Source organism: Triticum aestivum, chromosome 2D (genome assembly GCF_018294505.1).
Source record: "Triticum aestivum cultivar Chinese Spring chromosome 2D, IWGSC CS RefSeq v2.1, whole genome shotgun sequence".
NCBI lineage: Eukaryota > Viridiplantae > Streptophyta > Magnoliopsida > Poales > Poaceae > Triticum > Triticum aestivum.
In genome coordinates, this window is record NC_057799.1 from 337,622,089 (window position 1) to 337,694,177 (window position 72,089).

General features: G+C 48.4%; 1 protein-coding gene across 4 annotated transcripts in view; it reads right to left on the reverse strand.

Annotated features, from left to right (window-relative positions):
* The window catches only part of LOC123053040 (phototropin-2), a 19,754-nt gene extending 18,070 nt beyond the window's left edge, over positions 1-1,684 (reverse strand). Inside the window, exons 1-4 of one of the 4 annotated variants that reach the window (XM_044476416.1) lie at positions 1,379-1,634; positions 1,180-1,233; positions 343-869; positions 81-263 (exon numbers count right to left, since the gene is read on the reverse strand). In XM_044476416.1, the coding sequence (XP_044332351.1) occupies positions 81-263; positions 343-782 (623 nt within the window). In that variant the 5' untranslated portion in view covers positions 783-869; positions 1,180-1,233; positions 1,379-1,634. Of the gene's footprint in view, positions 1-80; positions 264-342; positions 870-966; positions 1,151-1,179; positions 1,234-1,378 lie in introns of those variants that run through there. The other 3 variants (XM_044476415.1, XM_044476418.1, XM_044476417.1) reach the window with 3 other exon arrangements.
* Between the last annotated feature and the right edge of the window lie 70,405 nt (positions 1,685-72,089).

The window sequence follows — 72,089 nt, forward strand, 5'->3', positions numbered from 1 at the left end:
ACCATCAAAAATAAGAGCGCAGCTCGAGCAAGAACATGTCTTCATGTCATGTGCATTGGAGAAGTAAGGTGAGCGCGTACCCGATGAACTTGATGACCTTGCCGTTGTCGTCGCGGATGGGGGTGACGGTGAGGAGATTCCAGAACGGCGTGCCGTCCTTGCGGTAGTTGAGCAGCCGGCCGCAGAAGCTCTTGCCGGCCTTCACGGCGTCCCTGATCTTGGACACCTCGTTCTGGTCCGTCTCCGGGCCCTGAAGAAACCGGCTGCACAAAAAGCAGAGCTCAGACATGCCTCATCGCACTGATCGGTCGACCAAGAAACCGGCGATGATGGCCCACGTACCAGTTGCGTCCTATGATCTCCTTGGCGGAGTACCCGGTCATGGTGTAGAAGCCGGCGCTGGCGTAGATGATGGGGATGTCGGGGCGGGTGGCGTCGGAGACGACGAACGTCTGCTGCAGGTTGGACAGCGCGTCCTTGAGCTCCTGCGACACCCGCGGCAGCGCGTCGGACGACCCGCGCCCCTCCATGGACGGCTTGGCGCTGCCCATGCCGGCGCCGCTGCTGCTGCGGCGCCGCTGCTCCGGCTTGGGCCACCACCCCTGCTGCTTGCTGCCGCTGCCTGAACCGCCCGGCTCCTCGACGATCTCCTTCCCGCTGGACAGTGACGGCGGCGTCGGGAGGGTGAAGCTGCTCTCCTCGCCGGACCCGGACCCGGACGGGAACGCCATCCACTTCTCCACTGAGTCGGCTACATCTTTGGAGCTGCCTGCGCCCGCCATGGATCACGTCACGTGCTACGCCGCTGACGAGACTGATTTGATCAGCGGTGCAACTATGGTCGACCAACCATCTGCTGAATTTCTGCACTGGAAAGAAGAAACGCAAAATTCAGGTATCTCGCATGCAGTGTTGTTATGATCTTGTCGTAAAATTCAGCAAACCGTGTCTGGGGAGAACACACACATTTGAGGTGCAACAGGTGAAAAATTGAGCAACCACTTTCTACTGTAGTATAGTGACCAATCAAGGGCTCCAAACAAATCGAACAGGGGAGTTGGATACGAATATTTTAAAGAAAAACACAACCGACTCGTGAGTGGAGATAAGCCAAGAACTACTTCTGAAGTAGGGTACATACGGAACCTGATAGATATAGTACAGTAGAGTGGAACCTACCCCTCACTGTTCCATTATCCAAAGCAGACCAACGAAATAGCGTTGGTAGCTTGGCTACGTCCAGCTCCAGCACGGAATACCGGTGTACAGAGACGGCAAGAACATAAAAGGTAAGCAGCAGGACGACGGACCAAGCATCAAAGGACACAAGTGCACGGCCCAACCAGAAAGAGCAAAAGGCAGAGGAGGATCAACCAACCTTGAGGTGTCAGGTGCGGCGCCTCCCAATGGCAGAGCAGAGCAGATGGATGGATGTAGCTATACAGACGAGGACCTATCTAGCCCGTGCGCGTGCGGAATCAGGTATCAGGTGCTGCTGCTGCGCCTGGAAGTGGAAAGCAGAGCGGCAGCGGAAAAGAATGGCGGGCGTGGCGCAAGGGAGAGGATAATGCAATCCTACCCGTGGTCGACTCACGGATGTCGCCTCGCCCTGGCGCCCCCGTTTTGTGGCCAGCGATGGAGGCACGTACGGACCCCGGCCGGTGCGACACGGGGAGGCGTCGTCGCCAGCGAGCGAGCGAGCGAGGCATCGTGCGGACGCGTTTTGCCCAGGGGTGGGGGTGGTGCTGACGGCGACGGCGACGGCGACGGGGAGATTTTTCGGGGCGGGTGTGCGGCCACGGGAGCGCGCGAGGGGATCCAGTGGATGACGGGCTGCCGGGGAGGTCCGCCTGAGCTTCGCTGTCGCGAGGTTGTTCCCGGGCGGACGAGCGAGTGTGGGACGGCGACGGGCGAGACCAGTGTGGCCGGCTGCTGTGGATAGCTAGGAACAATCGGGTACAAATACGATGGGACGACACGCGTTACAAAATTGCGTGTGCCTTCGAGATCTTCATTTTTAGCGGTAGAGATAGAGATTTAAGAAGAAAGAGTACAGTTTTGTGTATGGATGGGGGAAATTTTCCCGCGTTACAAAACTATGATGATTGCAGATGATTGGGTTGTGCTGGGGGACGACATCCACTAAGCTTCTCTTGTGGACCGTCCGCTCAGCGTGATTAGGAGACGAGAGACAAAACGGGTGCACTGTTCTATGAAAAAGAAAACTGAATGAGATAGCTATCTTCTAACACTTGCAGATCTTTTGCCGATTATCACCTCTAGTACTGTCCGAGAACTACTAAATGCCGCCTTATCTCGTAGTAGTAGTAGTAGGAATTTCAGAATTCTTGAATCACTTTGTACCCTTTATTTATCAGGACGGGTGGCTCCGGGGCAAAGTTGACAAATTTGACCTATAGACGAAATCAAATCACAGAACAAACTATCCGTAAAACTATTTCACGCGGCTGACATTTTTGTGTGACGCCCGACACGAAGGCGCCACACTACACTGTGCAACGCCTCACAGATAGGCGCTACACGGCCAGCGTCGCACACGTGTGATCAGAAAATTACTAAATCAGTGTGCAGCGCCTAGCTCCTAGGCGTTGCACTAGTGCAGCGCCTAGCTCCTAGGCGTTGCACTAGTGCAGCGCCTAGCTCACAGGCGTTGCATTAGTGCAGAGCGCCTGAGAGCTAGGCGCCACAGGTCAGCCGCGTGAAATAGTTTCACAGACAGTTCATTCTGTGATTTGATTTCGTCTATAGGTCAAATTTGTCAAATTTGCCGGCTCCAGGAGCATATACTATGGATGAATTGCAGCGCCTAGCTCCTAGGCGTTGCACTAGTGCAGCGCCTAGCTCACAGGCGTTGCATTAGTGCAGAGCGCCTGAGAGCTAGGCGCCACAGGTCAGCCGCGTGAAATAGTTTCACAGACAGTTCATTCTGTGATTTGATTTCGTCTATAGGTCAAATTTGTCAAATTTGCCGGCTCCAGGAGCATATACTATGGATGAACAGTAAATTCAAAAAAAATTAGTTTTTTTAGATGTTCGTGTTAGTGTCGCAAGCATGCTTGACAAATTTCATGTGAAACGGAACGGTAGTGTTTCGTCAGTGAAAAAAAAATTGGGTGACATTTGGTCTTCAATTTGTTTTTTTGTTTTTTGCACAGGCCAAAAATGCTTAACCTTTTTGCCTCAAAATTTGCAGGTAGCATTTGTATGTGACTAAGATCACATAAAAAAATTATGTTGATTCTTTTGACATTCAAAATTTATTTTTGGGCCTGGGAGCATGTGCTCCCTAGAGCCAAATTGAATTTCCATTATTTTTCATGATACTCATAAGAACTTAAAAAAAAATAGGTGTTGGCACATGCCAGGTTTTTAAAGGAGTAGGAGATTTTGAGCATTGAATACTTTCTGGGTGAAAATCATGCTAATTAACATCATACTATCTACCATGAAGAGAAGATCATGTGGGAAGAAAACTACTGTAGTTGTGTAGGAACTTCCAGATAAGAAGACGGCGTGTGGTATGATCATCCCCCACTAGTAGTGATGCTTGTACCATACGGCGCCGCTACCATCTGGTCAACTGTTTTGCACTCGTGTGATCGGTTGTCGCAAAGAAGGAACAAAGAGGCCAAAACTCATGATGGGAATGAGCTGAGTCGGCCCGCCGGGTTGCTGATCTGACTCAAAAACTCGAGGGCAATGGGTCATGTGGGTTGGTGTCAAACAAGATTTGGGGCAACAGAACCGGCACCGGGTGACCCGCTAGGTTCAGCCGGGTCAGCCCACCCTATAGTCTTATGACTCACGGCAGTTGCAAATCTCCGCCGCGCCGGTGTTGTTGTAGGACCCAATTTTGCTACACAGACTGTCATATGAATGCTCGCGTATATGAATAACAAAATTGTCTTGATATGTTTCGGTAAGATGTGCACGTACAAAATCACAAATAGATGGCATGATTTTTTTTATTAACCATGTATTATAAATCTTAATTCTTTGTGTTTACAAAAATCTTAATTCTTACACTAGTCGGAGTGAATTAAACCGTGCCTAATTTACACATCTTGTTTGTCCACAAGGCAATGTAAAACAAGAATTTGGGTCTACCTAAAATACCCATCGGACCTATGAGGCCACTGACTATTCTTTATATGGGATGACCCATGGCCTCTCGAATTGGCTAGGTTCGGGTCAGTCCATTCCCATCCCGAGCCAAAACCATGAACCAGAAGTAGAAAAACTCACCTCCAGAAGGATCCATAGAGGGAATTGGTAGAAGGGCACCACCACATCATCACCTCGATTAAGGAGGCCAAGACATTGACCTTGTGTAAGAGCAAATATCGACTAGAGGTGGGTGAATGGAAGATTTAAAACTTCTAGTCAACTAAACTATCAGAAGAAAATCGGAGAGGATAAACAGAGGATCAGTAGTGAAGACATTCTAGCTAAGCACAGTCTAACAGAGAGCAAACTACACACATTGTAACAATAGTGAAGAAAAACTAAGACATGTCACATGCAGCGAAATAAAAAGGACCACTGTAATAGTCTTCACAACACAGTCAGAGATCGTAGAGAGGGGAAAGTCTTCACAACAGATTCAATATATTTGTAGCAATTTTGCGGTAAGCAAGGTTTGTCGATCCCACATGTAGTGAATAGGAAGGCACCACAAATCCCGCAACTACGTTGTCACTTACACAGTTTCGTACACACCCAAATCAGAGTTTGGAAACAGTCTACGCTATAAGTTACCAGGGAAACGAAATAAAAGGGGGTTTACTAAACTACAGATGACAAGGTAAAATAGGAAATAAAATACACTAAGTTAGTCGAGACGGTGCTTGAGTCGTAAAGCGTTATTGAGGGTTCTGAGATCATCACTACTAATATGAACTTAACTCCAATCCACTCTTCATTGTGCATAAGCGGGCGGTTTCCGGTACAGAACATGTTCTACTCTAGGTAGACTTCATATCACATACGCCATCAACCGCAATTTTTCTATACTGGTTATCACATATGGTTAATTAAGTGTTTCCCGGACGTAGCCGGATGTGGGTTTCCCTATTACTCCCCTACAATTGCAAAGGCGTGGAATTGAGGCTTTTACTGTCACCTCTAATTACGTCGACATCTTAATCCCTACAACGATAGTAATATGCTTCACGGCCAATCACGACGATAATGCGAGCGAGCTCTCCTCTCAGCATTCGTGACGGCTATAACTCGGGCATTGAACAAGAAGATAATTGATCGCATCAGGAAAATATATAAAGTTCATCCATATCCCCGAGAACTAGTACAACTACCCAAACATGTAAATGGAAGACACAAAAGAAAGAGTCAAGTCACAAGCCGACATCGAACCAGTGAAGGGATAAGTCATGGTGGTGATGACCCACAAGTATAGGGGATCAATCGTAGTCCTTTCAATAAGTAAGAGTGTCGAACCCAATGAGTAGCAGAAGGAAATGATAAGTGGTTTTCAGCAAGGTATTCTCTACAAGTACTGAAAGTACCAGTAACAGATAGTTTTGTAGCAAGGTAATTCGTAACAAGTAGCAATAGTAACAAAGATGCAACAAGGTGGCCCAATCCTTTTTATAGCAAAGGACAAGCCGGAAAGTTCTCTTATATAAAGCAAAGCATTCTCGAGGACACATGAGAATTGTCATCTACTCACGTTCATCATGTTTAGTTGATTTGCGTTCGCTACTTTGATAATTTGATATGTGGGTGGACTGGTGCTTAGGTGTTGTTCTTACTTGAACAAACAACCCTCTTATGATTACCCCCTCTCGCAAGCATCCGCAACTACGAAAGAAGAATTAAGATAAATCTAACCGTAGTATGAAACATATGGATCCAAATCAGCCCCTTACGGAATAACGCATAAACTAGAGTTTAAGCTTCTGTCACTCTAGCAACCCATCATCTACATATTACTCCCCAATGCCTTACCTTAGGCCCAAGTAAGGTGAAGTGTCATGTAGTCAACGTTCACATGACACCACTAAAGGAAGAACAACATACATATCATCAAAATATCGAACGAATACTAACTTCACATGATTACTTATAACAAGACTTCTCCCATGTCCTCAAGAACCAAAAATAACTACTCACAAATCATATTCATGTTCAAGACCGAAGGTGTATTGAATATGCTTTAGGATCTAAACATTTAATATTCCACCAAATAAACCAACTAGCATCAACTACAAGATGTAATCAACACTACTAGCAACCCACGGGTACCAATCTGAGGTTTTGGGACAAAGATTGAATACAAGAGATGAACTAGGGTTTGAGATGAGATGGTGTTGGTGAAGATGTTGATGAAGAATGGTCCTCCCATGATGAGAGGATCGTTGGTGATGTCGATGGCTTTGATTTCCCCCTCCCGGAGGGAAGTTTCCCCAGCGGAATCGCTTCGTCGGAGAGCAAAAGTGCTCATGTCCAGGTTCCGCCTCGAGATGGCGGCGCTTCGTCCCGAAAGTCCTCTCCTGATTTTTTTCTAGGGCAAATGGATTCATATATGAGAGAGAAGATGGGTATCGGAAGCGCGCTAGGGGGGCCACGAGCTTATAGGGCGCCCCCCCGAGCTCATCGCTCCCTGGTGGTCCCCCTTCTAGTAATTCTTCTTCCACTATTTTTTATATATTCCAAAATAATTCTCCGTAAATTTTCAGGTCATTTGGAGTTGTGCAGAATAGTTATCTCTGTTGTAGCTTTTTCAGGTCTAGAATTCTAGTTGCTGGAAATCTCCCTCTTCATGTGAAACTTGCAAAATAAGAGAAAAAAGCATTAGAATTGCATCATAAAGTAAAATATCAATCCAAAACATAATAAATAACAGTAGGAAAACATGATGCAAAATGGGAATATCAACTCCCCCAAGCTTAGACCTCGCATGTCCTAAATCGAAAGCCGAACTCAATAATCATGACCACATGTTTAGAGAGAGAGAGGTGTCGATAAAAAAAATACAGATGAAAGCATTATGGTCATTATCATAACAACAATATATTATCATAAAATTTCTCACGATAAAGTAACAATTCATCCACATGCTAAAGTATGAACCAAAAACTTCATTGAAAACTATCAAATGACGATCTCAGTCATTGAAACTATTACAATCCATCATATTTTCAAAAAGAGTCTATGTAAGAGCTTTGTTTAGCAAGTTCACATACTCAACTATCATTTAGTCTTCTATGATTGCTGACACTCACTATTGCAGGATACTGCTGACGCGACACTACGATCAGAGACCCTTTGCCGAAACTATGTGCGATGCAATAATCGCAAACGGTGGTGTAAAAAAACTGTCAAAAGGTGCAAAACGTTTGCGATGGCTGACCATCAAACACGGTTCCGATTTTAGTTGTGTGTGCGATGCAGGGAACACGGTTAGTCCATTCAAACTGTTTGCGATGAGGCAGAACAACAGAAATGGGCAACCATATCAATGTGTGTGTGATGCAGGACACACGGTTAATCCATTCGAACTGTTTGCGATGAGGTAGAACAACAGAAACGGGCAGCCATATCAATGTGTGTGCGATATACGGCATACGGTTCATTCGGACGAACTGTTTTCGATTAGGGAACACAACAGAAACGGTTCAACTTAACAAGATGTGTGTGATATGCGGCATACAGTTCACATGGATGAACTGTTTGCGTTGAGCCAAAAGAACACAAACGAGTCGTGTAAACAAGATGTGTGTGATACGTGGCAAACAGCCGACTCGGATGAACTGTTTGCGATGAGAAATTACAACACAGACGGTCAATACAGATACTTCGTGTGCGATTCTGTGTGTACAAAAAACTTTGAAAAATGCAAACTAGTTGCTTGCGGTGGCTAGGATTATCGCACACGATGCGTCTGTGAGTACTCGTGTGCGATGATTAGTATGTTACACATACGTTTCCTTATGTTAACATGTGTGTGAATTTGCAATATGGACAGTTAATATGCAAATGCCTTCTGGACATCGGGCACACGCTTAAACTCAATGAACTGTGTACGATACTAATACTTCCCATGAAAATTTATGAACTTGGGTAACGACATTTGAGTAACATATATATAGTGGTTACACTATTCGACAAAGGAGGATCTTCATAACACAGTTTTGACAACCATATGGTCCATATCTACATACTTAACATAGTAACAACTATCACATTTTAAGAGGCTAAGGGCCAACAATCATATGGTCCATATCTACATACTTAGCATATATAGTAACAGCTAGCACATTTTAAGAGGCTGAGGGCCAACAACCACAACTATCCACTGGAAGCAACTTGATCACGGCGACTCGGCATCTCGTCAATGAAAAGGAAGAGCCCTCTTGTGCCTTGGTAGAGCATGAGTAGAACAGTGTCTCCAATTTTCCAATATAGATGCATTGCCATGAGAAGCGAGAACTTGTTAATTTGAATGGTTCCATTTCCGCGGGAAATGCAGTACCTTGCAATCACTTTGGCGTTATTAGCAGGCACAAGTGTAATTCAACCACGCCGGAAAATCGATCCAGGAACTGCTACAGGGGCAATTTCTATTGACATGTAGAATAAAAACCAATTGTAACATATCGTTGAAGATATATATAGTTTATGAGCATCAACATTAAAATAATACTTTTTACCAGCGTTTTATACACACAATTGGTCTTGTTCAGTGTGTGCATCATAGGTCTAATTAATCCCATCCAAAATCCAGCGTTCATACGTTGTGCTATCTCTGTCAGATTATCAACAAAGTTTATGACATGCTTCAAGTCCTTCCAGTGAAATTTGGTATGCTTAGTAACATACAGATCATTCACTATGCGTCCAACATATGCTGCTTAAAAGGTGGAAAGGTATTATTTATTCAGAACATGGCAGAAGAATATATAGTGCGCATAAATTGGTAAATAGAATTTGTTACTGCCTAGGAGCGGAGTCAGAATATGATATCACAAATGGTTGCTTAAATAATGATCAATTAGTCAGAACAAATGCCCCGATTTTGCTAAGTAATATGACAGCATGGAAAAAGTTGAAAGGACACTAACCTCGATCAAACTTTGATCGGCTGATGACGTTGGGGAAGTAAACATCCATGTTAATTAGACCAGGTTGTGGTGCACGCACTAGAATTTTATTGCCAGCTTTCAGTTCATAACACTTAGACATTTTTCTCCAAAGGTCCGCAATAAAATAGGAATGACCATCTTTATCAAGTTTTACGCTAACCGTCATTGTAAATCCATGCCGTGTTGTCAATATGACATCCTGGGAGTCATCAACAAAGTAAAGCCCAAGATTTCCTTCTACTCCTGTTCTTGCAAAGCAAGGGATGTACTGCTTGAAATGAAAATTAAGATCGTAAATTAGATATATTGAAATAACAGAGCAAGATTCAAATATGGGAGTAACTGATAGAACAGATCAATATATAGATTAAAGCAAAGTACAAAAATATAGAATTAAAAATAGATAATGTAACAAAGATTTGATGCAAATATATAGATAATGTAGCAACAGACGGTATATGTTCGCAAATTTAGACCATGCCGACCGTGGTAGGTTGAGATTGAACATACCGAGTGCTCCCTGAAGTCATCCGAAATCGTGAGATAGAACTTCGTTTCCGATTGGCCACGACCACAGTTGCCCGATTTGTGCTCGCATTGTGGACACATGAATGAACACCCACGAATCAGCTAGAACAAAAATGATTCCACGGCGATTTTCGTCGGTTGATTAACAGCAACGGACGGACTGCGATAAGTGATGAGCAAATATTTCTCTAAGTTGATTACCTTCTCCATGAGAAAAATCCCCGGCCCAATCCCGCAGAAAACCCCAGTCGACCAGAGTCTAGAATGTCGGTGCAGATAGGCGACGGAAAGCGGTAGGGGAAAAATCCCGTGCCGTTTGGAGCGCGACCTACGCCCGCTGCCAACAGCCGTCGAGCTTAGGGTGCAGAGTTGCGGAGGAGTCCGCGGCGAGTGAGTGGGGACGAAGTGGGCGAGGGTTTCCTTTTGCATGTGTTAGTGAACACACATGGTTCGCATAGGCGACCGAGATGAATCGTGTGCGATAGTAAATCACCGAGATTGAATGGGAATCCAAATTTCCTTTGTCCTTCATCCATGAGTTTTTTTCTACGATGAACATAAACCCTGCTAATCACCGTGTTCAAATTTGACACTTTTCCGGGTTCATTTACAATATTTAGGGGATTATGTGCATTTTGTAGGCACTAATGCACATAATTAAAATTCAAACACTTGGTGCCTGAAAAGGTGCACAAGAACGGTCTGGAAAAACCATATTCGTGGTATTTAGTAATTTCTCAAGCCTTTTACAAGGAATGGGCAAAGATTTCAATGGAATGCGTGGCAATAGTCAACCACAAATGCGTCATTTACTGGGTTATCAACTATAGAACAATGAAATATGTGCTTGAAAAACATGACGCCTGGCATGGTGCCATGGTATGTCCTCACCCTGCCCTGGTTAAAAGCTGAGACAGTTTGATTTATGTCGTCATGCACACCCTTCATAAATCGAACCATCACCGAGGAAGTTCAATGCTTTCGAGAGGGAAATCCCCAAGATTGAAGGGGAATCCAAATTTCCGTCCTAGTTTGTCATACAGTTTTTTCCAACGATCAACATACCGCCTCAAATGCAACGTGTTCAAATTTGACATTTTTCCGAACTCATTTACCATATTTAGGGGATTATGTGCATTTTCTAGGCATTAATTATGCACATAATTCAAATTCGAACAATCAGTGCATGAAAAGGTGCACAAGAACGGTCTGGAAAACCATGCTCGTGTTATTTAGTACATTCTCATGCCTTTTACAAGGAATGGGCAGATATTTCAAGGAAATGTGTGGCAATAGTCAACCATAAACGCGTCGTTTACAGGGTTAACAACTATACAAAAATGAAATACATGCTTGGAAAACATGACGCCTGGTGTGGTGCCATGGTATGGCCTCACCGTGCCCTGGTAAAAATGTCATCATGCATGCCTTTCATAAATCGAACCATCACCGAGGAAGTTTCATGGTTTCGAGGGGGAAATCACCAAGATTGAAGGGGGATCCAAATTTCCTTTGTCCTTTGTCCACGAGTTTTTTTATGTTGAACATCCAACCTGCAAATCACTGTGTTCAAATTTGGCACTTTTCCGGGTTCATTTTCCATATTTAGGGGATTATGTGCATTTCCTAGGCATTAATGCACATAATTCAAGTTCAAACAATCGATGCATGAAAGGGTGCACAAGAATAGCCTGGAAAACCATGCTCGTGCCATTTAGTAAATTCTCATGCCTTATACAAGGAATGGACAGATATTTCGATGAAATGTGTGGCCATAGTCAACCACAAATGTTTGTTTGTTGGGTTTTCAACTATAGAAAAAATGAAATAAATGCTTGAAAAACATGACGCCTGGCATGGTGCCATGGTATGACCTCACCATGCCCTGGTAAAAATTTGCGAAGGTTTGGCTTATGTCGTCATGCACGCCCTTCATAAATCAAACCATCACCGAGGAAGTTCCATGCTTTCGAGAGGGAAATCCCCAAGATTGAAGGGGAATCCAAATTTCCGTCCTAGTTTGTCATTCAGTTTTTTTCCAACGATCAACATACCGCCTCAAATGCAACATGTTCAAATTTGACATTACTCCGGGCTCATTTACCATATTTATGGGATTATGTGCATTTTCTAGGCATTAATGGACATAATTCAAATTCGAACAATCAATGCATGAGAAGGTGCACAAGAACGGTCTGGAAAACCATGCTCGTGTTATTTAGTACATTCTCATGCCTTTTACAAGGAATGGGCAGATATTTCAAGGAAATGTGTGATAGTCAACCATAAACGTGTCCTTTACTGGGTTAACAACTATACAAAAATGAAATACATGCTTGGAAAACATGACGCCTGGTGTGGTGCCATGGTATGGCCTCACCGTGACCTGGTAAAAATGTCGTCATGGACGCCTTTCATAAATCGAACCATCACCGAGGAAGTTTCATGGTTTCGAGGGGGAAATCACCAAGATTGAAGGGGGATACAAATTTCCTTTGTCCTTTGTCCACGAGTTTTTTTCTACGATGAACATACAACTTGCAAATCGCCGTGTTCAAATTTGGCACTTTTTCGGGTTCATTTGCCATATTTAGGGGATTATGTGCATTTCCTAGGCATTAATGCACATAATTCAAGTTCAAACAATCGGTGCATGAAAGGGTGCACAAGAACGGCCTGGAAAACCATGCTCGTGCCATTTAGTAAATTCTCATGCCTTTTACAAGGAAGGGATAGATATTTCGATGAAATGTGTGGCAATAGTCAACCACAAACGTTTGTTTAGTGGGTTTTCAACTATAGAAAAAAAATGAAATAAATGCTTGAAAAACATGACGCCTGGCATGGTGTGCCATGGTATGACCTCACCATGCCCTGGTAAAAAATTGAGAAGGTTTGGCTTATGTCGTCATGCACGCCCTTCATAAATCGAACCATCACCAAAGAAGTTCCATGCTTTCGAGAGGGAAATCACCAAGATTGAAGGGGAATCCAAATTTTCTTCGTTCTTTGCCCTGGAGTTTTTTTCTACGACGAACATACACACTACAAATCACCGTGTTCAAATTTGGCATTTTTCCGGGCTCATTTACCATATTTAGGGGATTATGTGCATTTTCTAGGTATTTAGCGCATATAAATCCAATCCAGCTACAAGTGCATGGGTATGATGTGAGGGACGTGGATTGCCGTTCGATCGCGGTGCATCCTAAGGTGCACACGCGCGATCCGCGTGGCTGGGGTTCCGGCCAATCATAACGCAACACACAATAGGCTCAGCGCACACTGTTTCTGGAAGCGACGGAGATGAACCGTGTGCGATAATGAACGAGCAAAATTGTAAGGGAAGCCAAATTTCTGTTGTCTTTTGTCGTTGAGCTCTTGAATACCATCGCATTGTACGGCTTCCCAACCCCTCCGTCCCAGAGCTCTCTCCAGGCGTCGTCCATGGCACTGCGTTGCACAGTAACTGGTAAGGAAGCAATGGCATCCCGCCGCGCCGCATTCCTCGCCGCCCGCGACCGCACACATGGTAAGGAAGCGATGGCATCTCGCCACGCCGAGTTCATCGCCACCGGTGGCCAAACAGTTACATGGGCGGACTTTGAGGCTGCCATGGTGGTGGATCTAGAGGCGGCCAAAACCGCACAGAAGGAGCGAAAAAGGCAGAATGCAGTCAAGAAAAGAGAGTCCCGCCCTCGCAAGAAAAAAGAGGCCGCACGCCGTGGTGAGGAGAGCTTGGCGGAGATCGAAGCACGGCGGGCTGCTGCCTACAAGGCCGGGAAGGAGAACGCCGGCGTCTGGCCAGCATGCCTCGATGGCAGCATGTGAGGAGTAGTTTAAGTTTGTAGTATTAGAGCAAATTACCAGGAGTACTTTAAGTTTGTAGTACTAACGTACAATGTCGGTAAGAGCATCCTTTGAGGGCTTTGAGCGTTGATTAGCATGTGTGCCCGTGTGCGTTTTTTGCGTTAATCACTAAAAGATCACAAAACACACGGTTTCTATGCCGTACCCGTCTGCATTTTTTGTGTAAATGATCCATAAGTCAGTTACCTGTGCGATGTTTCCTAATAAACCAGGCGTACCATTGACCAAAAAAATCAAGTACACATGTACATTTTTTTGAGACGGGATCTGCCAACTTTCTTTTTTCTCGCACACGAGTATTTTACACGTTTCGTCTGTGCTGTGTGTTTCCCCCGCCCAAGTTTCAAGTTTCGCAGCGAAATTTTCATTAGGCGCACGATTTCAGAATTTATTCCTCCAACCACATCCCCACCCTCAGTATCCCCCCCTCGCGCCTGCCCCTACCGGCATCTCAAACCACCGCCACCGCAACCACAGCTTCAACCACATATATGTTCTGCTCGGATCCAGTCAGGTAACCCACCGATCTCTATCATGGCCCCGGCCTGATTGCTTAAATGGCGCTCGCGAAACATGCTCAGGCCTCCAAATCCCCATCGCCAGGAGCTGATGGCGGTCCATGGCGCGATGGCCGTTGTGCGTGTTGACCCGGAGGAACACCTCGCCTCCGCCGCCGCCGACATGGTGCAGGCTCTGGCCCAGATGAAGTCCCCCAGTGACTACCCCCCAGGACTTAACAGGTAAGATCTGACCAGCTAAATCTTACCAATACCACTTGCAACGGCTATGATTTGTACGGTTGATGTATTAAGCATGTTTGTGCCTTGTTTATTTCAGTACTGCACACTGTGTGATGTTCAAATATTACCGTGTCCAGCTCAATTTCACCAATACCAGCAACAAACTTACAATACATGACTCAGGATATCACTAGAGATGCTGCCCATTTGCTATTTTTAGTGGATGCTAACCCTGTTGTACTTAACATGCATGTCCATGTACTTACGCAGGGTCATAACGGCCGATGCTGTTGTTTGCCGTCGAGGTTAGCTGCATCCCATGTCTTACAGTATTTCACATCATTTGTGCAATTGCAGTTTAACTTCTACCATTTACTGGTTGCCTGTAGGTACACATGCCAGTGGCACTGATCCACGGTTCGACCCGGAGGAACAGCTCGCCTCCACCATCGCTGACTTTGGGAGGGCTCTGGCCAAGATGAAGTGCCCCAGCAACTACCTCTCAGGACTTACCAAGTATGTACTCACCAGTTCGACTTACCAATACCAGTTGCAATTAATAGCTATGTTCTGTATGGTCGATGTATTAAGAATGTTCTAGTAAACATGCCTAACACATTTTTGTTAATTTCCCTACCTCTTTATAGACATCTGGGCCATTCTCTGCTCTGGCAGCACCTCCCTTGTGATGTTTAACTATGCCAATTGCATTTTTATCAGTACCGGTTTCAATGTCTATTAAGCCTGTTGCAATTAACAGTTGAATCCATTTTTAAACAGTTGTATTTCAATGGCTACAAACTTACAAAACATGACTTAGGATGTTGTTAAGCCTATTGCAATTAACAGTTGTATCCATTTTTTAATATGTCCATTTGCTACCATGGTACTCTCCGCAATGAAGATATACTAGAGATTCTGCCCATTTGCTATTTTTAGTGGATGCTAACCCTGTTGTACTTAACATGCCTGTCCATGTACTTACGCAGGGTCATAACGACCGATGTTGTTGTTTGCCGTCGAGGTTAGCTACATCCTAGGTCTTACAGTATTTCACATCATTTGTGCAATTGCAGTTTAACCTCTACCATTTACTGGTTGCCTGTAGGTACACATGGCAGTGGCACTGATCCACGCTTCGACCCGGAGGAACAGCTCGACTCCGCTGCCGCTGACTTTGGGCGGGCTCTGGCCAAGATGAAATGCCCCAACAACTACCTCTCAGGACTTACCAAGTATGTACTCACCAGTTCAATCTTACCAATACCAGTTGCAATTAATGGCTATGTTTTGTACGGTTGATGTATTAAGCATGTTGTAATAAACATGCCTAACATGTTTTAGCTATTTTCCCTACCTTTTATAGACAACCGGGCCATTATCTGCTCTGGTAGCACCTGCCCTGTGATGTTTAACTCTGCCAATTGCATTTTTATCAGTACCGATTTCAATGGCCATTAAGCCTGTTGCAATTAACAGTTGTATCCATTTTTAAAGAGTTGTATTTCAATGGCTACAAACTTACAAAACATGAATTAGGATGTTGTTAAGCCTGTTGCAATTAACAGTTGTATCCATTTTTTAATCCATCCCTTTGCTACCGTGCTACTCTTTTGCAATGATGATATCACTACAGATGCTGCCGTTTTATTACCATTTGCTATTTTTGGTGGATGTTAAACCTGTTGTAGTTAACATTGGCTTTCCATGTAATTACACAGGGCTATAATGGGCAATGCTGTTGTTTGCCGTCGAGGTTAGCTCCATCCCATGTCTTATACACCATCTATTCCCAAATATAAGTATTTTTAGAGATTCCAATATAGACTACATAAGGAGCAAAATGAGTGAATCTAGATTCTAATCTAAACTATATCTATAATTCTATATACATCCGTATGTAGCTCATATTGAAATCTCGAAAAAAATTACTTGTACTTAGGAACATAGGTAGTTGTATTTACATCATTTGTGCAATCTCAGTTTAGCTTCTAACATTTACTGGTTGCTTGTAGGTACATATATGAGCGGTACTGATCCACGCTTCGATCCCTTTTGCGTATGGGGCAATGAGATATTCATGAACAAGCGTCAAGTGAGGAAACTAAGAAAGATTGTTAGGCGAAAGAAACGGGTGATTGGAATTACGCTCTTTATTTACACTTTGTCCAAGACAACAGTGAACTTTAGGATGGTAAGTAAATGTGTTGCCTTTTCCCCTGCCCATAACAAGTTACTCTATTAGACCTCAGTATCTGATATTTTTCTCTTTTCAGTGGTTTCCGAAGCTATTTACTGATGATTACCTTGCAAACTACATGACCGGAGTGGAGGCAACTAAGGTTAAAGTATATAATTCATGCTACCATGATAATGCTCTAGAAGTCTTCTTGAAGGCGGTGAAGGATGGGCGGGCGATCGTCACAAGGGGTTGGACAAAAGTGGTTCGTGCCTATGGCATGCAGGAAGGCACATTATGGGCATTCCGCTTCTTCAACACCGTCGGCAGCCAAAATGATTTACACTTGTCTCTTCACCTTTACCGCCTTTAAATATTGTGGTTCATCATAGTTAATTGCTGCCTAATCCTATAATTACTGAACTCATTGTACTGGCAATTTTATTTATGGATTCGTTGTTGAACCATTGTGCTGAGAATTTGAATTGCACGTTTCATATTTCAAAATTTCCAATTCGAATAATATACAAGCAAAAATAAAAATATACAGGAGCTAATAAAATATTGTGCACACGGTTAGAAACAAAATGGCGTGTGCGATGTAAAAAGAGAACAGACGGTCATGGAACTTTGCAAACGGTTCTGGCAGTAAAAGCGCTTGTGATGGATAGCCCAATGCCACACAGTTTTCTACATCAAATCGTGTGTGATGTAGTTCATAAAAACAAATAGTTAACCAAGGCAGAGCGTGTGTGATAGTTACACCTTTCAAACACAAGCGTATACATAAAACTGTGTGGGATGTACATACGAATGAAAACGTTTTCCCTGGATTGACTGTGTGGGATGTACATAAGAACGAAAACGTATTCCTTGGATTGACTGTGTGTGATATACATACGAACAGAAATGTTTTTCTGGGATTCACCGTGTGGGATGTACATACGAACGAAAATGGTTGGGTTTCGATGCCTCGCCCGATCGCACACGGCCCCAGCCTGTGTCCCAGGAGGGCCTATCCTCGACGATTTCTGGGTCGTGTGGGAAGGACCCCCCTATCGCCCACACTCACTTGGCGATGGTTCCAAATGCCGTCGCAGAAAGGGGTTAAAAACCGTTTGTATAGCACCGACGCGTACCAGTGACTCACGGCATATTTATAGAGGAAAAGTTTCAGTCAAACACATAGGAAGATGGGGGTTTATAGTTTTCACCACCCAAGTTATTTATCTCGAGGATAATGTCAACAATAATAAATCATGATCACCTACATCCAACTGGATATATATGCCTGGATCTTTCCCCACCACATGATGCTTGCCAACTAGAGAATAAATAGAGCAAGGGATGAACATTATTGACAACTGCATAAAAGTAAATACAGAAAAGTAAAAGATAGACCATTCGCAAACGGAAGCAGAGGTTGTCATGCACCTTTTATTTTTGAATGTGCAAGCTCCTAATGGAAAGGAACATCACTTTATATTTCCCCTTGTGATAACAACCTTTATTTTGCAGTCTGTCGCTTTTATTTCTTCACCATCATAAGTTCGTACAAATCTTATTTTCTGTTCCAATAAAAGATCATAAATATTTAGGAGCAATTTTTATTGCTTTATGCACCGATGACAACTTACTTCAAGGATCTTATTTGATCCATAGGTAGATATGGTGGACTCTCATGGCAAGAGACTGGGTTTAAGGGTTTTGGATGCGCAAGTAGTATCTCTACTTAGTATGAATTTTTCGCTAGCAAAAGATCCTAAGCAAGCACCACATGTTAGAGATCCATGACAATATAACTTCTATGTGAATATAAGCAAACATAACTCATTACATTGTCTTCCTTGTCCAACGTCAACTATTTGATCATGCATAAAATATTTAATGGGGGCTCACAATCATAAAAGATGTCCAAGATAGTATATTTATACGTGAGACCTCTCTTTCTTTATTACTTCTTCATGAATTGCATCAATGGCCAATGCTATGTTTGTTAACTTCCAACAAATTTTATCAACTATACTTCTTTTATGTGAATTCATTACTCCCCATGGGACTAGCATATGATCTTCTATCCTTATTTTCTTTCATTGCTAATATCTAAACAAGAGGGTAAAACAACCAAACCCAAACTACTCTTTATTATATAACTCTCACACTATTACATAGATAGATAGATCATGAAACAAGCACTTGAAACTAAATCATACTAAAACTTTATTCTTCCAAATCATGAAATAACTAGGGATCGGACTAAAATAGATAACGATGGTAAAAGTGATGGTGATATGATACCGAGGCACCCCCCAAGGTTGGAACAAGCCAAGGGTGGTGCCCATACCCGTGTACTCAAGTTTCTTTCTTCGGTGATGATGGGGATGAGGTAGTAGGCTTGTCCTTCATAATGTTCATCAGGATCTCCTTCAAACTTTGAATTTCTCGGAGCACATGACGAATAATCTAGGCACTCTTTTTGAACTTCAGCCATAATGTGCTTATTCTCCGGCCTCCAAGCATTCTTTCTTGCATCACTTTCACTTGGACGAGAGATGTCCCAATTGGAAGGTATGTGCATACGAGAAGTATTCTCAACCCCATAATTGTGAACCAAATTATGAAAATTGTTCCGATGTAACCTATGTAAGGGCCTCCTAGGGGCAGGTCCTTCCTGTACCTCTTGGCTTCCATGACTAAGTGTGGACCTCATAGCTGGATGGGGGTTTGGAGTAGTGGAGATACCGGCAAGAGTGCCCTTCTCTAAAGCCGGAGGGTGAACTTCGAGCGAATCTCCATCATCTTTTTCCATGGTGACCTCCTCAGCCTCCTCTCTCTTGAGTTTCATTTGCATCGACCAAGCATCGTCTCCCACGTTGTTGGAGGAAGAAGAAGACATCATGCCTGACCTTGGAAATCTGACAGAAAATAGCACAAAACAAGAATAGAGGGAAAACTTGCGATACGGTGGTCAAAACATGCGAGAATATATATAATGAATTCTTCCCATGCATAACAAGTAATCAAGAAAACGGAGTCAGGAAAGTCCACGGGAGAGTCACGAGCTCACACGGCGCGCCCTAGGGGACACTACAAAAAAAAGACACATCCGTGACATTTTGGGCCGAACGAAAATTTTTCTGTCATACTTATGACACTTCTATGACAATAATTGTGACAAAACACGGTATCATCATAGATGTGGTGGGGTCCTACTTCTATGAAAAAAAATCATGACAGAAAATGGGCTTTTCGTCCTGGGCGGGCCGGAGACGCAGCTGCATGACATTCTTTGGGCCGTCCATGACGGAAAAAACCGTGGTAGAAGCGAGGGCAAGGAAAATATCGGGGTGTTCCCGGTTACGGTGGGTGGTCGGGGCCGAGCGATGCGCGTTTCTCTCGTACACGCACGCGCGTGGGTGCGAGGCATTGGGCTCTAACTGAACCCGAGCGAGGCGTTGGGCTCTAACTGAACCTGAGTGATTGCACTGCAGGCTACGCGTTACTGAACCCGAGCGATCGATCGATGGCTGTTACTGAACCCGATCGAGCGATTCCTTCACTACTGTTGCTAACTGAAGCTGATCGATGCTGCCTGTGGATGAACAATGAGTGTTGCTGGGGGGTTTGGATGAACAGTTCCCGGTGGGGGTGGATGAATAGGACCCCGTGGTGTTGCCTCTGGATGAACAGGACCCCGATTGATCGAGCTGGTTGGGGCTGGATGAACAGGACCATGTGGAGGGCAGGATGAACAGGACCACCGCGTGGAGGGCTGGATTGTCGGGTGGTAGGTGCGACATATGCCAACGGGTGGCTTATCATTGTGGGAGCCAGTAAGACATCGCCGGTGCCTGGAAACGGGATGAGGCGAAGACATGCACGCCGGCGAATCTTACCCAGGTTCAGGGCTCTCCGTGGAGATAACACCCCTAGTCTTGCTCTGCGGGGTCTCTGCATGATCACTAGATCAAGACAAGTAGCTACAAGTGCTCCTTGAGCTGTCGGGTTAGAGGGAGAAGAAGGGCAAGGCTAGCTCTCCTTTTCTCTCTATGTGGTGTCTGTAATTCTATGAGACCAACCCTTTGCATGGGTGTCCCGGGGGGGTTTATATAGGCCTACCCCCCGGGGTACAATGGTAATCCGGCTGGGCGCGGGTCCCAGCCATCAGTGTCTATGCTTGCCGGCTTCTCCGCCGGTCATTGGGGCCGCCGGCTGGTGGGTCCCGCCGGCTGCCGGCTTCTTGGCCGGCACGCCGGCCCCACCGCATGGGGGCTTTGTCAGCGGCTGGTTACTGTTGCCTCGCCTCTGGTGACGAGGGCTTTGTCGAGGTAAGCATGGCTACAGTGTCGCCGTCTTGGCGAGCTCTCACTGTAGCCTTACCTCGTCTTGTCTCCTTAATAGGGCGCATGCTTCGAGGGAGGGAGGTAGCTGGCTGTTGGGAGCCGGCCACATCCCTGGCCGACTAGAGGAGGCAGGGCCATCTCCAGATGTCTCCCTGGCAAAGGGGTCCGCCGCCCGCGGGCCATTCTGGCATCTGTCGTGGGTGACGTCGGGGCCAACATGGCTACAGTGCCGCGCCGGACGGGGGATGGCTGGCCCGTACGGTGCCCTGTGGCCATGCCTGTTCCAGGATTCAGGGGTAGTGGGCTGTACTGCGGCCATGCCCCATCCTATCACCGTTATGTGGGCACAGTCTTAGTGGGTGTAGTCTTGGCCGGCTTCTGGGAGTCGGCCTTCTTCATGGCCGGCTTCTGGGAGTCGGTCCTCTCAGGGCCGGCTTCTGGGAGTCGGTCCTCTTGGGGGCCGGCTTCCTGGAGTCGGCTATCTCGTATCTTTCTTGGGGGAGGTCTTCTGAGACTGGGTCGCCTTCTGGGAGTCGGCCCCGGGGATAGTCGGCCGGGGGAAGGCGGCCCTATGCTTTGTACGCTTGAAGGCTTGAATGGCCTGATATTTTTTCCAAGAGCCAGGGGGAGTCGGTTAGGCTACCCGTGGCCATTTACTCCAACAGTAGTCCCCGAAGCTGATTGGGCTTCGAGGTTGAGTGGAGGTCGAGAAGCTCGGGCAGCTTCTTATCCTGACGAGCCGGCAGCAGGGAGCCGGCTTCGGTTGGGCGCGCCGTCTTGGCGAAATTTTTTAAAGTCGGAGGGCGGGAGTCTGTTGGCGCGCGCGCCGGGCTGCGGGCCGGCCGTTCGCCGCCTGTGAACCACGTGGCATCCCTTGGCTGAAAAGAGCCCGCCAGCCCACGCACACGACAAGATGTCGCCGCAGGTCGGGGGCCCACCACTCCTACGCCCAGGCCCAGGCGCGGATTCTCTGCGGCCCAAAGCCGTCCGCACGTCTTCCTGCGGCGGTTTCGGCACGTCTTTAGGGCGCAGTAATCGCGGGACGTGGGGGAGTGGGTGCAGTTAATCCCACGTCCCACCCCACGCCTCGTCTCCTCGGCTTCGCCGCACGAGGCTATAAGTAGGGGGAGGGGGGAAGCGGCAGACGCTCGCACGCTCCTCTCTTCTCCACCATCTTCTTCCTCCTGCTTTCCCTCACAGCAGCATCTCGCGGCCGCGCCGTCCCACCATTCTTTTCCCCACCGCCGCCTCATTCTTGCCGGCCTCACGCCGCCATGCAGTACGGCGGGGACTGGGACGGATCGAACGTCCATGTGGACCACGTCGAGTTCCTCCGCAAGACGCGGCGGCTGCCCGGCGCGGATAAGGTGCGGGTCCATCTCGCGCATGAGAAGGAAATCACGCCGGAGCCGGAGGAAGGCGAGCGGGTGGTCTTCCGCTCGCATTTCTTGCGCGGCATCGGCTTGCTAGCGAGTGCTTTCTTCCGTTCCTTCCTTGAATTCTATCAACTCCAGCCGCACCACCTCACCCCGAACATGGTGGTGCTGCTGTCCGCCTTCGTCACCTTGTGCGAAGGCTATCTTGGCGTTCTCCCCACCCTCGAGCTCTGGGGGGGGGGGGAGTTCTTCCAGTCCAAGCTGGGCACGCGTATGCAGGGCGTGCCGGCTCAGAGTGGCGCCTTCATCGCGATGCGGAGGGTGGCAGCCGACAACCCCTTCCCCGTCATCACGCTAATCCAGTCGGTGAAGCTCTGGCAGAAGTCATACTTCTACGTGAAGAACGTCGCCCCGCAAGGCGACTACGTCAATTTGCCGGCTTATGTAGCCGGCCCGCCGGCGGGTAGGCGGCCCCAGTGGTCCTATCGGGCCATGACGCTGACGCCGGCTGGAGCCGCGGCCATCGCCCGACTGCGGGTGATGATCCAGTCGGAGGGCCTGACTGGATCCGACTTGCTGGCCGCCTTCGTCACGCGCCGGGTGCTTCCGCTTCAGAGCCGCCCTCACCTGATCTGTCAAATGAGCGGCTAGCTCGATCCGAGTCGGATGTGCACCAAGGACATGCCGCACGACGAGGTGGCCCATATGGTGAATTACCTTGCGAACTGCAAGCTCTCCGCAGAATGGCAGTTTGGCAAGGAGCCATATTCCCGAGCACATCCGCCGCCCACGGTATGTTCTCTTTTTCCCTTTCTTCTCTTAGTTTTGTCGTCGAGTTCCTTTTGGCCGACTCTGACTAGTCGGCACGTCTCGGCAGAGCCCTCTCCTTCGGCCTGCAGGCGGGTCGGAGGTGGAGCGCCGATTCCTCCCCGACCGGGCGGAGCACGACCTGGAGGACCCCGACTTGGGGGCGGCTGCCATGGATGACAACACCGAGGTGGGTGGCGGCCAAGCCGGCGGCGAGGCAGGCGGCTCCGGGCTTGGAGTCAGCTTCGACGACTGGCCGGATGACGATGAGGCGGAAGTCGTCCCACGCTGCCAGCCGGCGTCTGCCCACGGCGTGGGTTCCTCCGTCGCGCCGCCTGCTCGGGGCGGTAGGCAGAAGCGTCGTGCCGCGTCGGGCTTGTTCGACAGTTGGCCGAAGAAGCCCAAGGGCAGGGCAGCGGCGACCAGGCGGGAGGAGGCGGCCGCGAAGGCGGCCCGCTTCCGCAAGGCAGTGAAGCAGCCACAGACGGTGTCGGCGTAAGTGTATACTCCTTCGTGTATTCTTTCTTCTTTTCTCTGGTAGTTCCTAAATCCGTGTCCTTTCTCAAAAAATCAGGGCTCCACTGTCGCTCGAGCGGGTTGCTGCCACCTCCGTCGTTGGATCGCCGGGAGGATCCGGGAGCACCACTCGCCGCGTAGACCCCCGCACCGAGCTTCAGGCGGCGACGGAGCGAAATGCGCGGGAGGTGCGGGAGGAGCGGGAGGCGGAGGAGTTGAGGGCGGCCGCCGCCAAGGTGGCGCAGGAGGAGGAGGCGGTGAAGGCGCGCGCCGATGCAGCGGCCAAGGCCCAAGCGGAGGCTGCGGCTGCGGCGATGGCGGAGGGGGCCTTGCTAGCCACCCCTCTGCGCGTCGTGGCGCCTTAGGCCCCATAGCCCCCGCCAGAAGAAGCCGGCGGTGACCAGCCGGGATTGGAGAGGGAGGACGACGTCGTCGTCCCGGAGAGGGAGGCAGCACCGGCCTCGCTGACTGGGGCGACCCAAGGCGGCCGGCCTAACTCGCCGCCGGCGCAATCGGCCGGGGGCGAGCCGGCCGCGAGGACTGATCTGGTGGTCCAGACGCCGTCGCGCCAGTGCGCGGGGAAGGCTGCATCGGAGCCGCAGAAGGCCGCGGGCTCCAGCTCGTCGGCCCAGGACGTGGAGGCGGCCTGCGCCAGCTCGGGGTGGACGCCGGGTGGAGGGACGGCTGTGGTGAACGTGGCCGCGCAGGACGTCCGGAACCGGCTTCAAGCCCAGGCTGCGGCGCTGAGGAAATATAATGACGAGTTCCTTGCGACGCGGGCGGCCATTCGGGTTAGTCTTCTTGTCTTTGCTTTTTTGATCTTGGTTTCTTCCGTGGGGGCGCGTCAGCGCACCCACTGGGTGTAGTCCCCGAGTTCCGAGTCGGCTGCTGAGCAGGCGGCTTGGAACTTCCTAGCAGGCCTTGTTTTGCTATTCTTGTTCTCATTCGCTCCTCTGCCTGACTTGCAGGACTACCACAACCTCCGCGCGGCTGCCTTCAACTCCTAGGCTCGGGAGCTGACCCAGAAGACTGCCGACCTATCTAAGAGCCGGGGTAAGTGCTTCGTCTTTTATCTCACGTGGGGGCGCGTCAGCGCACCCACTGGGTGTAGTCCCCGAGATTCGGGCCGACTGCTGAGCAGTCGGGTCGGATCTTCCTTGACAACTTCTTCCTTATTGCTTCTTTCTTTTCTGCCATCCCTGCAGCGGCCAACGCCGGTCTAAGGGAGCAGCTGGGCGGGACTCAGGCCGCCCTCCGCGCTAAGGAGGCCGAGTTTGCCGTCTTGGCACAGGAGCGTGACCGCCTGGCCAAGAGGTTGGCCGACCAGGAGGAGAGCCACAAGGCGGCCCTGAAGGCGGTGCGGGATAGCGAGGCCGCCCTCCAAGCCGAGTATTAGACAGAGGCGGCCAGCTGGGCCGAAGCGAAGCAGACGCTGATCAACGGCTATGGCCAGATCGAAGACTTGGTTGACGGTAGGCCGCCTTCCTCTTCGTCCTTGCTTGCCGCTTGCCGTTTTAGCTCGTTTTCTGACTTGGTGTTTTTCTCTTCTTTCTCTTTCTTCCTTGCGCAGAGTACTTCCCTGGCTACTCTACCGCCGCCAACCAGGTCGTCGAGGCCCACCGCGAGGCACAAAGGCAGGCTGGCGCCGAAATCGCACCAAACGCTCGCTGGTCGCTGGAGGAGCAGCTCTTGGCGATCCAGGCCCGCCTCCAGCCGGCTCATCGCCTGCTCCGCCGGCTTCAGTGTGTTGGGGCGCAGGTGTTGGCCGCTCTCTGGCCTGGTGAAGTGATTCCCCGCACCCCCAGTCGGACTGCCGACTGGCTAGAGGTGGCGGTCGGCCGCTTCGAGGCCTGGAAGGCTTCGGCGGCTCGGTCCGGTGCCAGGCGGGCGCTGGAGTTTGCCAAGGCCTGGTATCCCGAGCTGAGTCTGGACCAGCTGGCCACCTGGCGGCAGGAGGCCGACACGGAGCTGGAGCCGGCGCGGCCGGCTATCATCCAGCGGGCTTCGGCGATCGCCGACTACACCGACACCAGCGCCTTCGCTTCTAAGGTGGACGACAACGGTGTTGCCCAGCCGGAGGAGTGGTTCGGGCTGAACCCGGCAGACGGCAAGGACTCGGCGGAGGAGATCGACTCCAGCGACGAGGGCGAGGAGGAGGAGGAGGAGGGTGAAGACGCCGGGCCAGATGGTGGAGCGGCCGGTCAGCCTCAGCTTGACCGTGCCTCCAGCAACAAGGCACGCGCGGGTGCACCGCCTGCAGCCGGTGATGATCAAGCCGAGACCCGCCAGCCGGCCACTCCTCCAGCCGGTGGCGCCGTCTCCACCGACCAACCCGGCTCCCACACCACGCCCTTAGTCTAGTCTGCTGCCTCTATTTCCCTGTTTTACCACTCTTGGAACAGTATTTTGTTAGGTTTGCACAATTCCACCCACTGGGGGTGTATTCGAACTATATTGATTACCGACCTGTTGGGGGCCTTATGTGTAAATATAATTATGCATGCGTTTGGCTTTCCCTTGTTCTTTGCTGTTCATCCTTCTGCTGTTTCCTTTGCCGCCCTCCCTTGGTTGCCGCCTCCTCAGTCGGACGGTTGCTCTGCAATCTGTGGCCAGAGGAGTGCTTGGCCAGTTGGGAGGGCAAGTACTCTAGCTTTGTTGGATTATAGCGAAGTGATTGGGAGGCCAGCCAGCCGGCTGTTTTGACAGCCGGCAGGCGTGGTTGGAGGCTGTCTTTTCGTTATACAAGTTCGTTAGTCCTTAGCCGTTTTTCATGTGGGCATCCTTTCTGCCTTTGGCTCTTGCTAGTCGGACAGTCGGTTCTTCGAGCTGCGACTTTCAACAAGGGAGGGCTCGGGTGCCGGCACACTACTTGTCTGACTTCAGGTAGAACTTTAATATAACTTAAGGCGGCCGGTCCCCGGGCCGACTAGTCGAACCCGGTGCCAGACAGAAAATCAAATGTAATAATACATTCATGAATATGACACTTGTCATTCATAGATAAAGGAGGGCAGTCCCCGAGTGCTCCTCGGGGGGCCCGTTGTTTCGTACTTAATACAAAAAGGTAGCATGATAATACTGCTTTCAACTGTAAAATCTTCTCAGGAGGTTCGCGTTCCATGGTCGCTCCGACTCCTTGCCGGAATCATCCCTCTTGCATGCTCTTGGTTTTTGTGCGTCGATCAGGTAGTAGGAGTCGTTGCCTAGTGCCTTGCTGATGACGGAAGGGCCTTCCCAAGGGGCCGAGAGCTTGTGCTGGCCGGCTGTTCGCTGGATCAGCCGAAGCACAAGGTCGCCCTCTTGGAAAGATCTTGGCTTGACCTTGCGGTTGTGGTAACGGCGCAAACCCTGCTGGTAGATGGCGGACCGGCTGAGTGCTAATAGCCGGCCTTCTTCCAGCAGGTCGACACCGTCTTCTCGTGCTTCCTTGGCCTCCGCCTCCGTGTACATGGTGACCCGAGGCGAGTCGAACTCGATGTCGGTTGGGATGACAGCCTCGGCACCATATACAAGGAAGAACGGAGTGAAGCCGATTGACTTGTTAGGGGTAGTACGCAGACTCCAGAGGACAGCCGGCAGCTCATCGAGCCAGCAGCCGGCCGATCGCTCCAGTGGTACGACCAGTCGGGGCTTGATGCCGGAGAGGATGAGTCCATTTGCTCGCTCGACCTGGCCGTTTGACTGCGGGTGGGCAACGGACGCTAAGTCCAGTCGGATACCCTGCGTCGCGCAGAAACGTGCCAGTGCTCCTTTGGCAAAGTTTGTGCCGTTGTCGGTGATGATGCTGTGCGGCACGCCATACCGAGTGGTGATGTCGGCAATGAACATCACGGCAGTCGGCCCGTTCAACTTCTTGATCGGCTTTGCTTCGATCCACTTGGTAAATTTGCCCACGGCGACAAGCAGATGTGTCAGGCCGCCGCGGGCTGTCTTGAATGGGCCCACCATGTCCAGTCCCCAGACAGCAAAGGGCCAGGTGAGGGGGATGGTCTTGAGTGCGGAAGCCGGCAGGTGTTGCTTGGAACTGAAGACTTGGCATCCTTTGCAGCTTTTGACTATCTCTTTGGCATCTTCCAAAGCAGTCGGCCAAAAGAAACCGTGGAGGAAAGCTTTGGCCACAAGTGATCTTGAGGCTGCGTGGTGGCCGCATTCGCCTTGATGGACATCCTTGAGGATTGCCACACCTTTCTCTGGCTCGACGCAGCACTGGAGGACTCCAGTGACGCTGCGCTTAACAAGTTCTTTGTTTATTATTGCATATGCTCCGGCTCGACGTTGCACTAGTCTTGCCGAGATCTCATCAGCTCTCTATTAACTAGGAAGTTGAGGATGGGCTGGGCCCATGATGGAGCTGTGACTTCTTCTACTGTCAGTACGGCCACTGTGACTTGGGTGGGCGGGTTGGGTGGCGGGGAGTTGGAGTCGGCCACCGCTTCTTGTGTCGCTGCAGTCCCCGGGCCGGGTTCTGAAGTCCCCGAGCCGGGTGCGACTACGACAGTCCCCGGGCCGGTTGTCGAAGTCCCCGAGCCGCCTGCTGGCTTCCTCCAGTCGGATCCGGCTGCATCGGTGGCAGGCGGTACTAAGATAGAGTCCGACTCTGGAGACGGCTTGATGGACGGTTTGAGGAGGCGCTGGAGAGAGACACCGGTCGGTATAGCCTGTCGGGTAGAGCCGATCCGCGCCAGGGCATCTGCTTGGTCGTTGTCGGCCCGTGGCACGTGAAGGAACTCGCACCCTTCGAAGTACCCACTGATCTGCTGGACGAGGAATCGATAGCTCGCCATGTTTGCATCCTTGGCGTCCCAGTCGCCAGATGACTGCTGGACCACCAAGTCTGAGTCGCCATAACACAGGATCCGGCGTATGCCGAGCTCTTTGGCTAGCCGGAGCCCGTGTATGAGTGCCTCGTACTCGGCCACGTTGTTGGAGGCGGCAAAGTGGATTTGCAGCGTGTATCTGAGCCTGTCGCCTTTGGGAGAGGTGAGGACGATGCCGGCTCCCAAGCCGGTGCGCATCTTGGACCCATCGAAGTGCATCCGCCAATGAGTAGAGTCAGGAGCCGGCGGTAGATACTGGGTCTCGCCCCAGTCGACGAGGAAGTCGGCCAATGCTTGGGACTTGATGGCAGTGCGGGGCTGGTAGAAGATTGTGTAAGGTGCCAGCGCAATGGCCCATTTAGCCACCCGGCCGGATGCATCCCGGCTGCCTATGATCTCGGCAAGCGGGGCGGTGCACACGACCGTGATGGGATGCTCTTGATAGTAGGGCTTCAGCTTCTTGGCGGCGAAGTACACTCCATAGCACATCTTCTGGTAGTGCGGGTAGTTTTGCTTTGAGCTGGATAGTACTTCGCTTAGATAATATACCGGCCTCTGGACTAGCTGGGCTCGGCCTTCTTCCGGGCGCTGGACCACGACAACTGTACTGACCACTCGGCTAGTCGCGGCAATGTAAAGGAGCATGGGCTCCTTCTCAGTCGGCGTCGCCAGGACAGGTGGAGTAGTCAGCATCTTCTTCAACTCATGGAAGGCTTGGTCTGCTTGGTCATTCCACTCGAAATGAGTGGATTTCTTCATGAGTCGGTACAGGGGGAGAGCCTTCTCTCCTAGCCGGCTGATAAAGCGGTTTAAGGAGGCCAGGCACCCAGTGAACTTCTGCACGTCTCGCAACTTGGTGGGAATCTCCATTCTCTCAATGGCCTTGATCTTCACAGGGTTGCACTCAATGCCGCGTTCGGAGACCAGAAAACCTAAAAGCTGGGGGGCCGATACTCCGAACACGCATTTCTCGGGGTTGAGCTTGATCTGGAATCAGCGCAAGTTGGCAAATGTTTCTTTGAGGTCCTCCAGCAGGGTGCCGCGCTTCTCTGTCTTCACCACAATATCATCTACATAGACGTGGGCATTTCTGCCGAGTTGCTTGAGGAGGCATTTCTGCATGCAACGCTGAAAAGTGGCACCGGCATTCCTCAAGCCGAATGTCATAGTCAGGTAACAGAAAGCTCCGAATGGTGTGATGAAGGCAGTCTTCAGGCGGTCTGCTGGGTCCAACTTGATCTGGTGGTATCCTGAGTAGGCATCCAAAAAACTCAACAGCTCGCATCCGGCCGTGGAGTCTATCACTTGATCAATCCGTGGCAAAGCAAACGGATCTTTGGGGCAGGCCTTGTTGAGGATGGTGTAGTCTATACACATACGCCATTTGTTGTTCTTCTTCAACACCAAGACTGGGTTGGCAAGCCACTCTGGGAAAAATACTTCCATAATAATGCCGGCGGTGAGGAGCCGGGCTATCTCTTCTCCTACGATTCTTCGCTTCTCTTCTGACAGTCTGCGGAGGGGCTGCTTGACCGGCTTCGCGTCGGCTCGGACGTGCAATTTGTGCTCGGCGAAATCCTTCGGAACACCCGGCATGTCCTTTGGGGACCATGCAAAGATGTCTCGATTCTCACGGAGGAAGTCGACGAGCTCGCCTTCCTATTTACTGTCTAGGTTTGCACCAATGACTGCAAACCTTTTCGGGTTCTCCGGGTCCAGAGGTATCTTCTTCGTCTCCTTGGCCGGCTGGAAGGAGCCCTGCGCATCATAATCCTTGGGGTTGGGAGACAAGGCCAGCTGCTTGCCGGCCATGGCCACAACTCGCTCCAGCATCTTCTTCTCTTCTGCCACTACGAGGGACTCGGCTAGCCGACTGCTGGCTGCGGCGCACTCGATGGACTTCTTGTAGTCGCCGGCTACAGTGATGATCCCCTTCGAGCTCGGCATCTTCATCTTCAGGTAGGCGTAGTGGGGCACAACCATGAATTTGGCCAGAGTAGGTCGGCCAAGCAAGGCGTGGTAAGGGCTCTCCAGATCTACTACCTCGAACCAGATTGCTTCTCGGCGAAAGTGATCCTTGTCTCCGAAGAGAACATCCATCTTGATCTTGCCGATCGGGGAACAGGACAGGCCGGGTACGATGCCATGGAACACGGTCCGGCTTGGCATGAGCTGCTTTGCCTTGAGGTTCAACTTCTCCATGGTATCGCGGTACAGTATGTTGATACTGCTTCCGCCATCAATCAGAACGCGGGAGAATCGGGCAGCTCTCCTCTCCGTTGCGAGGGTGACATCCAATAATAATGCGTAGGAGCCAGGGGACGGCATCACCTCTGGGTGGTTGGCCCGGCTCCAGTTGATAGGCTTCTCAGACCAATGCATGAACTCGGGGTTGCTGGAGGCGACTGCGTTGACCTCTTGGTGCTGTTGGCGCCGGCTACGCTTGTCTTCAACCTGGCTCGTGAAGACGACGTAGGCGGCGTGTTCTTCAGGGAACTCATCTTGAATGGCTCCGACTGCTGGTCTAGCAACCGGCTGCTGGGGGGCTGGAGGCGGCGGGCCGGGAGGCGGAGGCGGCACCAGCCCCTCGCCCTTGGAGATCCGTGTGAGCCAGTGGCACTTTCGGGTCGTGTGGTTGGACGGCTTCGCGCCGCTGTGGAACTTGCAGGGGGCATCGAGAGTCTGCTCGTAGGAGAAGGCCGGCTGCCAAGCCGGCCTGCCGCCCTTCTTCTTGGGAGCGGGCCGTTCTTCGGGCTGCTCATCTTCGACTGTGGCCACCTGCCGACTGGTGGAAGGCGGCATAGGGGCCTTGCGCTTTTGGTCGTTCTGGTACGGGCGCCGATTGGGGTCGCCAGCCGGCATCTTGGGAGCCGGAGCGAGCACCTTCCCAGAGGCGTCCACTCGGAGCTCGGTCTTCATCGAGGAGTCGGCCGTGGTGTACTTGTCCGCAATGATCAGCAGCTCGTCGAGGGTAGCCGGCTCGTCGCAGAGGAGTCGGTGCTTGAGGAGGGTGCCCTCTTGGCACCCGGCGGTGAAGTATTCGATGGCCTGAACCTCGTGCACCCCCTCGCAGGAGTTGCGGAGCTCGGCCCACCGCGTGAGGTAGTCGTGGGTCGACTCGTGGGGCCCTTGGACGCACAGGGAGAGCTGGCGGGGCTTGGGAGGCCGCTTGTACGTGCTGGTGAAGTTGCGGACGAAGACTTCCGTGAAGTCCAGCCAGCTGTTGATACTGTAGGGCTTAAGGCTGTTGAGCCAGGTGCGTGCCGTGCCTTGCAGCATGAGAGGGACGTACTTCACGGCTACGCGCCTGTTGTCGTTCGCTATGCTGACAGCAGTATAGTAGTCGATGAGCCAATCTTCCGGCTTCACAGAGCCGTTGTACTTGGGCGTGTCTCTGGGGAGCGAGAACCCTTTGGGGAAGGGCTCGTCACGGATGCGGGGGCCAAAGCATGGCGGGCCGACATCGTCTTCTTCTTCTAGCGCTAGGGATCGAGCTAGGCGGTCGATCCGGTGGCGGGCGTCGTTTTCGCCGACTCCTTCGCGGTGGCCTAGTCGGTCACCAAGAGTCGGATGCGTGACAGGTGGCGGGGTGGGATGTCTCTCCCCTCGAGGCGGGGGAGGAGGCGGATTTCCTTGGCGCTCCACTGCTCGAGGGTGGCCTTCCGCTTCGTGCTCAATGGTGACCCGAGTCCGGCTGCGGCTAGCAGCCGGCTCCTTGTCTTTCCTTGCGCGGGCGCCGCTCGCAGTCGGCGACCGGGATGTTGCGGCGTGCTCTCGGCGCGGGGGAGGACTCTCAGCGCGGGCGCCGGCTTCGTGCCGTTCTGCGGCCGCTTCGATCAGCTGCTGGATTCGCCTTGTCATGTAGGGGAGCTCATCAGCTCCCAACCCATTTAGCTCTTCAGCGGCCGCCTGAGCGGCTTGCAGATTCTCGAGCGGGGTGGCGTAGACGGGGCGGTCTGCCCCCAGCATGCTGGCAATGGCCGCGCCGCGCTTCTTGACGAGGCCGGCTCGGCTCGGCCTGCCATGAGGCGGCGTGCCAAAGGCGGCGCGGTCAACTTCGCGCTGGTGAGCCTCAGTGAGGCATCTCATGGAGGCTATCTTCTGGCCTTCCGCGATGAGGGAGAGGCGGCGTGCTTCCAGGGTCTCGGCATTGGCGTCGGCCGGGATGGGGACGGATAAGTCATGCATCGCCGCTTGCAGGGCGTCGTGGGCGTTCTCGCCCGAGTTGGCGACGTGGCTGATGACTAGCAACTCAGTGACAGTGCTGCTGCCGCTGTCAGCTCGAGGGAGAGGGTCGTCAAAGACTACCACGTCGGAGGGGTAGGCGTCGAGCGATGCCATGTCAGAGTCGACAAGCATCGGGTCGGTGGAGCCGACCGACTCCAAGTCTACAGCAGGCTCGCTGGAGACGTGAAGTTGGTCGAGGAGGCTGACGAGGCGGCTCTCAGGGTAGTCCGTGCCTGCATCGGACGCGGGCTCGTCGGAGATGCGAGTCTCGCCAAGATGATCGGCGAGGCAGCTCGCCGCGCAGACATCATCAACGCCTTGCAGCGCGTCGGGGCAAGTGCCATCGGGCGCAGCAGGCTGGCTGCGCTCGCGGGGAAGAAAAAGGGTTCCCGTCCAGAACAGGTCTCCGGACGACGGTGCACCTGGCCCCACGGTGGGCACCAAATGTCGGGTGGTAGGTGCGACATATGCCAACGGGTGGCTTATCATTGTGGGAGCCAGTAAGACATCGCCGGTGCCTGGAAACGGGATGAGGCGAAGACATGCACGCCCGCGAATCTTACCCAGGTTCGGGGCTCTCCGTGGAGATAACACCCCTAGTCCTGCTCTGCGGGGTCTCCGCATGATCACTAGATCAAGACAAGTAGCTACAAGTGCTCCTTGAGCTGTCGGGTTAGAGGGAGAAGAAGGGCAAGGCTAGCTCTCCTTTTCTCTCTATGTGGTGTGTGTAATTCTATGAGACCAACCCTTTGCATGGGTGTCCCGGGGGGTTTATATAGGCCTACCCCCCAGAGGTACAATGGTAATCCGGCTGGGCGTGGGTCCCAGCCATCAGTGTCTATGTTTGCCGGCTTCTCCGCCGGTCATTGGGGCCCGCCGGCTGGTGGGTCCCACCGGCTGCCGGCTTCTTGGCCGGCACGCCGGCCCCACCGCATGGGGGCTTTGTCGGCGGCTGGTTACTGTTGCCTCGCCTCTGGTGACGAGGGCTTTGTCGAGGTAAGCATGGCGACAGTGTCGCCGTCTTGGCGAGCTCTCACTGTAGCCTTACCTCGTCTTGTCTCCTTAATAGGGCGCATGCTTCGAGGGAGGGAGGTAGCCGGCTGTTGGGAGCCGGCCACATCCCTGGCCGACTAGAGGAGGCAGGGCCGTCTCCAGACGTCTCCCTGGCAAAGGGGCCCGCCGCCCGCGGGCCGTTCTGGCATCTGTCGTGGGTGACGTCGGGGCCAACATGGCTACAGTGCCGCGCCGGACGGGGGATGGCTGGCCCGTACGGCGCCCTGTGGCCATGCCTGTTCCAGGTTTCGGGGGTAGTGGGCTGTACTGCGGCCACGCCCCATCCTATCACAGTTATGTGGGCACAGTCTTAGTGGGTGCAGTCTTGGCCGGCTTCTGGGAGCCGGCCTTCTTCATGGCCGGCTTCTGGGAGTCGGTCCTCTCAGGGCCGGCTTCTGGGAGTCGGTCCTCTTGGGGGCCGGCTTCCTGGAGTCGGCTATCTCGTATCTTTCTTGGGGGAGGTCTTCTGAGACTGGGTCGCCTTCTGCGAGTCGGCCCCGGGGATAGTCGGCCGGGGGAAGGCGGCCCTATGCTTTGTACGCTTGAAGGCTTGAATGGCCTGATAATTTTTCCAAGAGCCAGGGGGAGTCGGTTAGGCTACCCGTGGCCATTTACTCCGACATGGATGAACAGTAGACGGTGGAGGGCTGGATGAACAGTAGCCCGTGGAGGGGTGGTTGAACAGGAGCCCGTGGAGAGGGCTGGTTGAACAGTAGCCGGTGGAGTAGCGCACTGTGGAGGTTGGATGAACAGGAGCCCGTGGATGAACAGTCGCAGGTGGAGGCTGGAGGAGGTCGACGGTGGATGAACAGTAGCCCGTGGAGGCTGGAGGGGGTCGACGATGGAGATGAACAGTATCCCGTGGAGTCTCGTTTTGCGGTACGCCACACCCCTCCCGATGAACAGGACCCCCATTTCGACCGTAGCGCTCCAACACAAGTCCGTTTCCTCTGTTTTGCGGTACGCCGCACCCCTCCTGATCAATAGGACCCCCGTTTCAACCGTAGGAGGTCCGTTTCCTCCGTTTTGTGGTACGCCAGACCCCTCCCGATGAACAGGATCCGGTTTCGAACGTGGCCGGTCAAACACAAGGCCGTTTCCTCCGTTCTGCGGTACGCCAGGCCTCGTTTCCATCGGCTGTTCCGTCCAAGCCCTCCCGATGAACACGACGACACATTCCGTTCCGACCGAGCCGGTTGGCTCCCCATGAACATGACGACGACGTTGTTTCTCCGTTCCGACCCAGCCATGTACACGAGCCCTGGCCGTACGTATGCGCGAGTAGGCGTTCGAGACCCTGCCCGTATGTACGTACGTGGCCGTATTTTCTTTCTTGCACACTGGCCGATGTACGTACGTGTACATGCTACGTGCACGCCTCTACTGTGACACGTGCGCGCCTCTACATCGACCAGTATGTACGTACACGTTCGCGACCAGAATGACAACGCTACATACGCTTCGACCAGGTGGGTCCCGACTGTCAGGCACTTCCTTGCCTGCGAAGAAGTAGCTGGTGGTTCCGAGCAGTCAGGGGGGCGAATCGTTTTTTTTGCCCAGACGCACTTCCTTGCGTGCGAAGATGTAGCTGGTGGATCCCAGCAGTCAGGGGGAAACGTTTTTTTCGTGAAATACGGTGGCCCGTCCGGTGGGTCCTCGCTGTCAGGTGGAGGATAATTATTTTGCGCGTAATAAGGAGGCACTTCCTTGCTGCGGCCGTGGACCCAGCTGTCAGCCTCTCCACATACAGTACTCTTCCGATGGAAGTCGGTCGTTGACCACATTGACCACGCCGCATCGAGAACACCAAGGCGGCGGACGACGGCGAGGCCTAGGAAGGGGACGACGCGGAGCTAGGGAAGACGCGGCAGTGGATGCCCTCGCGGAGAGGAGTACGAGGGTTCACTGGTTCGGCTGCGGTGTGAGGCTGCCATCGCCGCAGAATAACAGGGGGTGTGGGTGAGTAGAGGGATGGCCTGGCCAGCGGTGGGGGTAGTAGGGGGCGGTGAGGCCTCCGTGGCATCGCAGCCGGCCACGGGAGGCAGGAGCACGAGGCACGACCGGCGCTGGTTTGGGCGGCTGGAAGCAAGAAGACCAGAGGTTGAAGAAGCACTACGGCCGTTGGATGGACATCGTACGGTCACTGGAGCAATAATCATGCATATTGACTAAGTTGACAAAGCCCTCCATCCCCGTCAACTTAGCTAGCAGGGGGAGTATTCATTTTTTTGTGCATAATAAGGAGGCACTTCCTTGCGTGCGAAGATATAGCTGGTGGGTCCGAGCTGTCAGCGGTGGTAACGTTTTTTTTGCGAAATACAGAGGCCCTTTCGGTGGGTCCCAGATGTCAGGTGGAGGAATCATTATTTTGCGCGTAATAAGGAGGCATTTCCTTGTGTGCGGCCATGGACCCAACTGTCAGCCTCTCCATGTACAGTCCACTTCAGATGCATGTCGGTCATTGACCACGTTGACCAGGCCGCGCCAAGAGCACCAGGGCGGTGGACGACGACGAGGCCTAGGAAGGGAACGACACGGAGCCAGGGAAGACTCGGCAGTTGTTTCCCATGCGGAGGGGAGTACGACTGTACGAGGGTTTACTGGTTCGTCTGCCGTCGCCGGAGAATAACAGCAGGTGTGGGTGAGTAGAGGGATGGCTAGGCCAGCGATGGGAGTACGGTGGGGCGGTGAGGCCTGCGCGGCAGCACAGCCGGCCGCGGGAAGGAGAGAGCAGGAGTCCCGTCGGCGCTTGTTTGAGCGGCTAGAGCAGGAAGAGCAGAGATTGAAGAAGCACGACAGCCGTTGGATGGACATCCAACAGTCACTGCTTGTGCGTCAACATTTTTTTAGGAAAGCCTCAAATCTATGGAAAATATCATACAACCCATCTGCCATTATTTCTAATAATTTACAGCCCATTTGCTAATTCTTAAGGTTTTTTTGGAGCCCATATTCTTTTGTTAGCATTACAGCCCATATTGTGGCCACGGTTAAAAAATTATACGAAATTTTGCATATTTCGGTGCGGTCCGAACTGTTTTTAATCCCAAAATATCGAGTCACGTTCAAACTGATTTTAAAAATAAATATATATCAATATAAAATTCAACAAATTGTCCACGCATAAAAATCAATGCAATTTAAAATCTCGAAATGAAAAAAAGAAATTTGAAACTAATTGCCGGTTTGATGTGTTTTAAAAATGTACAACCCATTTCTCATTACTGATAGGCCATTTTCTCGGCCAGCCGAATGAAAGCTCTCCTCGTCTTGAAAGATTTGCAGCCCAACAGGCCTGACAAAGCGACTTACTTGGCAAATCACAAAAAAACTGGGCTGTGGCCGTGGACCCAGCTGTCAGCCTCTCCACGTACAGTACTCTTCCGATGGAAGTCGGTCGTTGACCACATTGACCACGCCGCGCCGAGAGCACCAAGGCGGTGGACGACGGCGAGGCCTAGGAAGGGGACGACGCGGAGCCGGGGAAGACGCGGCAGTGGATGCCCACGCGGAGAGGAGTACGAGGGTTCACTGGTTCGGCTGCGGTGTGAGGCTGCCGTCGCCGCAGGGCCTGGCTAGCGGTGGGAGTAGTAGGGGGCGATGAGGCCTCAACGGCAGCACAGCCGGCCACTGGAGGCAGGAGCAGGCGGTCTCGCCGGCGCTGGTTTGGGCGGCTGGTGCAAGAAGAGCAGCGATTGAAGAAGCAGCAGGACCGTTCGATTCAAATCCAACGGTTACTGCTGCTAGAATCGTTTGTTGACTAAGTTGACAAGCCCTGCGTACGCGTCAACTTAGTAGGCCCACAGGTCAGCCTCCCAACCGGTGCGCCCCAGATGTCAGTGGGAGGAATCATTTTTTCGCGTAATAAGGAGGCAGTTGATTGCGTGCGGCCAGGCCAGCGGAGGGAGTAGGGTGGGCCGGGGAAGCCTGCGCGGCATCACAGCGGGCCACAAGAGGAGGGAGCAGGCAGTCCCGCCGGCGCTAGTTTAGGCGGCTGGAGCAGGAAGATCAGAGATTGAAGAAGCACGTCGGCCGTTGGATGGACATCCAACAGTCACTGCTGCTAGAATCGTGTGTTGACTGACAAAGCCTTGCGTAAACAAGTCAGCCTCGAAATCTGTGGCGTGTACAGCCCATTTGCTATTATTTTTATAATTTTTACTCATTTTCTAATTCATATGGAATTTATTGCAGCCCGTTTTCCATTTTTAGAATTGCTGCCCATTTTCTGGTCAGTACCAGGGTTAAAAAAATTAACTAAATATGTGGGAAATTTTGAAAATTCGCAAATTTTTGCTGGGGAACAAAATATTCTTAATCCAAAAATTAGTAGCCATACTAAAACAAATTTAAAAATAAATTAGTACTATGTCATGTTAAATCCAATGAAATACGTATAAGATATCAGTGAAGAACAAAAACAAAAAAAGAAACTAATATCCCATTTGCTATAATTTTTTTGGAATTTTCAACCCCTTTTGATATTAATTTTAACAGACACTGACCATACTCTTTGGCCAGGCCGGAATGCATCCCTCCTCGTCTTGTAAGATTTGCAGCCCAGTAAGTCGGAGAAAATAAATAGGCCTAGCTTGGGTATTCTTCAAAAAGAAATACTGGGCTACCTATTTTCCCAAAGAAAAAACTGCTGGGCTGGTCATGTTGTTAGACGGGCCACAGAGACCGCACAACCCAGTTTATAGCCTGCTCCTCCGAATTACTACTAAAAAAAGTTGTGCAATTCTGTCGTTAATTGACTATACGTTGAAAATGATGTGGGTCCCAGATATCAGCAGGGTGGATTAGAGTAAAAAACGAGGGGTTCATCTGAGTAGTAAAAGAGGCGCTTGCTTGTGTTCGGGAGTGGACCTGGTGGGTCCGTACTGTCATACTCACAACTACAGTCCTCTCCCGATTCACTATGTTGACAGGGACCGTTTCGAAAAAAACTATGTTGACAGGGCCGGACGGCGGCGCCGCGGCGAGCGCACCAAGGCGGAGGATAAAGTGTTGTCGCCAATGTGCTGGGCTGGGTTGGACATTCTTATTGAAAAATAAAAATGGACCGGATCTATTTACGACGTTGACTACGATTTGCATGGGTCCGCTGGTTGCAGGAAGAAAATGCTGGGAGAAAGAAGACTGGTCGCTATCTTTGCCGAAGAATAATATCGACTGAATGTAACGACACTATCATAGGAAATAATATCCTCCTGTTAAATCGTGAATTTAAAGAACTGGTGCATGAGCATTTAGCTTTATTTATTTATTTACTTATTTATGTTTAGGGGACCATGAGCATGTACCTGGGCCGGATTCATGTGAGAGCCTCCCTTCCAGTTAATTATGGGCTTCTCTATTGGGCCTTCATCAGTGGGCTGCATGTTATCAACAAGTGGAAAATGTGTTCCGTACGAAAAATAGTATGCGCTACGTACGGTACGGGGCACTAAAGGATCGAACCGTGCAACGACTTCCAAAACATTGTGTTTGTCGTTCTAACAACACATTTATTCAACCAACAGACGAAATATACTACTGATTGTACATTGAAAACAGCAGCAGCAGCAACCAGGGCTGGGGGTGCAACAGAAGCAGTAAGCAGGCCAGAAGAGTGAAGACGCAGCTCTCTCTTCCAAACCAAACATCAGCCATCATTACAAAAGGGCTACCAAAAAAGAACAAGTGTATGCATCAAACTAAATAAAGATCCTACTACACAAGTGTACGCATCTAACTAACTGGCTCAGTTAGACGTTACTATTTATTAAGCTGTGGAGATTGGCTGACGGCTTGAACCAGATGGGTGCCTGACGGGGGAAACTCCAGCCAGCAGGTCGAAGTCTGATACTTGCGACCCTCTCTCCTACTTTGGGCTGCAGAGCGTGGCGGCACATATCAGGGTATGGTGCATGCAGAGACGCATGGTACGCTGTGTACACACAGTTTTGCCTGATGAACGAAACCGCGCTGCCATCATGATCCTTGCCGTCGGTTATCTCCTGGTTAATCGGATAATTCAGTCCGACAAACAGAGAGCGTGTACCAAGGCTACTTACCAACCTCCAGTCAAAAATTCCTGAAGGCCCAGAGAAGCTGGGATCCTGCTCAAAGACCTTGCAGTGACTGTGATTGTATTCCGCGAAACAACACGTCCGGTACGTGCGAACGATCATCAATCGTTCGCCGTCGTCTGATCGAGCCAGGAACCACCTGCAACTGCCATGCCGCTTTTCTTTGAAAGGTTCTGGGATTAGGAAGGGTAGGGACACCAGGCGGCCTACAACATCATATGAAGTTAGAGTCAAATAACCCTCAAAAAAAGTTGGAGTCGAATAAAAAAGGGCTCTTGATGTAGTCAATCTTAAGAATAGCATGTTATGAGCATGAATATTTTTTCAGTAAATGTTGACAGTAATATAAGCAAGCCATCATGATATCATAGGAAAGTAACATACTGCTGTAACAGCCGTCTGTAGCGATGACTGGAGTAGGCCAGCAATACGTCCAGCCATAAAAGGAGTCGACAGCGTAAATGAAGCCCTTGTGTTCAATGGCATCAGAGAACCATGGAGGATGTATGATCCTGCGATGGACGTGCAGATTTATCCACTTACCGCAGTGACCTGTCAGATAGGCGAGACCGCGGTTGAAGAACGCAATTAGCCTGAAGTCTTTATAATTCGCAGATCTTGTGGGCACTTGGCAGATTACAACCTTGAGCAAATCAAACTTGGTATCATGTTGGCTACTGTAAGATTCCGAGTATTCTGGGCCGCGGTGCCAAAGCAGTGCAGTGTTAATCGAAGGAAGGGGGATCAATCGCCGGGTGTAGACCTCCACGAGCATCCAGCTGCCGCGACCGTCGACGAGCACCATCCAAGACGTGTTCATGCCGACCCAGTACATACCGTTAATGTAGTTGAGGGTGACGGGGATCGGATCGCAGTCAAGGGGGTTGATGCTCGCCACCCTACGATCGTTATGCTGCGTGACACGCCGTTTCTGAAGATCAGGCGGCATCAGCAAGCAAGGAGCTGGCTTAAAAAGCTCCGGCCTGAGGGCTTTGAGTAAACGGTACAGCCCCGACGAGCACGCGGCGAGCGGCATGGTACTGAGATTGTCCACACGCGAAACAATGAGCTTGATTACCTCTGTGGGGAGCGAATTCCAGCCACTCTTTCGGCGGACGCTGCTCGGTTCTGCCATTGTTAGTGCTTGGGTTTCGGACGAGGGGGGAGGCGCCTTAGCGGGGATGGAAGATTGGACGAGGGGGGAGGCGCCTTAGCGGGGATGGAAGAGCGGACAAAGATGGAGAAGCGAATATGTGCTGCGGGAAGTGGACAGGTGATGATGACTACAGCACGCCGCTTGACTTACGAGACACATACCAGCAGCGTAGGGTCATATCGAAGTCAGACAACTTGCTTGAGTGATCACAGTACTGGTACTCCCTACAGTACCTGCTACTATGCCCTAACTTGCTTGAGTAGAGTAGTAGTGGAGTAGGACTCTGCTCTACTACTAGCACCGGAGGAGTAGTATGTTCTAATCTAAAATAGTTACAAACTTCAATGCCCGAGCGTGGAACGACTACGAACCGCCATCGGTGCTAACTCCAATCCTGCAAGTCATGGATTTGTTTCTTTTTAACTTTCTGTACGAATCTGTAGCCAGCCTGCAAGTCATGTACACTGTACTGACAGTGGAACCCACAGAGTACTTAGAATACAAGATTAAGGATGCAATTAACTTTTTATAGAGGGAGAATCATACACGCAATTAACTCAAATGGATTGGACGTGACTCTATTATTCTCCAACGGCAACCGGCAAATTTCCTCCCGCGGGCCGGAGTAGGTTTCTCGGTTTGCATGCGGGTTTAACGGAGGGGTTTGATGGAGGCGAGGAGGCGTGTTCAGCCGGGCGTGCAGTGGACGGCGCAGTACTATTCGATTTGACAACTACAACTAGTATATTATAAAAAACAAAGAAGAGTAGTAGAGATAGAGATAAGAATAGAGACTAGGGAGGAGCACCATCTACTGCTTCGTGGGCTACTCCTGCGCTCCATTCGGCGGCCGCAACGTCCCCTACAGCCACTCCCTCCTGTGCTCCATTCGGTGGGCGCTGTTGAAATTTGGGGAGCGCACTCTCGCGGCTGCTAGCAGCGACGACTTCACCGACGACGACTTCTTCCCCGACCTCGGCAACCTCTTCCTCAACGACATGGGCGACAACCTCAACGCCAATGGTGCTGCTCCCGTTGCACCGTATGTGTTTCTGTCCTTCCTGTTCGAAATCGTGGTAGAATTCATGTTTCTAGTCTGTGTCCTAGATTCGATCTGTTCATCTACTATGCTAGTCCGCATGATTAGTTTAATCTCTGTTATAGCCGTCATGATTTATTTTGTGCTTATTCGGACTAAATCTCGTAGTAACTTGCTCATATATTCAACTGGCGGAACGTCCCCTACAGCCACTCCCGTTTCATGGATGGCCTGGTCGATGCCTCCAAGGAGCCCTTCGTCTACTGCTATGAGTGCCCGGTGCCGTTTTGGGGCTCGCCGGCGGACATCGTGCATCACCTGACGCAGGCGTGCGGCGATCACTACTGGCCCTTGGCGAAGAACATCAAGTACGAGACGTGCTACCCGTTCACCGTGCCGGAGTCGCTGGAGGATCAGCGCCGCCTGCTAGTCTCGGAGGAGGACGGCAGCGTCTTCCTCTTGATCGTGGGCACCGGTGAGGCCCGCGCAGGCCGCCGCCACATCTCTGTAGTGTGCGTCAGGGGCGACGCCGCTGACGCTGACACTGACACGAGGCCGATGTACGGGTGCGTGCTCACTATTACTACCCCTCGGAGGTCCGTGGGCGGCGACACTAGCTACGTCAAGCTGACTTGGACTCTGCCGAGCTGGGACCTTCCCGCCGATGTGGACATGGAAGACGCACGGTATTATTTGACCCCCAACAATGTGCACGGGGACTCCAAGGAGGTTCACCTGGACATCTGCATTATCAAGTTAAATGTTGATCATTAGTCTTCGCTCAATGTAATCCGCTGTCTAAGCATGTGGAGACTTCCATGCATGATCTTGCTCTATTGGAGTATCGCGCATGAATAAAAGTGTATCCATTTATGGTTTAGTCTAGAATCTTCCATGTATGAATTTTTACTACAGTACTGGTGAAAGACTTATGATGAACCATTTCTTACATATCCTCTGCCCCCTTCCAAGTCATCCTGATTTAATCCCTCCGTCTAGGTGTATAAGGGCATGGTTAATACTTAAATAGTATAGCCAACTGTTGACTATAAGAAAGTGCCATGTCATCTGTAGCCAACATGTATAACAATGGATACTCAAAAACTAATTCTTGAAGATCATTTCCTGCAAAGCACAATAAGAGTTATTTCTTCACAAGTTTTGGATGCAGGTTGAACAGTTGAACGCTTTTGTTTGCAAAAGATACTTTTTTATCTATTTCACCCGGATGTTTGTGAGCTCTAGAGATGAAATAATATCCGAACAAACCTATCGATACCCGTTACACATGAGATGACCCCCACATCCTTTGTCAAAATAAACAACTCCCCGATCAATGCATTTCACTCTTCCGTGCAACGCACGGGCACCTTACTATAGATTAGTACGACCAAAAATTGAACTAACATTATATATAGTACGATAAATGATGATGCATGTCACCTAAAATTATATCATTGAAAACTATGTTCAAATACGAATCCAACGATATTGTTTTTGTTGACATGCACTAACATTTTGTCAGTTAAATCTTCAGTCAAATTCAATGGGGGATAAACCACGACCGATGTAGTAGTACTAGTGTAGAGGGCGGCGCTGCACGGGAGTCTCACCCCGCTCGTGGCGCGGCAGTAAAGCCGTCATATCACAAAACCCAACCACTCCCAGTAATAAGTGGCCTGGTAAAATAAACGGACAAGCAACCATCACATCCCTCCGTCTTTTTTGCATTTCATCTCTCTGCATTTACTTTCTCCGGTTCATCTCGCACACTCGATCCCTAGCTACTACTCCTAGTATCCCTAGCTACTACTCCTAGGGCCAGTTCTTTTGGCGGCTTCCCCAGCTTTTCCCATAAGACTAGTCACAGTGGAGAGTAACATTAAGGCGCCTCACTCATTTATTTGGGCTTCTAAACTACTACTAGTAGTACCTCCGTCCTGGTTTATTCCTCACCATTGTAATTTGTGCTAAATTTTGACCAAAGATTTAACTGATAAAATGTTAGTGCATGTGACATGCACTAACATTTCATTAGTTAAATTTATGATCAAAATTTGACACAGATTACAATGGGGACCAATAAACCAGGACGGAGGTAGTAGTTATGGGATTACTAATCTAGAAGCCTAAAAGAACTGGCCCCTGGTACTCCTACTAGTAGTAGTACTCAAGTTGGAATTCCAATTGCACGGCACAACTTGTTAGGCAAAAAATTCGATACAGGGTGTAGGAAGCGGTTTGGGAATTTGCATGCCTTTCCGACCAGTGAGATACTCCGTACAAAGTACGACAGAGAAATAACCACAGAGAAGGAAGCTAAAAGTAAACAATCAAACGAGCATTTTTGCATTTGTTTTGCATTGAATCGTTTCACAAGCTTGACTAGTGCTGTTTTTCTACTTTTACAAAAACCGCATCGTAGTGTTAAAACGTGCATTTGCACGTACATAAGTAATAGTAGTACTCCCTTCGTCTAGGTGTATAAGTCTTCCCTCTTTCTTGGTCATGGTGCACAACCAAAGATGACTTATTGACCTGGACGGAGGGAGTAGCACAGTCTGCAAGCATATATAGAGAGAGACGTGTAGTGCGATAGTATATAGTAAAGTTTGTGCTATATGCACGTACTTACAAAATGCGTACGAATACACAAGGTTTCCAAACTTTCCCTTTTACATACTTAATTAAGGACGCTAATAATTCCTGAACGTTCGGGATTTATCATTTGCGTCCCAAAACTAATGAGATCGCCTTACGAAACAAAAATTATACTCCTACTAAAAGCCACGGCGCTCGCAGGAGCGCTTGCGGCGCGCCACGAGTGCCCTGGTGCGCGGCCGTTTCCCAGCGCGCCGACACAACGCCTCTTCCTCAGCCTCGCAACTCGCGAGGTGCTGATTGGCGGCTTGCCGGCGGGCGAGCGCGATCTCACCGGTGTGGTGATCCGGCGCCAACAGGTACTCCTCCTCGCTGGAAGCGTGCACCCGGTCCACGTACCGCCAAGCGTAGATGAGGCGCTTGGGCCCGACTGCACTCAGGGCTTTGGCACGGGCGTCCTCCGCCACCCTCACGGCCCTCGCACGAGCCTTCTGCCAAAGAGCCAATTGCCTGACTCTCTCGGACGCGACATAGGCCTGCCAGGCAGCTTGTCCCGCGGTGCGCTTCTCTTCCTCGGCCTTCTTCTCCGCCTCTATTTTGGCGCGCTCTGCTGGAGGCAAAGCCTCCCACAAGGCGACATCCATTTCTTTCCAAAGCTCCTCAAGGCTGGGGGGCTCGGCGGGCGGCGCGGCGTTCTCCTCGTAGCGGGGAGCCGACGCGTCCTCCGACGCGCGTGCTGGCGAGATTGGGAACGCCGACGCGTCCACCTCGACGCGTCACGGCGAGGAGCAGAACGTCGACGCGTCCTCCTCGACTAGTGGCGGCGAGGAGCGGAACGCCGATGCGTCCACCTCGACGCGTCGCGACGAGGAGCGGAATGCCGACGCGTCCTCCTCGACTAGTGGCGGCGAGGAACGGAATGGCGACGTGTGACCGTCCGCGCGGTGCAGCGAGGGGCACCTAGGGCTTGGGAGGGGCGATGCCATGGTGGTCGACGTGAGAGGGAGGGGAGGAGATAGCGATGAACGTGAGCGTTCTTCCGAATGTCGTGGGAGGCGCAGTATTTATAGCGAGCAATGGCACACCTACGTAAGATATGGACTGAGCTGCATTGACTTAACTGCAGGTCTAGTTGCGTCACTGACATGTGGGCCAGACCCCTATTGGGCCCATATGTCAGTGACCCAATGCACCTGAAGTTAAGTAACTGAAGCAGCGTCCCGGATATGTTGCGTGATTAACGTAGTACTCCCTCCTTTCCGGCTTATAGGGCTCAATTCAAAAATCTCACCAACCAATGTAGATGGTGAGTGGTGGAATACTTTTGTAGTTTGCAAAAGTACCCAATTAATGCTCTTGTTTTCCTCAAAAAATTATGTTTACGAATGCATTAATTGCAATGCATGCATGCATAAAATACATGCATTGGCCAATTTTCTCTTAATACTTGCATGCAAAGATTTAATGCACCTTGGAATCTGAACATGTGATGGGGAACAACCAAATTGAGCCTTATAAAATGGAAAAACTAAAATTTTGAGATAAGCCCTATAAACCGGAAAGGAGGGAGTAACAGCTACGTGGGCATATTTGTTGGAGTAAATTACGGGGGAGGGAAGGGGTGGAAATATTGCTGGTCACAACGGATTGGACGAGCGCGGGGGGAGGAGAGTCATGCATGCAGATTTTTTCCACACGGGGTGGAGTGGTGGGACCGCCGGAGGGAGAAGGAGAGTCTGGCAGGCATATTGTTTCCACACATGGAGAGGAAAAGATTTGGAGACGAACGGGCTTCCTGCAGGTATGGGGAACGGTGCATAAAGTCTCATCTTGCATGCCGGGCTAGGTATAGTCTCAAGTCATTAAAAACATACACGCCCCACACATGTTCATATTTCAAGGTGCACTAAATTATTGCATGCGATGGTTAAGGCTGGCCATAATGGTGGTATCTTAGCTGGTATCATGCACACGGGAATAGCAAACAAGCCGGCATGGCGTGCGAACAGGCCGAAGGTCGTGGGAGGCGCGACGGTTGACGGAATTAATTGAAGTTACACACAAGCTGGCATGGCGTGCGAACAGGCAGAAGCTATACCGTCAGGCCTACGATATGGGTCTAGTAGACATGACATCTAGTGGGTCCCGCATAGTTCTCGAGAACTCTTTGGGGGCTTGCAGCCGTTTATCCACCGGGCAAGCCAGCAACCCCACGCCGTTCGCACGCCCTACTCGTCCCCGTCTTCTACTAGTACAGTACCTTACAACAGTTCGCTCCCAGTCGTCCCGTCCTTTCACATTACGGCAGTTCCACTAATCCTAACCCTCCTCCCAAATCCATGGCGTCCCAAATCTCCATGATCGGTGGTGAGTACAAGGTTAGAACCATCATCGGCGATGAGTTCGACGTCATCTACACCCGTTCTTCCGCAACGGTGAAAGAATGCCTTGCTCGCTTCAAACGCATGTTCGAAAACTCAAATGATGAGTGGGTCGCTGGGCTAGATGTTGAGTACACCACAGTCCTGGGAAGCGAGAAGAAACTAAAGGAGGCAGAGAAGAAGAAGCCCGCCGTGATCCAGGTTTGCGTGCATGACTTATGCTTGGTCTACCACATATGCCATGCCGACGTTGAGTGCGAGGAATTTAAGAAGTTCCTCAAGGGCGGCCGAGTCAAATTCGTTACTGTAGACTTTAGGAACGACAAGGAAATCCTGGGTCGGATAGGCCTCGTTGTAGGCCAGCCCTTCGATCTCCAGAAGGCAAGCCTGGTGTCCTCCTCTCAGCCTTCAATGCTGACCCTGGCAGCAGCCATGATTGATCGTTCGTACGCTAAACTGAAGAAACCTCACCACGAGTTTCATCATGCATGGGAGTCGAAGACATTAGATGAAGATCACATCCTGTACGCAGCAATGGATGCCTACCTTTGTTTAAATATCTACAAGGGTTGGATGAAGAAGCAGAGCCCAGTGTCCGGTTCAAGCAAAGAAGCGTCGGCGAAGAGGAAGAGGAAGAGGGACGAGGACGAAGTCGAGGACGTGGACTCGGACTCCGAGTAGGTGGCAGTGCCGTCGCTCATGCTGGTTCTACTGCAGTGTCAAGCGGACTAGTTGCTTAGTTTATTTTCAAGGGTGTGTTGTGCTGAGGCCCCAGCAGAACTATGTTTATGTTCTTTCTCGTTATTTGAACTCTTTAGTACGTACAGTAGTACTAGTACTATGTCTTACTACTGTTCTTCTTGCAGTTGGTACTACTGCTCGTATCTTCGTGTTCCTACTGTAGTTAATACGTTCGTACTAGTAGTATAATTTGGGTCAGTCGATTTGTGAAAGAAGTTCGACGGAGTGAAGGAAGAAGACGGCAGGGTGCCCATGATCTATCTTATGAGTGTTGGGTGTGGAATGCAGTTCGCCGGAAAAAAATGGATCGTGCCCGGGGTTAAACGGATGGCGGGGGTGGGGGAGCATGGCGGTGGCAGGCGGTTCAGGGGAGGGCGCGGCGGCGGCGGCAGGCGGTTAGGCGTGTGGCGGGCTGAGAAGATGAACCGTGCATCTATTTCGGAGGTTGAAGAAGCCCTTCTAGCCATCCATGTTGCATCAAACGGCTCACAAGAGTCGACTGACCCAAATTGCTCCTTCAGATTGCAGGATCCACGTGGCATCCAAGGTCTCGAAGGTAGATTCCGCGTCCGCACCCGGTTTGCGGGCTCGACGCGCGCGCGACCGGCTTCCGCCGCGACAACCACCATGCGCGCCTCCTCCGCGCGGGCGGAGAAGACAATGACACGCTAGTTCCTCCTCGCCGGCGTGCTGGAGCACGCGCTCGTCCTCCTCTTTGTACGCTGCGTGCATAGACGCGGCTCCACCAGCTGCTCGCGTGCTTGGCAGCGCGGCGGCATCGCGAGGAGGGACTGCAGACGACGTGAGCGGGCGAGCCTTCGGCTTGGCGGCGACACGGCGGTGATGGGCGAGAAATTGTTGGCCGGAGCAGGCGGGCGCCGGCATGCGCAACGGCGGCGGCATATTGATGAGTGCGCGTATGGGAGCTTAGTTTAGTTTTATATAGGGTTGGTCAAACTTAAAAGAAAACCGTACTAGTACACGTAAACATTAGACTTAGGCAGCGCTTTTATTAGTTACCACAGCCACGATACGGAATCCTGTGCAAGCGCGTGAACCGCGGCCGCGCGGTCGATCGAACGGTGTGTCACCGTGTCGCGCTCGAAGGACATCCACCGAAGCTTTTTGTGTGTGTGAAAACAATCCCCGAATATTACTCAACTTTTTTTCAGGGAAAAGTTCTTAACGCTACAATATTTCCATATATTTGAATTTATCTCCAGTTCGTGTTTATTTGGATTTGGACGTTTTAGGTGCGCCCTAGTTTTTTTAATACTGATTTTGTGTGTGTGACTGAGAGAGAACGTGTGTATGTGTCCATATGTGTGTTGTGGCGGAAGGGCAATGTGGAGACGGTGTGCGTGTGATAGAGACATAGAGAGGTGTGAATGTGCAAATGATCATGCATGAGTGAGACATAGACAGATGCCGATACGTTGTGTATACATGAGAGAACGGTCTTCCATTTTACTTGTGTGTGTGTGTGAGAGAGAGAGAGAGGAGCATCCGTAACACAACAACCATCTCTCTCGATTCGTCCGTCCCTCGCAAGATCGCATGTAACACATGCATCAACGCGCACATTTTGACACCCTCACCTGGCCCCTGCCCACCTCAAGGCCCGCACATCGCTCTCTATCTCGCACGCACAATCTCTTCGTGAATACCCTGTTTAGCAAGTAGCTTTCCGTCACATACACACACATTTCTCTCCTTAGGTTTGTTTTCTCTCAATATCTGACACACACACACACAGCACACACACACCCCCTCCCCCGAGCACACAATTCATCCCCATCCAAGGTTATATGGCGACCACTCTCGCTTGTGCTTCTCTGCACCCCAGCATGCACAACACCTCAATATTCAAAGAGGGCATCGAGGAGATTGAAGACGGTGACCACACTGCGCTAGAGAGTGCGGGGCCATTTGGAAGCAGGATGATGTGACGACGGTTGACTGACTCCTCCCCCCACCCTCTCTCTCTCGCACAAAATTACCAATCCCTCTCTCCCCCGCACAAATTTATCAATCCCTCAACCCACGAGATCCTTCCCCTCTCGTCCATGTTTTTCCAGCTCTCTCATCAAACCTGTTGTCTCTTCTCCTTCCACGTGTACAGAATCCGGATGCACACGCATCTCACGTATATTACATGTCTCCATCTTTCTCACAGACCTAACTTCTTCCTCTCTCTTTCTCTCTCTATCTCCCTCTCTCTGTTTCGTTAGGTTTGTCTCCTACTCTCTCGTCCACATACATACAATCTTTCCCGCCCTATCTGCTCCATCTTCGCAAGCTCTCTCTGCACGTTTCATTCACACATTGGGATATGTTCAAAATGTTGCTTTTATAATGGCTGATGTAGAGTTATTGTTGGTTTTGTTGCATCCTACAAAGTAATAACTATGAAATGCATTTTGATTGTCATTTGACTGGGATTATGCGAGTTTGAGCATGTTGTGAAGTACTATAGACCTCGTATACATCTTGGAATTCGACAATGATTGTAACTATTGAATTGTATAGACCATTACATTCGAAGTCAGTAGCCTAATATATTTATTTCACAATTTCAACAAATGATTAATTCACTACATACTAAGAAAACAAATGTGTACACCCTCCGTTTTTATTTAAGTCTGCGTATTAGCATTGGTCAAAGTCAAGTTTTGTAAACTCTCAGAAAGTTTATAACAAAAAATATTAACATATACAATAACAAATAAATACCATTAGATTCATTATTGAATGTACTTTCACATCATACATATCTGTTATGGTAAATGTTTATATTTTTCTATAAACTTGGTCAAACTTTAGGAAGTTTGACTTCGGTCAAACCTAATATGCAGAGTTTACTAGTACTACTCGCTAGTTGCTTAGCCGAATCACCCAACACGCCACACGGGGAGTTCAGTGTCACAAAATTTTGAGGTCGGCGGGAAAATCTCCCGCGACCCTGATTCGAGCAGTGGGAAGTTACCATCATAGCCTTCGGAACAGGCCTACGGATGACGGTTGGTAGGGGGCTGTTTTCGTAACTTCAGGTTCACCCTACCCAGCCAACCCCACCCCGGCACCCAGAGTAGTACACCTGAATACTCCCCATTTTCTATCCCCACCGCAAAATAGACTTCTCCACGGCACCGCAGCCTTCGTGCTCCTCCCCTTCTACATCGGCGCACTCGTCCACCGCAGCGCATCTGCCTCATCGACGACCTCGTACGCCGCACTGGAGCCGGTCCACCGTCGTCGTCGTACACGGAGCCTCTTCCCCGGCACCGTCTTCCACGGTCTCGGATCTGCTTCCCGGAAGCCGACGCCAAGCGCAGAAGCACCACCGTCGTGGACAATGAACTGACTCCCGTTGCCGACCATGACTCACAGAGGCCGCCGCGACCATCGTTCTCCTCCTCGATTGGTAATGTGTGTATTGAATCACTTAGCAGTACATGTGCAGTTCCAATTTTGTTCATACCTACCCTTCAAATTTCCTGGGTGCTATTGTTCCCGTAAAAGTAATTGGTTATAGCCTCCATTGTCCAACAGAATATCAGCTTGTAATTGTGCGTCGCTCCTGTATCGCGCTGTGCTTGGGTAGGTATTTCATCTGCAACCAGTAGTGTGGCAAATGATGGATAGTTTTTTAGAAGTAGCAAGATGCACATGCGTTGCACGCATCAAGATGCATTTGTATGAGTAGTTTATCTTGTGGGAGAAAAGGATGAACGAGGGAATGCCTTATTTGCAAATGCGGAGAGGGGTGTGGGTATCTTTTTGCAAAATTGCCACAGTTTCCTTCCTATCCGTCGGATATAAATTGGATGGCCTATATTGCAGGATGGCAGGAACACCATCATCACCAACTCTGTTTTTATAAGAGTAGGGAAAAAGTAGAGAGAGAAAATAGAGAGTAGAGAAGTAGAGATAAATATTAAATATAAAATAAATATAACAGTAGAGAAGAGAGTAGAGATAGCAGAGACGTCGGGAAAGGATTGCGCGCGCATGGGAAAAAGTGGCCGGGCATGCGCTAGTTTTGGCACGCGGCGTCCGGCGCGCTTCATAAAATCCAACGCCCTCCCACCGCTCTCTCCCCGTTCTGTGCCTGGCCACCGCTCTCTCCCCCCTCTTTCTCGCCTCGCCGCCGCCGCGCTACCATGCCGCCGCGTCGCCGGGAAACTTGGGGATACCGCGGCGTCCGCGTGCGCCCCTCTGGTGGCTTCTCCGCAGAGATCCGGTTCTGCGGGATGCGCCTCGGCCTCGGCAATTTCGACACCGCCAATGAGGCCGCCCACGCGTACGACGCGGTGGCATGGCGCCTCCGGTGGCCTCATAGAACATTGAACTTTCCCAACGTGCCGATGCGGGAGCGGGCGCAGGAGCTCGCGCCTCTGCCGCGGCTTATCACCGACGAGGATCGTCGCGACAACCGGAGGCGGGAGCACCGTCTTGGCATCGCCGAGATGGACGAGGAAGCCATGGCGCTGTGGCGCCAACGCTTCCCGCAGGACATCATCAACGAGCGCGAGTTCTATGAGCAAAGGAGGGCGGAGAGGGATAAGAGGAGGGCGGAGCGAGCCGCCTATCGCGAGGACAAGCGTAGGCGAAAAGCGGACGCTCAATTCAACATGAGGCTAGGAGCAGCGTCGCCCTGGGAATCCGACGACGATCGGTATCTTCAGGCCTACAGTCAGACGTCGGAGGAGGACATCACCGAGGAGGAGTCGGACGACGAGGAGTAGTTGAATAATCTATTTTTTTATCTATCTATGCTGAGAACTATCCTCTACTCTCTATCTCTACTTCTCGATCTCAGCACTGTAAACGCTTTTTTAAAGCGCCGCGCGTTGCGATTCTGTTGGAGATGCTCTAACATGGCAGACGAGTGCTTTAATGTTGCCCACAAGATGCGCGAGTATTACTAGTAGTATATTTTTCTTGCCATGTTGAGATTTTAAAACCACGAGTGCGAACATGCAGAGGAGCAATGAAGACCAAACACGGGATATTGGGGACATCTTCAAGGAGCGTGGCAAGTTAAAGAGGAGCTGCACCGAACCTGTAAAACGAGCTTTGGTAAGTAACACCCTTTCAATTACTTTCGTTTAGCCTCGTGTTCTTCGATGTGTATATGTTGTAGTTTCTGTTTCTCTTAAGCCTCGTGTTCTTCGATGTGTCATAAGAAGAGTCTTAATCGTCCTAATGCTTTCGTTTTTAGCTTGATGTAGGAAGTGGGTGTTCTCACCTTGTAGTCTGTTTTTATATTTTTTCCTTTTGAATTCACTTCTCCCAGTTCTGTTTATCTGGCTTCTACTAAATGGATCTGGGTTGCTCTGAGTAATTATCTAAAAAAGAAGTAACTTCATGTCAGGATGCAGTTCCTGCGAGGAGGGAAGTATGGTCAACCTCGAGATCATGTTTCCAGAATGAGGCTGGATTACACACAAGGTGCCAGTTCCCTAATGATGCTGGATTAGACACAAGGTGCAAATTCCCAGATGATGCTGGATTACACACAAGCCAGGTGGAGTCGTCAGCTGTTCGTGTCCTCGTGGCTCTAGTAAAGGCTGAAAGAAAGCGTGCAGCAGCCCTTGAGAATGTAGCTGAGTTCCTGAAGAAGCGAAAAGAGCAATCAGATGCTCTCTTCACCCATGCCAAAGAAGAGATGGAAGAAGCCAGAAATAAGCTAGCAGAGGCAGAGCAGGCTAGGCGTCTCCTGCTATCTAAAACTGTTGTCAATACAAAATTTCCTTCATAGTAGCTAGGTTCAAATGTTTATCCAGTCAGCATGCCTGTTGTGATGTCCGTGCATCTACTGATGTGGCACAAATTTTTTTCGGGTCATGTAATAATAGCAATTACTTTCCAAACAATAACAAACGAAGCATTGGACATGGTATAGTTCACGTGCAAGCCCGACATTCCAAGTTCAACTTCCACATCAAACTCATGTTCACAGATATCTCCACATTCATACATAATGTCCACAACCATGATTCACTTCAAAGCCAAAAAAATTTGAGGAGAGTTATGAATAAAGAAAAACCTCTAGTTCCTGCTACCAGTGCGAGCACAACAAGTCAAGACCATGCGTAATTAATTATATTTTGGTCATTTTTTGTGTTCTAAAATGCCGGCCGGCTCGCGGAAGGACGTGTTGCCGGCACACGCGTGGATTCAATGAAGGCAGGCGGGGCAGTCTGAAGCCGGTTGCATGCGGCGAGGAGGCGTGTTCAGCCGGGCCTGCAGCGAGTGGGGCCCTCTTGGCCGGCGCGCCGGTTCAATGCCTGCGCTATGAGAGGTCGCGTCCGTGTCAGAGCAATCACTCCCTCCAGTCCTTTTTTGTTTGCGTATAACAAAATCTCGTTTTCCATTCACATTTTACAAGTAAAATTCGTGGACAAACTTTGACCCAAAATACGATGGGGACTAGTAAACCAGAACGGAGGTAGTTTTTTTTAATCAAAGAAGGGTTTCCCCCTTCCGATTTTCATTACTGAAACCCAACATCTAAATCTAAACATAGTATTTGCCCTAGAACTACCAGGTTCAACATCTCGCAACATAAACCCATACAACCATACGCCAAGGAGGTACGTAGTACTATGAATTCCATTTTCGCTCCATACCAATCGTTCTAAAAACTACTTAGTACTTATAACGCGCCATTGAAAATCGGAACTCTTAACCCCGCTAAAAAATGATATTTTAAACGTGGCTACTCGATCTGTGGCAACTGGCGAGCCACCGCCTCCAAGTCGTTCACCTGTGGTCCCGACCATCAACTCCTACGGATCAAATTATCACGCGAGCTGACTATTCCTACAAAGGTGCGCTCCACCACGTACCCGGTACCCGCGAATGCAGCAATCGTGCACCTAGGGTTTTAGGGTTTATTTGTTAACGTTGCCTTTACGTAACACTCGTGTGTGCGAGACAGCGAGAGACCGACTGCGTGCGTGCGCCTCTTCTCTTCGTATATGTACTCCACCGTTTGTCTGGTGTCCAAAAAATTATAATAACTACTAGCAATGTGCCAATGCGTTGCCACACGATCTGAGTAGATTAATACATATTCACCGATTTGATAGAAAAAAGTCTAGTTTTGAAATACGTATATCACTAAAAAATTGTTATGTTTCACTCAAAATATATTCCTTTGGCGGTTTTGATGAGATAAGGGAGGAATGTTGTTGGTTTCAAGATTCGAGAAGTGGTATATGTCTAATTTCTACTCTTACTAGCAAGATGCCCGTGCGTTGCACGGAACATCAAGATCTTGTGGGAGAAAAGGATGAACGAGGGAAGGCCTTATCTGCAAATGTGGAGAGGAGTGCGGGTAAATTGCCATAGTTTCCTTCCTATCCGTCAGATATAAATCGGACGGCCTATATTGCAGGATGGCAAGCCCACCATCATCACCAACTCTGTTTTTATCCCTACTCTTATAAAAAGCATAGTCGGTGATGATCGTGTGCCTGCCATCCTGCAATATAGGCCGTCCGATCTATATCTGACGGATAAGAAGGAAACTATGGCAATTTTGCAAAAAGATACCCACACCCCTCTCCACACTTGCAAATAAGGCCTTCCCTTGTTCATCCTTTTCTCCCACAAGATAAACTACTCATACAAATGCATCTTGATGTTCCGTGCAACGCATGGGCATCTTGCTAGTTGTTGCAAAAAGCCCATGTGTGTGAGAGAGAGAGGGAGAGAGGAGGAGGACGGAGTGCATGTGTGACAAAGACACAAAGAGTGTGTGTGCGAGAGGTATCAGCTTAAAATGAGGCGATAGTGTGTGTGTGCACGATCGAGAGGGCGTGTCTCAAGAAGGGAAGAAAAATCTACATAGATACAAGGAGCGGGAGAGAGACATGTATGCGATAGTGGAAGCACGAGTGTGCGGGTGTATAAACCTATCTAGAGGCTAGTCGATAAATGTTTGTGAGAGAAATACGAGTCGGGGGTGCGAAAGCGAGAGTTTTGTGTGTGTGAGAGAGAGACGGTAGTCGGGAAGGGGAGTGGAAGCAGGAGTTGTGTGTGTGTGTGTGAGAGAGAGAGGGGGGGGAGTTTGTCTGATCGGTAAACAAATGAATAATGTCAGTCTGGGATGGAGACGAAAAGGAGACCGCAACAAATGTTGTGTCTACAGGAGAGAGAGAGAGTAATTTTAGTGGTATGATTCATATCTAGAGACATATAGGGTGTGTGAGAGAATCCCATAGAGAGAAAGACAAAGTGAAAGACGAGTGGAGACTGTGTGTGTGGCGGTGAAAAAGAAAGCTTAGGTACCTAGTGATACGAGAGAACGGTAGAGACGTGAGAGATAATGAAAACCGTGTAATGTATAATGATAGGGAGAGTGTGACACTTCTCAAGGGAGACGTCGAGAGACCATGTTTGCGAGGATAGGAGAAACATGAAGTGAGCGTGCGGGTGAGCTGGAGAAAAGAGAGTGATAGCTACATGAAGGAGCATGCATGCGAGAGAGATGGGCATGAAAGGAGTGAACATAAAAGGGATTCAAATATTTGAATTCGAGATGATGATACATGTAATCCATACTCGAACCAAAATTGATCTATCAAACATGCATACTCATATGAATTCACGCGCATCTATGTTATTTAATATGTAGATATTACTGATCCATACATTTTAGTAGAACATAATTTGGTTTAATTTTTGAATTCAACCTTATGATTTTGAGATCATTGTATTTGTAAATCATATTATACATATAAAGGAGCAGAATTCTTTGTTGTGCTTTTGAAAGTATATATAAAAAATGATGTATATAGAATTTTATTCCAATCGAAAATGGATCCCGCCCGAAAAAAATAGAATACAAACGGGATTCGAATTGAGTTGGCACGGTAAACGTGCACTCTGCAAAATTTGAACGAAGCGGGGAAAGTCGCAGTAACCGCCCGAAACCAAAATCTGCGAGATGGAAATTACTACTGCCTATCCCTGCCACGCAAAGCCTATCTGCTCGATTTCTATAGGTTTCGATAGGGGTAGGTTTGTAATTTCACTCAAACGTGACATAACCGCCTCTCACCCGGATTCATACACGGTGGGCGCCAAAACACAGTGTGTCCTCGGCCGAAATCGACTCCCTCCCCGATTCATACACGGTGGGCGCCAAAAACAAACTCTCGTCGGCAAATATTCGGTGTATGCGAGATTACCGTCCTATCCCCAACCGACTAATATTGCTGTGATGTAGGAAATTTGAAACGGGGGCTAAGTTTGTAAATTTCCTCGCATTTGAGACAAGCGCGCCCTGAAGACATGGTTCCCCCTTCCTCTCCACCTCCATTTCCCCATTCGTACTCCGTGGGCGCCAAAACACCCTCTCCACCCCAGCCTCCTCCGTCCGCCACCCCATCCACCGCCGTCCTCCTCCACCATGCCGGAGCTGATACCCCGACGCCGCCGTCCATTACAAGAGATCGACCTCTCTCATCCACGGCTTCGGACCGGGATCCTTGCATCCCGTCCTCTCGCTTCATCCCCGCCGTCGTCCACCTTGCCGGCGCCGCTCCTATGACCGTCTCGTCCACCGCGCCCCGCCGCCACCGTCTACCCTCCTAGATCTGCTTCCACGCCGCCGACAGCCATCGCTACCGCAGCACCGTCAAATTCTCAGCAGATGCATACACGGCGCCGCACCAGAGGCGGTACTCTTTCGTATCTGCTCAACTTATTTATCGCAGCAAGAAAATAGATCGCCACTGCTTTACTCTGATTTCTTGTCCATCACTTACTTGCTAGTTGAAAGCAAACATTGGTTGCGAAGTTGCCTTTGTCCGGTTTGCACCTTCAGATCCGCCATGGCACGCTCAACACTATACTCCCAATGCTTATGGTTTTCGCCTTTTATATTCCACACTAGTTAAATCACAGTAGACTAAATTTCAAAATTGGGTCAGTCGATTTTTCAGAGCTCGCCGGAGTTCGCCGGTGCGAACGAAGGGGCTCGGGTGGGGACTTTGGTTGTGGGGGGGGGCGGTGGTGGGGCCTCGCCGAACGAAGAACGAAGAAAACTTGAGGCGGGGTGGGGGTGGGGGTGGCGGAGGAACACAGGCGGTGGGGGCCGGTGGTCCGGCCGGCGGCCCGTGCGGTGTTCTGTATGGGAAGAATCAGAGACGAGGAAGAAGAAGGGTTAGGAGACGTAGGATCTTCATCCAACCGCCTGAAATGGTCGACTGACCCAAATGACAAAAGTCACGCGACTTGCATGCAGACATGCCTTTATATTCAGTACCATCATCGTACCTGCTTAGCACTGCTCCTGAATCCATCAAGCTAAACAACGTGCCACTCATAATTCCAAACTTGTTGCTCAAGTACGAATCTGATATGATGCTGATATTACTAAAACAGATAACATTTAATTGGTCAGCTAATGTTCCTACTTTACTTTCGAAAAAGCACGTGCACCACATATAGAGAGACAGCAGGGAGTTGCTTTCTTAATGCGCTCTGGTTCATCATGTGTGGGCACTGCGCAACGAACATTTTATTATCCAAAATCTGCTTGCTCTTCTTTAGCACGTTCCTCTTCCGTTCTTCTTTAATAAGTACTCTCTCCGTTCCTAAATACAAGTCTTTGTATAGATTCCACCATGGACTACATATGGAGCAAAATGAGTGAATCTACACTCTAAAATGTATCTGGATACATCTGTATGTGATCCATAGTGGAAATCTCTACCAAGACTTATATTTTGGAACGGAGGGAGTATGATAGTAGTACAGTATGTTCCTTGTAGTGAAGATGAGCAGGACATTTGCAGTGTAGAGGTCTATACGGTCGTTGGTATGGACACTTTGAACTCTTTGGGCCTCTTTGATTCGTAGGATTTTGTAAACATGGGAATAGGATTTGTAGTGGCCTGCCCACTTGAATCCTATAAGAATAGCAAGGAAATGCGGGGAGCTGTGTCACCTTGGAGAGTTACACTGATATTAACAGTACCGCACCTTCAGTTGAAGAGAGCTGGTATCCGAAGCCTTTCTAGCCGTACCAGCAATACTAGCACATATGTACCGGCAATACTAGCACATATATTCCAGCAAGTTCCACTTTGCTGATTTTGCTTTGATGCTTACGGTTTTCCCGTTATATCTACGCTATGATCTGTGTAGCTGCTTTGTGTTGCACTAGCAGCAGTCCACTCTTGAAGCTAAACACCGCAATGACTTACAAAATTGGCACCAAGGCATTGAGTTCCATTCTGGATGCAATGAAACTCATACGCTCCCCACCTGTTGATTCTTGTTCAGAATATGATCCTAATGACTATTCTAACCTCGAGGAGTCAAAGGCAGATGGCCTGTCCTGTTCACCCATCAAGGTCCTGTTCTAATTTGGCAAGGTTTTATTGACTGCGTATCTTGCATATGTTGTCTTGCATTTCTTCTACTTTGTTGCACCGCCATCTGCTTAGTTTACTCATCATATATGTCGAGATGCCATGCCCATCCATTATCAATACATATTCCATCTGTCATCATACCATGTTTTTCCACTCAAATGTTGTTCTTGTGCATCAGACATCAAAAAGGAAGAGGGTGATTGTCGAACCTGAAGGAGCACCAGCAAAGTCCTTGAAAAACGTGGTTGTGCCGGAGAAATCAGACAACACCCCACTTATATTGGCTGTACAACCAGTGACACAAAACGTAGGACCGACTCCAGCAGACTGTACCCATACTTCACTGGCCACACCACTAGCCGCACCACACAGGACCTGCACTCCAGCAAAAGGTATGCCGATTTCAGTTGCCATAGCACCAGCCGTACCACAGAAAAATCCCACTCCAGCAAAAAGTACAGCAAGTCCACCGGCCGAAGACCTATCCCAACTGCAGAGACGGCCAATTCCTGCAGATTGGAACCCCATTCCAGTTATTCCCAGTTTAAAAGACAATGCTTTCAATGTTGTTAGGGACTACGTGCATATATTCCCATCATGGGAAGATTATAGTGAAGACAAACACCATTTTCACATCTTCCTGTCCCACTTACGTGTAAGTGCTATTATTCATGGTGATTATTTTCCTGTTTTCTGCTGATTGAACACATCAATGATTTACATTACATTGTTGTAAGTAGGCGAGGGTCAATCTGGATAGTCATGACGAGCAAAGCTTGCTTGCGCTTTTCAAGGAAGCATTGCAGCAGTATTGGTGTTACCTGAGGAAATCACACTTTGATGGCAAGTCTATAAACGAATTTCTGGTGAAGTCTCCTGTGCTAAATTTAGAAGACATTGAATGGAAAAACCTTGTTATGCACTGGTCTCATTCCGAGGATGAGGTACTGTCTATGATATCGCATGACAATTTGAACTTCTACTTTTCCGCATGTGCCTTACGGATCTTTTTTGCAGGAAATCTGCTCGAAAAAGAATTCCGGTTTGAAAAGAACGACAGGATATCGCAAATATGCTGCCCGCTGCTTTGCTCTTGTTAGTACCTGTTGTCCTGTATCACTGTACTTGCATACATACCTGGTTCATTATGTGACAGCAGTATGCATGATAGCTTGCTTATCAATTGTTCGCTCCAAATTATCTGATCTGTATGAATGGTTACATTAGTGTAGAATATATCCAATGCCAATGAATTTTTTAGCTCTGCATTGTTCTTGTAAGTACCTGCTGTCCTTTATCAGTGTACTTATATTGACAGGTAGTTGTTCATCTACCATCACTCTGCAGCTTATTTTCCTTTGCCCTCCATTTTCTACACATAAGATCTATATTTACTCTTACCATAAGGTTGGATAACACCGATGGTACTGAAGAAGTTTAGCTCTGCATTGCTCTTGGCTGTACCTTTTGCCTGTATCGCTGTACTTACATTTATAGCTACTTGGTTATGTAGCATCACTCTTCATCTTATCTTAAATATTCTCCATTTTTTCTTATATTGTCACATCTATATTTACTCTTAACAAAATGTAGAATAAAGGCAATGCTTATGAAGAAGATTCTGTGGTAAACTTCTTGAATTGCCCCCCCCATCAGCATGGACAAGGGCTTTATAGAGCCTGCCTTCACCAATAATGTAAGTTTGTCCTTCTCAAGCTTTCAAACTTTGTTGTGTATATTTGGTTAGGCATGACTGCAACAGCTGTTTATTTTTGGTGTTTGCATTAAATTGCATGTTTAAAGTTTATTATGTAGTTCATAAACAAAAGTTTGTCCTTCTCAATTTAAGTTTTCAGTTGTACAACCAAGTTCCTTCTTCATACCATGTAAATTAAACTATACAGAGCAAGTGATCTTATTTTGCCAATCTGAAATGGGATAAATTGACAGCACACTAACCATTGATACTTATGAGTTCTTGATCTGTAATCCAGTGGTGTCGTGAAGCTGCCAACTCCTTCACAATGTCATTTCCTGCCATGTCTTGACCTGAACAATACCATATTGTGTTAATGCTATTTTAAATTGTGTCACTTTATTCATTAGTAAGAAATGTGATGAATTGTCAGCACTGATACTTATATGTGCAAAACCTGTCATCTGTCTGCTTGTTTATCTTTCAGAGTGAGGAGGATATAAGTGTCAAACAAGTGCAGTCTCACCAGCTTGCTCAGTTGCTTGTGCTGCAGCTCCCGAGCAGGGCTAACCTTTCTTGAACTCTATTGAAGTGTTGTCGGTTTTGCATATTATTTTGTCGGCGTGTTTAGTTGCACTGGTGGCGATCTTTGATGCCCAGTGTATGTAATCTGTTGTCTGCTTGTGCTTTATTATCATAGTGGCGAACTTTGATGCCCAATGGATGTAATATGCCGTAATTTCTTTATTGTATAGTCTAGGTTTTTTTTCTTATTCATGATGCTGCAGTTATTTTACTGTATATATATCCTGTCTTCGCAGTAAACCGGCCAAACCGTAAAATTACGGTACATAATTGGGTCGTCATGCAAATCACCATGTATGATCCGCATCATGGGCCCCGTCATCTTGGTCCGTTAATAGGCCTAAATGTAAACTGGCCCACTAGTAGATTCGGGCCTTTAATAGGCCGAGTAAACCCCCGGCCCTATTTTCCCAAGAAAACTCAATGGGCCTTTAGGAGGCTGAAAAGTAGGTTGGGCCTGAAACGTGCCGAACAGCTCATGGGCCGGCAGCAGGCCGAAATAGACCCCGGCCCATGAACATGCCAATCAAATCATGGGCTTATAATAGGCCAAAATTGTCTCGGTCCTTGTTTGGCCCAATCAGATTATCGGCTGCGAGCAGGCCGGATGCAAACCGGGCCGTAGTTAGGCCCAACTATATGACGGGCTTTTAACAGGCCGAAATTAATATAGGGACGAAATGTTAAACGGGCCCTTAACATGCCAAAACTAATATGAGGCCGAATTACTAAATGGGCCTTTAGCAAGTGGGCCCAAAAGCATAGCGTCCAGTTGACGGGCCGAATCTGATATGGGCCATAATTTAGCCCAGTCCTCTTAAAGGGTCGGACCTGATCTCGGCCGTAATTTGGCCCATAATGTGGTAGGATTTTAACGGGCCGAATCTCATATGGGCCATTATTAGGCCCGGAACGTGGTAGGACATTAATGGACCGGATCAAATATGGGCCAACATTTGGCCCAAAACATGGCAGCCAGTTAATGGGCCGATCTACTAGGGTCCTCAAAATCTTGTGGGCCTACAGCTGGGCCGGCCCATTAATGTCGGCGAAATCTCATGGGCCTTTAGCTGGGCCGGCCCATTATGGTCCACAAAAATCTTTGGGCCTTCACCTGGGCCGGCCCATTATGGCCCGCAAAAATCTTGTGGGCCTTTACCTGGGCCAGCCCATTATGGCCCGCAAAATCTTGTGGGCCTTTAGCTGGGCCGGCCCATTATGGTCCGCAAAATCTTGTGGGCCTTTAGTTGGGCCGGCCCATTTAAACTTTATGGGCCACTTTTGGGCCGGTCCACGTGTTAACATATCATAGGCGCATCTCGCCCATTGGATGAGTGACACTTGTGCCAACACGGAGCTGACACGTGTTTCCTCCAGCCAATGATGATTTTACACGTGGAAAATCCCCATATCGGAGCTGTTAACGTGTTATCAGATCCAAAACCGGACCCGATAGCTTAACGGCGTTCCGTTACGGTGGATGCCACGTGTCGGTCACCCTTGACGAAAGCACTTCTGTGATGCGCGATTTATTGTCATGGAAGTGGACACTTCCGTGATGATAATTTTGGTAATGTCATGGAACACTTCTACGATAGCACAGGTATGACTATCTTGATTCTGTCATAAATTTGTCATGGTTGTACATGCATGACAGAAAATGTGACCTACTGTGACAAACACGTATCATCACGGAAGTGTATTTTTTTTGTAGTGGGATAGGGCGCGCCCGCTGAGCTCATCACTCCCTTGTGCACTTTCCTGATTGTTTATTATTTTCCTAATTTTTGATATATTATGGAACAAACAAAAAGTAATTTTATGGAACTTTTGGAATCGGTTTACTTACCGTATCACATACCTACTCCTTTTCAGGGTTTTTGAGCATTTTGTAAGGTCTCTTTTATGTGTTCCTCCGGTGTCATAGTTTGAATAATGTTAGTCTCAATATTAATGGGCGTACCTGAGATATAATGTTTAATTCTTCGCCCATTAACCACTCTCGGATTAGTGCCTGATACGTCTCCATTGTATCTACTTTTCCTAACGCTGACTTGCATGATTTGAATGAAACTACCCCGGACTGACGTTGTTTTCAGCAGAACTACCATGGTGTTGTTTTTGTGCAAAACTAAAAGTTTTTGGATTTGGACGAAACTTTTTGGAGATTTATTTCAGAATATATAAAAAATGCTGGAACCAAGAACCATCGGAGGGGGGCCCCTGGCAGACCACAAGACACCAGGGCGCGCCACCCCCTCCAGGCGCGCTTTGGTGGATTGTGGGGCCCTCGGGGCTCCGCATACCCTAATTCCTGCACTATAAATTCCTATTTTTGGAGAAAAAAATAAGAGAGGAAGTTTCATCGCGTTTCACAATGTGGAGCCGCCTCCACCTCCTGTTCTTCATCGGGAGGCTAGATCTGGAGTCCGTTCGGGGCTCCGGAGAGGGGAATCTTCGGTCTTCGTGATCACCAACCCTCCTTCATCACCAATTCCATGATTCTCCCCACCGGGAGTGAGTAATTCCTTCATAGGCTCGCTGGTCGGTGAGGAGTTGGATGAGATTCATCATGTAACCGAGTTAGTTTTGTTAGGGCTTTATCCCTAGTATCCACTATGTTCTGAGATTGATGTTGTTATGACTTTGCTATGCTTAATGCTTGTCACTAGGGCCCGAGTGCCATGATTTTAGATCTGAACCGTTTATGTTTTCACCATTATATCTATGTTCTAGATCCGATCTTGCAAGTCCTATTCACCTATTACGTGTTATGATCCGTAATCCCCAGTGTGACAGCAATTGGGATACTTTCCGGTGATGATCGTAGTTTGAGGAGTTCATGTATTCACTATGTGTTAATGCTTTGTTCTGGTTCTCTATTAAAAGGAGGCTTTAATATCCCTTAGTTTCCTTATCGACCCCGCTGCCACGGGAGGATAGGACAAAAGATGTCATGCAAGTTCTTTTCCATAACCACGTATGACTATTTACAGAATACATGCCTACATTATATTTATGAACTGGAGCTAGTTCTGTGTTGCCCTAGGTTATGAATGTTATATGATGAATATCATCCAATGAACGCACAGATCCAATCCCTACGAGTTCTCCACATATTGCTCTTCCTAAGTTACTATTGCTATTGCTAGTGTTACAGCTGCTACCAAATTGTTACTGCTGTTACCGCTACCATTGCTACTGCTATCAAAACTATCATATTACTGTGCTACTAATCACTTTGCTGCAGATATTTAATCTCCAGGTGTGGTTGAATTGACAACTCAACTGCCAATACTTACAAATATTCTTCCGCTCTCCTTGTGTCGAATCTATAAATTTGGGTTGAATACTCGACCCTCGAAAACTGTTGCGATCCTCTATACTTGTGGGTTATCAAGACCTTTTTTCTGGCGCCGTTGCCGGGGAGCATAGCTATATTTGTTGAGCCACTTGGGATTATTATGTATTTATCACTATGAAGAATCTGAAGGATACCAAAACCAAGATTTTTTCCCTCTAAGACGAGGGGAGGTATGGAACTGCCATCTAGCTATGCACTTGATTCACCTCCTATTTTGAGTAAACTTGCAACACCACCACATGTTGTTAATCCTGATATGTCGCAAGTTATTGATGATGCTACTTCTGCTATGAATGATACTTATGATGATGCTAGTACCTTGCATGATGATAATATGCTACTAGGTGAATTTCTTGATGAACAACTTGCTAGAGCTAAAGATATTGAGAATGTTGAAATTGATGAAATTATTGAAACTGGTGACTATGAAACACCTATTAGACCTAGCTCTCCTAGATTTGAAATGCCTAAGATACCTGAAGGTTATGTTATGGATGAGGAGATAGCTAGAGACTTTCTTACTTGCAATAATAGAGATGATCTTAAGAAATTACTATGCAAACTGAAAGAAAAATCTTTGAATGCTAGAATGAAATGTGATCCTAAGTTTGCTACTTCACCTATCTTTGTTACTGATAAGGATTATGAATTCTCTGTCGACCTAGAGTTAATTACTTTGGTTGAATCTGATCCTTGCCATGGCTATGAAACTGAAACTGTAGTGGCACATCTTACTAAGTTAAATGATATTGCCACCATATTTGCTCATGATGAGAAAATTCGCTATTACTATATCCTCAAATTATTTCCTTTCTCATTAAAGGGTGATGCTAAGATATGGTACAACGCTCTTGCTCTTGGTTGTGTGCATAGTCCCTAGGATATGATTTATTACTTCTCTGAAAAATATTTCCTGCTCATAAGAAACAAGCTGCCTTACAGGAAATATTTAACTTTGTGCAAATTGAAGAAGAGAGTCTCCCACAAGCTTGGGGGAGGCTTCTCCAATTACTTAATGCTTTGACTAATCATCCTCTGAAGAAAAATGAAATACTTGATATCTTCTATAATGGACTAACCGATGCTTCTAGGACTTCCTAGATAGTTGTGCTGGTTATGTTTTCAAGGAACGAACTGTTGAACAAGCTAAAGAATTATTGAACAATATATTGAAGAACTATGATGATTGGACTCTTCCTGAACCACCGCCTAAACCCACTCAGAAGAAGAGGGGCATCTTATTTCTCAGTCCTGAGGATATGCAAGAGGCAAAGAAATGTATGAAGGAAAAAGGTATTAAAGCTGAAGATGTTAAGAATCTACCACTAATTGAAGAAATATATGGACTTGATACGCCACTGGTGATAGAGGTAAATTCTTTTTATAAAGTTTGATGAAAGTGACATCCCTTACAATAAACATCCTATAGTCAATGCCTATATGAATTTGATAGGTACATCATCAAACAAGATCACTTCAATGCAAATGTTATGAAACAATTGAAATACAAATCTGATATGATTGCTCACTTGAGTGACTTGTTATTTAGAATCACTAATGATGTTAGAGGTGTAGGAAAACATGCCTCTATGGTTCAAACCCAGTTAGAACAAGTTGCTAAATCTCAAAGAGAATTGCTTAATGAAATAAATAATAATAATATAAATGATCATGTTGTTAGAGTAATGACTAGAGGAGGTAGAATGACTCAGGAACCACTTTATCCCGAGGGAGACCCTAAAAGAATTGAACAAGACTCTCAAAGAATTATCACAGATGCACCTAGTCCTTCTAAGAAGAAAAGGAAAAAGAAAAATGATAGGACCTTGCCTACCTCTAGTGAACCTGAAATAGAAAAATCTCCTGAAGCTAATAATGATGTCTCTATCTCGGATGCTGAAACTCAATCTGGTAATGAACATTCACCTAGTGATAATGAAAAAGATAATGTTGATGTTCATGAAGGCACCCAACTAGACAAAGATAAAAAGAACCAGATAATGTGATGTTGAGATAGAACCTGCTGTTGATCTTGATAACCCATAACCTAAAAATAAAAGATATGACAAAAGAGACTTTTTTGCCAGAAAACATGGAAAAGAAAGAGAACCATGGGTTCAGAAACCCATGCCCTTTCCACCTAAACCGACTAAGAAAAAAGATGATGAAGAATTTGAACGCTTTGCTGAAATTCTTAGGCCAGTCTTTTTGTGCACCCGCTTGACTGATATTTTAAAGATGGCCCCTTATGCAAAATACATGAAAGACATCATCACTAATAACAGAAATATACCTGAAGCTGAAATCTCCACCATGCTTGATAATTATTCTTTTAAGGATGGAGTACCTAAAAGACTTGGAGATCCAGGAATACCAACTATACCGTGCTCCATCAAAAGAAATTATGTCAAAACTGCTTTGTGTGATTTAGGAGCTGGTGTTAGTGTTATGCCTTTGTCTGTATATAAAATACTTGATTTGAATAAACTTACACCTACTGAAATATCTTTGCAAATGGCTGATAAATCAACTGCCATACCTATCGGTATTTGTGAGGATGTACCCGATGTTGTTGTTGCAAATGTTACTATCTTAACAGACTTTGTTATACTTGAGATGCCCGAGGACGACAACATGTCGATTATCCTTGGTAGACCCTTTTTGAATACTGCAGGGGCTGTCATTGATTGCAATAAAAGCAAGGTCACTTTTCATATCAATGGTAATGAGCATGCAGTGCATTTTCCGAAGAAACAATTCCAAGTCAATGGTATTAATGTTATTGAAAAGTCTCTGAGAATCACTATTGGAAGTTTTCAACTCCCTCTACCTACTGCCAAAAAGAAATATGAAATACTTGTTGTTGGGGATATGCATATCTCCGTTGAGGTAACTTAATGTTTTACAAAAGTTCTTCGGTTTCATGCTAATTGAAAGTGGTTGTTAATAAGACTTGATCAACCTTATTAATGGATCATTTTTTAGAGGTATGAAATTGATGAATTTAGTAGGCATAACCTTCTGCTCCCACCTTTTGTTTTCTGTTTTTCTTAGTTAAATAAAATAAAATGCCATGTTTTTCCTGTTTTCTGGATTTCCCGTGCAAAAAATGACCCAAAAAATAAAAGTGTTCAGAATGCCGTGCAAATTTAATACATTTTTCTGAATATTTCTGATTTTCTGGTACAAATAATAACAGAGGGGGTGCCCCTGGTGACCACAAGACACCAGGGCGCGCCAGCAACCCCAGGCGTGCCCTGGTGGGTTGTGGCCCCCATGTGGGTCCCCTCACTTATCCTTTTAGCCCATGTCATCTCTTACCTCCAGAAAAAAATTCACCATAGCTCTCTCTCGTGTTCTTGCTCTCAAACCCATGGATTTCGATCTCTTTGCTCGAAGCTCCGTTTCCGAAACTGTTTTGGGGGATTGCTAATTGGTATGCGACTCCTCCATTGCTCCAATTAGTTTTTGCTTTGGTGGTTTATATTTTGAATAATTAGCTACTCTTGGTGATGTTGTAGATGGGCTTGTATGTTGAATTCTTAGAGTTCTAATTAGTTTGAATGCTTGTTATGGCCTCTAGGCATCCATATGAGTAGTTGCTATCAATCTTGTGAAGTTTCTTTGACAAAAATTTTGTGGACTAAAAATTTCAGAATTTTATTTATAGGAATAAGATAAGTTTCTTTAGGAAGTTTTCCTCCAAGAAGAATGCTAAGGGAGTCATTGGGGAATCATCGGACAATGGCCTCAACATTCCGAGAACGACGGAGGTGCGGCCGTGCGAATGGCCCCATAATGCCTTCATGGAGGAGGTCTGGTTCCATCAAGAGTTTGCCCAATTCGTAGCGAATGCCAGGCTTACCGAATTCATCACAGATGAGTGTGATCAGCAGCACCTCCTCACGAACTCCTTTGTGCAAAATTTTCATTTTCTGAGTAGGAATAATCCTCCTGAGGGCAATTTAATTTATATGCTGAAAATCGCTAGATACCGTTAACTGAATTTTGTGAGATATGTTTGATTTCCTCTGACGGGGAATTAAGAGAGCCTAGCCCTATAGAGTTTAAGGACTTTTACCGCACTTTGTCAGTGGGGGATGAGAGAGGCGTGTCGAGTGTCACCGCCACTAGTTTGCAGTTTCCTTTTGTGCATTACTTCGCTTTATTCATCGCGAAGTGTTTAACTGCTATGGAGAAGGTTGGCGCCCTCAGTGCCCCCGACTTCGCCATTTTATGCCGTGCACTACACAATGATCACACCTTTAGCCTAGGGGCTATTATTGCACGTCGTCTGCACATTAACAGAACTAAGGGCAAAATTCATGGTGGTATTTATGCCACTCGCTTAGCGAGTCATTTTAATGTTCAGATGCACCAACATGATTTTCCTTTGTCCCGAGTTTATCTAGATCACCAGGCGATGGTGGACCACTGATGTCGCTTGAAACTGCGTCGGTATTTCCCCAAAGAGGAAGGGATGATGCAGTACAGCTATGGTAGGTATTTCCCTCAGTTGTGAAACCAAGGTATTAATCCAGCAGGAGAACCAAGCAACGCTATGTAAATGGTACCTGCACACAAAGAATGAATACTTGCAACCCGACGGGTAAGAGGCGTTGTCAATCCCTCCTCGGGCAAAAGATAGAGTTCTTTGTATGATTTTCGATAAATAGATATCGCGATAACACAAAATAAAATAAGTAACAAAAAAGTGCAGCAAGGTATTTTTGGGTTTTTGGAATTATAGATCTGAAAACAAAAGCAAATAAAAATAGATCTCAAAACAAATACGATAAAGAATAGACCCGGGGCCCGTAGATTTCACTACTGGCTTCTCTCAAGAAATAGCACACGGTGGCTGAACAAATTATTGTTCGGAAATTGATAAAACCTCAAATAATTATGACAATATCCGTGCAATGATCAATATATAGGCATCACGTCCAAGATTAGTAGACCGACTCCTGCCTGCAACTACTACTTTTACTCCACACACCGACCACTATCCAGCATGCATCTAGTGTATTAAGTTAAATGGAGTAATACAATAAGAACGATGACATGATGTAGACGAGATCTATTCACGCAGGAATAGCCCCCATCTTGTTATCCTTAATAGCAATGATACCTACGTGTCTTGCTGCCCCTTCTGTCACTGGGAAATAACACCGCACGATCGAACCCATCACAAAGCACCTCTTCCCATGGCAAGAAAAATTGATCTAGTCGGCCTAATTAATCTAAAAGATTTGAAGAAAAAATACGAGGCTATAAATAATCATGCATATAAGAGATCAAAAGAAGACTCAAATAATATTCATGGATATAGATCTGATCATAAACTGAAAGTTCATCGGATTCCAACAAACACACCGCAAAAGAGTTACATCAAATAGATCTCCAAGAGACCATTGTATTGAGAATCAAAAGAGAGAGAGAGGAAGCCATCTAGCTACTGACTACGGACCCGTAGGTCTATGATGAACTACTCACGCATCATCGGAGAGGCACCAATGAGGATGATGAACCCCTCCGTGATGGTGTCTAGGTTGGATCTCGTAGTTCTGGAACTTGCGGCGGCTGGAATTGTGTTTCGTCAACTCCCCTAGGGTTTCTGGAATATTTAGGTATTTATAGGGCGAAGAGGCGGTACGGGAGGTCACCGAGGTGGGCACAACCCACCAGGGCGCGCCTGGGCCCCCAGGCGCGCCCAGGTGGGTTGTGCCCCCCTCAGGGCACCCCTCTGGTACTTCTTTGGCCCAAGTTCTATCTTTTGGTCCATAAAAATTCTCCAGAAAGTTTCGCTGCGTTTGGACTCCATTTGGTATTGATTTTCTGCGATGCAAAGAAAAAGCAAAAAACAGCAACTAGCAATGGGCACTATGTCAATAGGTTAGTCCCAAAAAATGATATAAAGTTGCTATAAAATGATTGTAAAACATCCAAGAATGATAATATAACGACATGGAACAAGCAAAAGTTATAAATACATTGGAGGCGTATCAGCATCCCCAAGCTTAATTCCTACTCGCCCTCGAGTAGGTAAATGGTAAAAACAGAATTTTTGGTGTGGAATGTTGCCTAACATGTTCATCACATATTATTTTCATTTGTAGCATGGACATTTGGACTTTTATATGGTTCAAAGCAATAGTCTAGTTTTGACATGAAGATTTCAATACTCAAGCATATCAACAAGCAACCATGTCTTTCAAAATATCAGCACTAAAGAAAGTTATCCCTAGCCCATCATGCTCAATCATTGATCCATTCATGAAATACACTCGCATATTAGCTACATCCAATGCTCAAGTACGATGATAGTGCTCCCTAGTTGGTGCTTTATAAGAGAAGATGGAGACTCAAAAAAATAAAAATTGCAAAAAGTAAATAGGAAGGCCCTACGTAGAGGGAAGTAAGGATTTGTAGTGGTGCCAGAGCTCAAAGCAAAAATTGAGAGAGAATTTTTTTGAGAGGCATACTTTTCCCGTCAATGAAAACAACCGAGTAATTCCGAACACTTTCCATGCTAGATATATCATAGGCGGTTCCCAAACAGAAAATAAAGTTTATTCCTTTTTCCACCATTCTTTCACAATGCATGGCTGGCCGTATCCATGGGTGCCTTCCATACCAACACTTTCCAAGGAATTTATTATTTGACAACATAAAGTAAATTTCTTTTCCATTTCGGGGGTGGGCATCCCTATATCGGCCATACTCTCGTGCAATGACAAGTGAATAAACACTCATCTTGAGAATAACATCTAGCATGGAAAATATTAGCCACCCCCTGCCGCTTCATGAGCGGTACGAGCACACAAAAAGAAAATTTTATTTTGAAAATTCGAGGTGGCACATACAAATTTGCTTAGAACGGCACAGAAATACCGCATATTGGTAGGTATGGTGGACTCATTTGGGAAAACTAGGTTTAAGGATTTTGGATGCACAAGTAGTATTTCTACTTAGTACAAACGGAGGCTAGCAAATTGATTGAGAAGAAACCAACCAAAAAACTAAAAATCACATAAGCGAGCATTAAGCATAACTAACACCGAATAATGCACCACAAGTAGGATGTAATTTCATTGCATAACTATTGACTTTCATGCTTGCATAGGGAATCACAAACCTTAACACAAATATTCTTACTAAAGCATAATTACTCACCCACATGGCTCACATATCACTATCATCATATCTCAAGACTATTACAGAGAATCAAGTTTATTTTGTCCAATGATCTTCATGAAAGATTTTATTATATCCCTCTTGAATATCTATCACTTTGGGACTAGTTTCATATGTTGCTTTTGATAAGCTCAAACAAATTTAAGTGAAGAACACGAGCATAAAATTTTCTTCTCTCAAAATATTATTAAGTGAAGTATGAGAGAATTTCTTTAAAAATTTACTAACTCTCAAACAAATCTAAGTGAAGCATGAGATAATTTCTCCAAAAATTTTCA